At 38.2% G+C, this 72,089-nt stretch overlaps 1 protein-coding gene across 1 annotated transcript; it reads right to left on the bottom strand.

The window, feature by feature from the left end:
• Positions 1 to 35,254: 35,254 nt before the first annotated feature.
• MXRA7 (matrix remodeling associated 7) lies at positions 35,255 to 70,421 on the bottom strand. The gene is given in 6 exon segments (XM_027850154.1): positions 35,255 to 36,927; positions 49,857 to 49,953; positions 53,329 to 53,387; positions 53,979 to 53,991; positions 56,753 to 56,813; positions 70,161 to 70,421. Coding segments are annotated over 6 exon segments (591 nt in total). The 5' UTR covers positions 70,407 to 70,421; the 3' UTR covers positions 35,255 to 36,812.
• Between the last annotated feature and the right edge of the window lie 1,668 nt (positions 70,422 to 72,089).

Here is a 72,089-nt window from a genome sequence, read left to right as displayed (position 1 = left end):
CTCTGGAATATCATACTCCATGCCCTCCAGACACTTAATGTAGAAGCTGCTAAATCTTGTGTTATCCTAATTGTGTTTCCACAATACTTGAATTGTTTCCTTCTGACTGCTTGCAATATTTTCTTCTTGACCTGGGGATTCTGGAATTTGGCTACAATATTCCTAGGAGTTTTCCTTTGGGGATCATTTTCAGGGGGTGATCGGTGGGTTCTTTCAATTTCTATTTTGCCCTCTGGTTCTAAAATATAAGGGCAGTTTTCCTTGATAATTTCTTGAAAGATGATGTCTAGGCTCTTTTTTTGATCATGGCTTTCAGATAATCCAATAATTTTTAAGTTCTCTCTCCTGGATCTATTTTCCAGGTCACTTGTTTTTCCAATGAGATATTTCATATTCTCTTCTATGTTTTCATTCCTTTGGATTAGTGTTACAGTGCCTTGATTTCTCAAATTGTCACTAGCTTCCAATTTTCTCCATTCTAATTTTTAAGAAAATATTTTCTTCAGTAAGCTTTTGGACTTCCTTTTCCATTTGGCCAATTTCGCTTTTTAGGGCATTCTTCTCCTCATTGGCTTTTTGGACCTCTTTTGCCATTTGGGTTAGGCTATTTTTTAAGGTGTTATTTGCTTCAGTATTTTTGGGGGGTATCCTTTAGCATCACTCTCAGTTTTTCCTCTACTTCTTTTACTTGCTTCTCAAAATCCTTTTTGAGCTCTTCCATGGCCTGGGACCAACTCATATTTTTGTTGGAAGCTTCAGATGTAGGAGCTTTGGCTTTGTTGTCTTCTGGTTGTATGTTTTGATCTTCTTTGTCATCAAAGTAAGATAACATAGTCTGACTCTTTTTGTGCTGCTTGCTCATGATCCCGGCCAATTACTTGAGTTATAAACTCTTTGTTAAGGTAGGAGTCTGTTTCCAGTGTGGAGAATGTACTGTCCCAAGCTTCAGGGGTTTTGTGCAGCTGTTTTCAGAGATACTTCTAGGGACCTGTAAATTTTCAGTTCTTCCAAGGTGGTATGATCAAGGGCAAGGTGTTTACTCCTTTCCTGGCCTGTGCTCTGGTCCATGAGCATTCTTTTCTGTCTTAGAACAGTGAGGAGGATTTCCTCTCCAACTCCACTACAAGCTCCACCACGCCAGCGTTCTTCTTTGCCCCAGGACTGCCACCCAGAATTGTAACCCAGATCCAAGCATGGGTTAAGCAAGGGAATCCTGCGTCAGCAGAGAGACCCCTGCAATCCCTCTCTGATCAGCCACTTGATTCCCCCTCAGTCTGTGGGCTGGAAACTCAGGAAGCAGCAGCAGCCCCAGGGCTGAGCTCAGGGTATGGGGCAGGAACTCCACCTTGCTTCTCTCTCGCCACCAGAGAGACAGACTTTTCCCACTGACCTTCTAAGCTGTCTTTGGTGTTCATGGGTTGAGAAATCTGGAAACCTCCACAGCTGCCTATGATTCAGTCCTCTGAGGCCTGCTCCAGGTTCACTGTGGCCTGAGTACCCATGCCGAACTGCGCTCCTCTCCCAGCTTGGTGCAATATACCTTTCTGATCAACCATCCAGGCTGTCTTTGGCTGGCAATTTGTTTAACTCTGTCTTTTTGTAGGTTCTGCTGCTTTAGAATTTGTAGAGCCATTTTTTATAGGTATTTGGAGGGGTTTGGGGGAGAGCTCAAGCAAGTCACTGCTTTTACTCCGCCATCTTGGCTCTGCCCCCCAATTCAAAGCATTCTTGATGAGCATATTAATAGAGAACACGCAGACTTTGAAAACTGATATTCTACAGTACATTATATTTTAACATTATATAATTGACTGAAAGATATAGAAAATAAAGATCCCATTGTGCTTATCGTTTGTTGATTTAAAAAAAATTTTTGGTTCAATAAAGCAAAATGCCCCTTAACAGTATCTGCCACAACACATCTAATTATTTAAGATTACTTGAAATATATTATAATAGGGATAATCTTTTTTTAACCAGCTCTGTCAATTTTTATATGTCTGGACAACAGGTGACTTCTTTCTACAGAAAGGAAAAAGTCAGTCCTTCCAAAGATCAAATAATTCATCTTTTTAAATTTTTTTAAATTTATGGAATAAAACAAGCACTTCCACAACATAGTATAATAAAAAAGACGATTGCAGGATCTTATGAATAAATTTCCAATTTAACCTGTAGATAACTTATTTGTGCATAGTTGTTTGCATGTTGCCTTCCCTGTTGGATTGTGAATTCCTTGAGAGCAAGGACTGTCTTTTACCTTTCTTTTTATCCCCAATACTTAGTACAGTGCCTGGAACACAGAAGGCATTTAATAAATGTTTACTGACTAATAACACTCAAATAATAAATTTCAGAGGGGCAGAAAATGGAATGGTATATGCTTGCCAAAGTTATAGACAAGCTGCAACATGTGAACAACATGGTTTTGCTTTCTGATTCATTCTGCTACACTGCTCTGTTTTTTGAATGAGGTTGCCCCAATCACATTCATGGTTATGAATTAGTTTTATTTTTCTTTATCATATCTTATTATAATGTTTCTCCTCTTTGTTCCTCACTCATCTCCCCCATAAGGAAAAAGAAAGTGAGGACAGAAAGAGAATAAAACTAACACTAGCAATTGGAACTTTCCCAAACCTAATTTTCTCCCTTCCCCCTCTTCACCCCACTCAAACTCAGATCTCTGTGGATTGACCTTTATATCTCTGTTTATTCTAAATTTTGTGATCAAACCTCCAGAGTTAAAGTTCATTTTGTGTGACTATTCCCATCCCAACTTATCCCCTCTTTCAAACCTTCTCTTCACTCTCCTTGTTTTCTATATTATATTTTTCTATTTTATTTCAACTCTTCCTCCCCACCCCAGCTTTTGCCCAGCTAAGATGAGAATGAAGTTCATGTGATATTCACTCTTCCTACTCCATGCTTATACAGTCTTCTGTCATGTGACAATTAGGAGAAAGAGCCAGTTATTTTCATCTCTTCTTTCCTTCTTTGTATATTCTTCCCCTCCCCTTTTTCTTTTCTCTCTCCCTCTCAAAAAGGGGTGGATCCTGAATTTGTGCTTTTATAGTCCCTCTTTGATGCTTGAATATCTTGGGATTCTGAAGGGAAAACAATTGTCTGCTCTCCCCTCTTCAGATGAAAGCATTCAAACTTCTTTACCTTTCAAGCTTTCTCTTTTCTCTGGTATTTTCATTCTACCACGTCTACTTTCCTAATTAAGAAAGTTTGGGAGTCATTCATTCTATGAAAGATCCATTTTTTCCTCTAATAGTCAAGTCAACAACCATTTATTAAATGCCACACACAGTAGTGAGTGTTCTGTATAAAAGGAAAGGCAAAAACAGTCCTTGCCCTCAATGATCTTACAGTCTAATGGGGGGAAAACAACAGGCAAATGACTTTATACAAACAAATAAACCAAAGTGTGTGTGTGTGTGTGTGTGTACACACATACATATATACATATGGATGTATACTCATGATAAATTGGAGATAATCTCAGAGGGAAGGCACTACCATTAAGAAGGACTGGGAAAAACTTCTTGCAGAAGGTGGAATTTTAGTTGAGATTTGAAAGAAACCAGGAGGCAGAGGTAAGGAGGGAGAGAATTCCAGAGATGAAGGACAACCCATAACCACAAGGAGGCCCAAAGATCATCAGGGCTCTGATGAAGATGATTACCATGTTGTGCAACAGTTGCAATAGGCAGTTCGGCATTAAATAACTGGGGCTGGTAGACCACTTCAAGAAGTACCACTGTTTGGTCATGGACCATCACTGTCTACCAGATAGACTTCATGTTTGGCTGGGGAGTCAAGTGCCTTACACAAATGTCAACTTCCTGTGCCAAACTATCAGCATGCACCTGATGGACAAGTCACATACCTACATCAATCATACTTTTCAGACTTTGGTCTCCTGGTCAATCTATGGCCCTTATAATGCTTTTGCTTCTACAACAGATCTGTAAGGGGATCAACAAATTGCCAGATGAGAACAAAATATGACCTCAGAAATTATGTGAAATACAGGAGCAGCTGTCCTAATCACTGTTCTAATCTTGGTCTTATTTTTTCCTCCCAATTCTTCTCTCCCAATCTGATTCTAGGCCAAATGACTCAATCCCAAAACTAATTCTTTGTGGTGTAACCAGGATTTGCAATGTACAACAGATTGCAGAGGAATCACTTCTACCTCCTGATGCTCCTCAATGAATCTCAAGTTCCAAAGGAGCTTTTTGTTTCAAATTGCAGGATGTGTTCTAGAGACAGCTAGACATGTAGTGAATAGAATTCTGGACTTGGAAATTCAAATCCTAACTCAAACACTTAATAGCTGTGTGATCCTGAACAAGTCCTTGGTCTGGGCCCTTGCCTGATTCAGTTTCCTTATCTGTAAAATGGGGATAATAATAGTTCCCATCTCCCAGGATTGTTGTGAGGACAGAATGAGATATTTGTAAAGTGCTTTATAAACCTTAAAATGCTATATAAATGCTAGTTGTTGCTGTTGTTGTTTTATCACAAAGAAGAACATTGTGTGGTGTTGTTCAGTCATGGCCAGCTCTACATCAACCAATGGATTTTGTCCATGGAGCTTTCTTGGCAAAGATCCTGGAGTGATTTGCCATTTCTTTCTCCATTGTATCCCCATTTTGCAGATGAGGAACTAAGGCAAATAGGAATTAATTGACTTGCCCAAGGTCACACAAGTATCTGAGGCTGGATTTGAACTCAGATCTTCTTGACTCCAGATCCACTGCTCTATCCACTATATCCACCTAGCTGCCCCAGTTTATGTGTCAATTAGCAGTTAATCCAGCTTCAAGGATCCCAATAAAAGTCCATTCTCCACTGTTTTCCAAGTTTCCATTCCTGAGTGTCTCATAACCTGCATTGTGATTTCTTGTAGGATTCAGTGGTACTCATATCTCTGAAAGCATAGTGTATGTAATAAAAGTTCTGACTGGGGGGAAAATCTACCTTAAGCACACTTTCCACTCACAATGTTAAAGAGCTTTGGAATTATTCCATGCTTCAAGCTAAAAGCTTCTCAGAGGAAAAACAACCATCTGGTTAAGAAGAAAGGAATATGAGTACCAGAATAACCCAGTCTCAGGTGCTGATTAATCCTGTCAGCAATGACTGCAACAGATTGGGGCGGGCCTTAGAAAGGTACATAAAAGCATATCTGTTAAGGCTCTCTTGAAACTAAAGAGAAGGCTTGTGGAGGGGAGATAGATATCACTACTGAAGGGGAGCTTAAGGCTCATCTTATAGGTGCAATCTGTCATTGGTAAAAGAGATAGGGAGACTTGGAGGGAGCTATCTTACCCTGTGAATGGGCAGTGACCAGAGACCCGAGCTCTACCTTCCCCAGAAACCACTGTAAATGACACACAAATGCAGAAAGCAGAAGACTTAGATCTAATGTGCCTAGCATGAGTAAGTGGAATGAGTCTGGAGCCAGGATGGAGAGATTGAGAGATTGGTGACACATTCTTTCCCCACCTCTCTCTTCAAAGAGGAAGCCAAATGTCCCCATTGGTTACTTACTTTAAAGTCTGTCTTTCATTTGGAACTTGGGAGGCCTTGGCTTTTGTTCTAAGCGAGTACTTTTGTTTCAAAGTTTTTAAATTTGTGATTTAAAAAAAAATTAGTCAACATAAATCTGAACTATTTATTATATTTTACTTATTGCTCATATATCTAGATGAAAAGGAGAAAATATTCCCTGCTTTAGAGACAGAAACATCTAGCTTGGGCAAAGTGGAGACACTGATGCTGGACTTTCACAAGCCTGAAAAAAAAAATTCAAGATTCAGATATCTGTAATTAAAAAAAAAACCATGCATGAATAAAAAATTTAGTCTGGAAGCAAGCTCAAGCATGCACCACTCCTTTTCTGGGAAAGCAGAGAACACTGAATTTGAAAAGAAAATACCTCTGAAAGGGATGGGGAGTGAGCTTCTAGGAAAACTCCACCCACATGAAGGAATCAAATTCCCTGGGCATGCTCAGATAGGCCCCCTGGTTCAGGGGTGATTGGCAGCTCAACCTGACTTATTCCACAGCACCACCTAGCGTATTAAACTACTCTCAAAATATTACAAATGATATTCTGTCCTTAAGTTCCTCTGACTGATTCTATTAGTATCATTGAGTTTGTTCTTGGTTACTATCCAGACTGTCCTTGGTTTTTCAAAACTCTGAGATCTAGTTGGTTTTCTTTCTTTCTTTCTTTCTTTCTTTCTGTTTTTTTTTTGGATGACAAATACAGCACTATTGAGATGTATAAATAAAAGCACATACCTTCAAAAAAAAGAAAGAATATGTGGAGTGACCTTTAGCACAATCTATAAAAACATTAAACTGTGATTCCTCAAGGATCTACTAGGGCAGCATTCCCTTTACCAATGAATAATTAGGACACCTCTACTACAAGACAGTCTTTGAAATCTAATGAGCTGAAAATTTTCTCAATTTTTAGTCAACTGGTATCTTTCCAAATTGAGTTAACGTGGTCTTCAGCTGATAGATACACATTTCATTGCTGGGTACATAGCTAATACTTCTGTACACCTTAGAATTTACAATGTGCTTTACATATTTTCTCCCAGTAAGTGTTATGATTACCCCCATTTTACAGTTTCAGAATCAGGTCTTCTTGACTCTGAGGCCAGCACAGGATCCCCCTGCCACTTTGCTTTTGAAGCCTTTTTTTTTTTAAGACAGTTGAGGTTAAGTGACTTGCCCAGGGTCACACAGCTAGTAAACGTCAAGTGTTTGGTCTGAGGCTGGATTCGAACTCACGTCCTCCTGACTTCAGGGCCTGTGCTCTATCCACTGCACCACCTAGCTGCCCGAAGCCTTATAGCTTTAAAAAACCCAAAGTGGCCCCCAACTGTGATAAGGAATCAGAAGAGGACTTCGTTGGTGGTAAATGTTAATTATATATACATATAAATAAGTCTGTGAGAGGAGAGAAAGAAAGAAAAGCCACAGGTGGAAAAAATTCAGACAGTGGTGAATATGGAAGCTCAAGCGAACCACTTAAGAGCCTTTTTTTATATCAACCAATTTATGGAGAGGCATGGGAGCTTCTCACCCCTCCAGGAGAATAGACTAAAGGATTTAGACCCTAGTTTCCTGGAGAATGGTTGTATATGAAATATGGAAACACAAGGCATAATAAATAGGGAAACACAGTGGCCTGCCAAAGGTCACAGAGCTTCTAAGTGGCCAAGATGAAACTCCAGCTTCATTCTCCTGACTTCTGGTTCAGTGCTGTCTTCAATCAGCCACACCTGGCATCAACATCAGAGCAAGGGGCTGCAATGACATTGAGGAATTCCTATGGGTATTTTAGGAGGGACACCGATAAACTGGAAAGCCTCCAAAGGAGGGCAGCCAGGATGGTGAAAGATAATGGTGCTGGGGATAATTAGTCCGGAGAAAAGAAGATTTAGAGGAGACATAGCAGGTAACTTCTACTTCCCAAGAGAAAATGGGGAACCTGTGGCCTCGAGGCCACATGAGCCTTCTAGGTCCTTGGGTGTGGCCTTTTGACTTAGTTTTATAGAACGCATCCTTTTATTAAGGGGATTTGTTCTGTTAAGTTTGAATTCAGTCAAAGGGCCACACTTGAAGACCAAGAGGGCCACATGTGACCTCGAGGCCTCAGGTTCCCCACTCCTGGACTAGTTTCTGAGTTGTTTCAGACAGAAACAGAAGCAGTAGATTTCTAACCACTAGGTGGCAGTGCTAGCCTTTTTCTCATGGGATATTTTCTGATTGATGTTTTATGACAAGGGATCTTTCAGGAGATTTCGCTTGCTAATAATAGGTTTCCCAAGGAGAGTGAGTGCAAAGAAGAGGAACCTGTAGTGAGCCTTTCGATATTACTGAGGTCAGGACTGAAATGAGGGGTTTCCTTCCCCTCTTCCCCGCTGCAAAGCATCACGTAGGGATTCAGGAAGCACTGCTGATCAGCATGAAATGGCTGATGATTGGGAAACCAGCAGTTAGAAAGGCAACGTCTATCCTTAATCAGATGCTGCATTTAACAAAATTACATGTATTTAACCCAAAGTGGAGTTGAGTGTGTAACAGCAGACAGATTCTCACCAGCAGCTGGTCTCAAGAGAGCCTCTGAGGCAGAGGCTGGTTTTTTGAATGTGCTGGACTCATTAGTGGGGTCCATAGGAGAAATACCAGGGAGCCACAGACACAGGGCATGAGTCCGACTAATACAGCATTGATAAAGGGGTAAGGAATTGAAAATACTGAGATCATGACTATATTAGAGTATCTGAGACTTCAGCTCTGTTATATTTTGTCTACTTTTTTTTTTTAGCCAGTCAGAGACAGAATTCTAATAGCATATATTGGCAGATGGAGGATCCAGTCAAGGAGAAAGCAGGAGAGGGGATGATACACTATGTAGCTCTGACTTTGAGCTGTACCCACCTAGTGCTGCTAGAGCAAGATGGTGACAGCCTAGAAACTCTTCATGAGGTCTGCAGGTGCTGCAGAGTGAAGAATGCAAGAATAATCTGGGTAGGTAAAGGACAATTTTAGAACCAGAATCATCCAAGACAGGAGTTCCTTAACCTGAGGTCCAATAACTTTATTTTAATATTTTGATAATTATATTTCAATATAATTGGTTTTCTTTGTAATTCTTTATATTTTCTCTGTTATGTAATTCTGAGATCATAGATTTTACCAGATCGAGACCATAGATCATAGATTTTACCAGACTGCCAGAGGTGTCCATAACACAAAAAAGGTTAAGAACCCCCGGCCTAGGACATTTTCCATGTCTACAATGGCCAATATCTGTTGGGTTGACTTGAAAGGTCAGGTGGACAATAATCTGGTCTATGAGCCTGGGGCTAATGAGGGGAATGAAGATGTAATGGGACAGGAGGAGAGAGTTTCTCACAATCCCAATTACTACTTTAGAGAGGGGGAGAAATCTCTGCAATCTTTTTCTAGAAGTCATCCTATCAATTCCTTGGCTAAATGAATTAAGAGTTTGAACAAAGAGGATTTGGAGGAGAAACATCAGGCATCTGTGAGCTCAGAATAGGTGAGAGAGTAGCCTGTGAGCCTCACATAACAAGAACACAATTACAAAGAAGAAATCAGAGTAAAGGAGAACATCAAAGAAATCAAAATTTAAAAAGAAGATGGGACACTCATTTGGTGAGAGTTAGGAACAACTGTTATATGACCACTCACATCTTCACGACATCATCTATGGACCCTCTGTGGTAAATTTATAGGATAACAATAATCATAATTGCTAACATTTATGTGACATTTACAATGTTCTATATTGTAATTATTAATAAATAATTACAATAATTATTTCATTTGATCCTCACAACAGCTCTGGGAGGTAGGTGCTATTATTATCCCCATATTGCAGATGAGGAAACTGAAGCAGATAGAAGTGAAGTGACTTAACCAGAGTCACACACACACATACAGAGCAAGTATCTGAGGGTAGATTTGAACTCAGGTCTTCTGGACTGTAGGTCCAGTACTCTAACCACTTCACCACCTAGAAGCTCCAAATAGGATCCAGAGTCATCTAGAATCAAGCACAGATAGGTTATCTGTGATCTGTACTGTTGGATGTTTCATCCATATAGACAAGATTATAGAACCATTGAAAATGTGAGCAAATAGTTCATTTTCTCTTTTATCACTAACCCTACTCCCTTGCTTGGTTAAGAATTATTCATGGGTATGCTGGAGCCAACCATAATCAGCTCCTGAGAGCTGGTTATTAAATGTCTGGTGCAGGCATTTTCACCTTGGAAATACTATAACTCAAGATTTGATTTATTCCATTTATTTTCTAAACTTGAGAAAGTAATGGAGGAAAGGCTGATAATACAGATTACACTTAAAAGTGTGTCATGCATTCCTTTTTTCATTTTTGGGCAGCTAATTGTTAAATTTATTGACACACCCCTAGAACTATCCCCCTGACCATAGTTCTTAAAAGTACCTCCTTCCATTCCCCTGCATTTTTTTAATATGACTCTTCATATTTACATTGCATAAATTAGGAACCAATTTACCCATTTTGGAAAACAATTTGGTTATTAAATTTGAAAATGTTACTAGTTCTATATTCCAAAGAGACCACAGAAAGAGGAAAAGGACCAATACATACAAAATTAGTTACAGCAGCTCTTTTTGTGGTGACAAAGAATTGGAAACTTAGAGAGTGCCCATTAAGTGAGGAATGGCTGACTATTCTATCAAGAATAGTAAAATAATGAAGGAGATGGTTTCACAGAAACCTGGGAAGACATGTAAGTAAAGTGAGCAGAATCAGGGGAGTTATTTATACAATAACAATAATGTTGTAAAGACAAATAACTTTGAAAGACTTTAGAACTCTGATCAATGCAATGACCAACCACAATTCCAAACTCAAAATGAAATACACTACCCACCTCCTAAAAGAGAGATAATGAACTGAGTGTAGACTGAGACTTTTTTTTTCAATGGCCACTGGGGAAATTAATTTTCCTTGACCATACATGATTGTAACAAGAATTTTGTTTTCTTTTCTCATTTAGGATTGGGGTGAGGGGATAATGGAAGTGAGAGAAAGTAAATTTTTATTGTTTGAAAAGGTTTAATTTTTCAAAAAATGTTTAGATTGAACATCCATTTGGAATTGATTGTGTTATATGCTCACAGAATAATAGGATCATAAACGTAAGAGTTAGAAAGGAATTTAAAGGACATCTAACCAAACAGTTGGGGCCTTCATTAAGAAAAGCAGTTTCTGTGATTGGGGAGGTATTTTGCACATAGTAAGCATTTTTAAAGTGCTTTTCATTCATTCTTGTGGAATAGGGAGCGGGGAGAAGGGGGGTCCTTTTTTTTTTATTAACCAGTGCCATATTTTGACTGCTATGATACTCCTCTCAAGTTTGAAGTCTTATTTCTCAGCTGAATATGGCACCCTAACAAAAATTGTTCACGTGTCAGGGCATGAAAAGCTTCATAAATAGATGCACAAAAGAAGTGTTAACTACATCCTTTGCTTGTACAAAGTACAAATTATAATCATTAAAGGGCATCTGAAGAAAGGACTCAAACTTAAATGGAGACTAAATAATTTAATCCTAAATATTGGTAGGTCCAAGAATATGTCACAGAAACAATAGATAATTTCATTAAAGAAAATTAGAACAATGAGACAACAAAGTTGTCCTTAAGGAAAAAATGTATATCTCTAAGCACTTTCATCAACAAAATAGGGAAAGAATAAATCAGTTAATTGGGCATGAACCTAGAAGAATAAGAAATCAAAAAATCCCACCCAAACACAAAAATTGAAATCTAGAACGTAAAAAAGAAAGAAAAAATGCAAAAGAAAGAATATTGAAAGAAAAACATTAAGCAATTAGAAACTGGGTTAGGGGGTTGGATAAGGGAAGTAATAAAAAAAAGCTAATAGTCAATATGATCAAAAATAAAAGAGAGGAATACCAAATTGCTAATTTCAAAAATTTTAAAATAGAATTCACAATAAATGAAGAAGAAATAAAAGAAGTTATTAGGAGCTATTTTGCTCGATTGTATACTAACAAAATTGATAACAAATTAAATGGATGAGTATTTACAAAATTATAAAATACTTGGCATTAAGAGAAGTAGAGAATTTAAATAACCCAGTCTTCAAAAAGGAATTTGAGCTATGAAAGAATTCACAAAGAAAATAAATTCCACTACCAGATGGATTTACAAGTGAATTCTAGCAAACAATCACAGAACAACTAATTCCAATATTACATTCATTAAAAATGGCAGGAAAAGAAGAGATCTTACCAACTCTTCCAATTAGATAAATATGGGACTGACATATAATCCAGAAAGAGATAAAAGAAGAGAAACAGAACTATAGTTTGATACCTCTATTGAATGTTGATTCAAAAATATTGAATAAAATATTAGCAAATAAGCTAAAGATTGTACATTTGAACCAAGTTGGATTTATATCATGAGTATATAAAAATACAAACACAAATGTACCATACTAATAACAAAACAATAAAAGCTTACATTATAAACAAATTAAAGGAGAAAGAAAAAAAATACTTTTCACAGCTATGGATAGGGGAAGAGTTCATGCCATTATAAGGAATAGAAAGGATCACATGAGATAAAATGGACAGTTTTGATGACATAAAATTGAAAATTTTTACACAAAATCAATGCAGTTAAAATAATAAAGTTAACTGGGGGAAAAAACCTTTACAGCAAGTTTTTCTGATCTGATATCCAAAGGTCTAATAGCCAAGAAATAAAAGAACCGATTCAAAAATATAAGAATGGCAACCAATTACCAGCTGATAAATGGTCAAAGGATATCAAGAATCATTTTCAAAGGAATAAACCCAAGCTATCAACAATCATGAAAAAACACTCTAATTCACTAATAGTTAGAGAAATGTACGTTAAAAACAACCATGAGGTTCCAATTCATACTTATCAGATTAGCGAAGATAACAGAAATAGAAAATGACAATTGTTAGGAGGAGGGTCAGAATTGTGAGAATATTTTTATACCAGCTCTCTTTGTAGTACCAAATACAGTTAATCCTCAACATTTGCTTATTTAACTTTCAGGTCTGCAAGCATTCTTGTGATTTTATTAATAATTTCATTTTCAATTTTCTGTTGGCAATATTGCACATTTTATGTGCAGCACAGAAAAAAATGAGAGGTTTATGCATAGCAAGTTTGTGGGGAGGCTGGTATCCTACTAAGCATTTCATTGGTCTTGTAAAGATTGTAAAGACTGATTTTGTAAAAATCTCCCCATGCATTCATTGCATATTTTCATTGCCTTTAAAACTCAAACTTTGTGTTGCAATTATACTCCCAAAGCATCATGCAAGTCCTTTGGGTTCTAAGCCCAAGTGTGCAAAGTCAGTGATGCACCTTAGTGAGAAAATAAAGGTGTGAGATAAACTTTATGCTAGAATGTCAGCAGCCTCTGTCAGCCAGGAGACCCTTAAGAATCTCAAATTGTGCACAAAGGAAATCTTGCTGACAAATTATTTCAAGCTGGTATGTTCTTCACTATATCCAACGTCATCCATCAGTCATGAAGGACAGAGTGTTGGAGGTCATCAGTCTCAGCATCCTCTGACAGTAAGGACTTAAGTCCCACCCACTACTCCCTTGGTTTTCAGAAGGTGGCCAAGGTAGAGAGGTTTACAGCAGTAAAGTACACAGCACAACGCCCTGACACCACCATCTGACACAGTGAAAGGTAAGATTCTGGTTAAAAAAATGTTTTAGTTTTAGAGATTATATTTGCTATACAAGTGTACAATGTATTATAGATTTCATATGTTGTGAAAAATTAATATTGTATGAAATCAATGTGTTTTTATTGAGATGTTAGCACAAAAGATCGCAGAATTCTAGGGAATTATTAATAAGAAAAATGTTTTGCATGTTACCAATTTTATGTACAGCATTTTATGGACTATTTCATTGTTACTTTGCTAGGAAAAGTACATATTATCAGAATTAATGTTTTATTATAAAGAATTACATGCAGAAAAGTGTATTTTCAGAGATCTCTAGTGAAAGATTATTGTTTTTCATGGTTGTGTAAACCTAATCCCCTATTTATCAACATTTGTGTTTTTGGCTTTCCCACTGTTTTCTAGGAACATTACCCCAGGAAAATTGAGGATTGACTGTAATTAGACACTAAGAGGAGGGCAGGTATACTCATCAACTATAGAATACAAATAGTTCTAGCTTTACATAAGTAGATCGTTCTGCAGACCTCTGCATAAAACCCCATTGGCCATAGCCAATGAATAAATTAATTTGGTATCATAATAAATGCTCTGTAGTCACCACTTTTAAGTTCTAGGGACCAAAGTATAGAAAGGAAAGTAGGCCTCCATTTAGGGGGACATTTTTATGCTTTGGTTTTTGCCATGTATTTCCAATAAATATCCCTTTGTAAATGTTAATTTACGTTAACAGTTTAGATGATTTTGATGCAAGAATCATTAACCAACAATACTTGAGGAGGCTTAAGCCAAAGGTTTAGGGTTATCCCTAATATCCTGAAGGGAATGTCTGGACCCAACTGCTAGTGCATGAGTAGGAGTTGGGATAAGGACCCCCCAAATTTATATAGGCTACATATATGTTTATGTAAATATGTGTGTATATACAGGGTATCCCAAAAACTCTTAAAGCTTAAAACTGCATTAAATTTTTAGAACACTGGTATACACATATATGTGTGTGCATATATAATGTACATATATGTATATGTACACACATGTATACATACAAGCACTGGTTGTCCTTCATTCTAGAAAAATAAAACACACACACACATATTGTTGTGGTTCAGGCATTTCAGTCATGTCCAACTCTTCATGACCCCATTTGGGGTTTCCTTGGCAGAGATACTGGAGTGGTTTGCCATTTTTTTCTCAAGCTCATTTAAAAAAAAATTTTTTTAACAGATGAGGAATTAAGGCAAATAGGGTTAAGTGACTTGCCCAAGGTCACACTGTTACTGAGTGTCTGAGGTCACATTTGAACTCAGGTCTTCCTGACTGCAGGCCTGGCACTATCCACTGTGCCACCTAGCTGCCCAACATACATGTATATGTTTGTGTGTGTGTGTATGTTTCTATAAGTGTGTTACTATGGTGAGTACTGTGCCCAGAAGCAGAAAGAATGTAGTTTTTCTACATCAATCATGACTTCAAGTTAGAGAGAGAGCTCTGGAAAATTCAACACAACAGAAGTTTCCAATAAGTCTGCACTGGAAGTATGAGAGTGGAGGAATAAGAAGTTTGTGCAGCAAAAGCCCTGAATCTCCTTTTTCATTTCCCTGGGTCAACCACTTTCTGAGTCCCATTTGCTCAGACTCCAAATGGAAGGTTCCCATTCCTGGTAAAACAGAACTGTTTGTGTAACTAAATAGGGCTTATGAATAAAGTGTAGATATTAAAATTTGCCTCCTGAAAGCATATCTCTTTTTTCTTTCTGTATGTATACACACACACACACACACACACACACACACACACACACACCTGTCTACCTTGGCCTTCTTGGAGCGAGTGATTTGGGTTTGAGCCAGAGGATCATGCAGGCCAGAGAGAAGGAAGTCAAACATTGTTTATAGTTCACACCCTTAGGATTCTGCCTCAATTTTCACTCCTACCAAGCACTGTTCTGGAAGCTAGACCCAATTAGATTCTGGACCAGGTCTGGGCTCTAATGATGTGACCTTCGAGGCCCACAGCAGCTCAGCACCCAAGAGCCATATCTACAAAGATTCAACTGGCCTAGTCAGACATATGGACCCCTTGCCTCCTTTCTCTGCTCTGTCCTGCACCCCTATGCTAGGAAGAGAAGAGAAATTGTGTCTGAGAAGCCTGGGGTGGGCAGACCAGCTTTGGGAGGTCACAGGTGAGGGATGGACTTAATTTGTCCTAACCAAGAATGTGTTGTTAGGGTGGGAAATTTGCGGTTGAACCTGTGGGTGAGGAGCAGAGACCTGGCCAGACAATGGGGCGGGTAGGCCTGTAGCCAAGGCTTCTGTGCACACATGGTCCCTTCGCCACTGCCCCTGGAGGTGCCCCAAACCAGGCTGCAGCGCCTGGGAAGGGCAAAATGGTATTGCTAAATACAGAGCATAAAACTGGGACAGGGAGAAGGAAGGGGGGATTACACTACAGTGTTTCACCCCTCCACACACACCCCCCAGTAGAAGGCCAGGGGGCACTCCAGTGGCCGGAGACTGGATAGACTGTGAGCTGGACAGGAGACTGACCCCGGGGAGCTTCCCTTTGGCTGCTGACCCTACCTAGCTCGTCTCTTCCAGGTTGCTCTTTACCTTCTGCTACTCAGCTTTGAAGTCCATCCCCGACCCCTAGTACAAAGCAAGGTAAGGTACCCCTGCACGGTTCCCAAAGGCAGGCACCCAGGCCTAAGCGCAGCACCCACGTTGTCCCACCCCACCCTCTAGAGAGCTTGATGATCCCTCCTCTCCTCTCCTCCCCATTCTTTTCTTTGCCCTTCCACTTGTTTCTCATCCTCCTCTTCCTTCCTCTTTTCATTCTCTTTTTTCATTTTCCCCTTCTCTCCTTCTCCTCCTCCCTTCCCCCTTCTCCTCTTTCCTCTTTCCCTTCCTTCCTTCCTCCCCTCCTCTTCTTTTCTCCCCCTCCTCCCCTTCTTTGCTCTTCGGCCTTCTCCTTCCCTCTCCCTTACCTTTTTCCTCTTTCCCCTTTTCTCACCCTCTTCTACTTCCTCTTCTTCTCTTTCCCTTTCTCCTTTCCCTCCCTCTCTTTCCTCCCCCCTCTTCTTCCCCTTCTCCTTCTCTTCTTTCTTCTTCCCTCTCTCCCCTTCCCCTCCTCCTAGTCTCTTTCCCATTGCCCAGCTCCTCCCTCTTTCTCCCCCGTTTTTCTCCCCCCTCCCCTTTCCCCTTTCCTCCCCCTCCTTTTCCTTACCCTTTCCTCCCTTCTCCTCTTCCCCTCCCCCTCTTTCTCCTTCCTCCAAAGCAGGGCAAGAGGAGGCCCAGAGGTTGTCATGTAATAGAATTTAGAGTTTTAATGTACCTTAGTGGTGCTCTGGCCCAACCACCTCATTTTACAGAGTGACTTGCAAAGGATTGCATGCCTAGCATCCCTTTGGATCCTCTTCTCAACTCCTGTGACTTTGAGGTGAGGGTGGAGATAGGTCAGGGTCGGGCAGTGGAGCCTGAACACAATGGTCTTGCCAGGTCCTAGGGATAACCCTGAGGAGCTGGAGTGGTTAATGTGTCCCAATATCAATATCTTTTAGTCAGTTGATATCTTCCTAATATCAATTAACCATTTAACATCAATTAACTTTTACAAAGGGATATTTCCTAAGATAAAGGATGAAAATAAAAAACATGACACACACACACATCCAAAAAATCTGAGACACTCTCACAAATATATACAGAGTCCGGGAGAAAAGTGGGTTCAAGCTTAGACTGCACATGGGGCAAAGGGGTAATTTACAGTTACTGATTGGGTGTAAGTATTCTCACTTTGTGGAACCCTTACACCTTCAGTGGGCAGAACTCAGCTGGGCCTCCAAGGGTGGGGGGAGGGGTAGAGTTCTTCATTAGTCTTCCTGGTAGAGTACTAAAGCCACCCTTAGCACCAAGGGTTTAGTTTGTCTTCTCTCAAGTGCTGATTAGGTGCATCATTTGTTACTGAGCCAATCTCCCAGAGGTCAGAGGTGGGGGGGGGGGGGGGGGGGAAGGGACCATGACACTCCCTCTAGGCTCACTCCTCCTTCTCCAGGGCTGCCCTCTACTACGGGGGTGTGTCTTTCTGCTGTACTCCATAAACTTCCCTCCAGAAACAGTTTCTGGAATGCTTCTGCTGAATCTATTTCTCTGAACTACATAGGTCCAAACCCAACACACTTTATCATCTTATTTCAGCCAACACCACAATTAACTAGTTTTGCACCCAGTTGATGCCTTTGATTGATTAATTCATGAGGTGTCTAGATATTGTTTACCCACAGTTTATATTCGGTAATGGAATCAGAGATATGTTCTCATCTCACCTATTAAAGTAAATCAGAGCCTAGAGCATCTTGTTAGTTACATTAATTGATGCTGGAATATGGGATACATAACTATTGGAAAAATCCATAGTATGAAGATCTCCAGGTGTCTTATCAGGGCCCAGGAGACAGGAGTTAAAAACTAGTGACTTCCTGGGTGCTAGCTAAGTGTAGTTTGGGTTTACACTCTGGCCTTGACTGGTAGCATTGATTTTCTCTGTGCTCTACTTTTGTATATACTTCTCACCTTTGCACCTTAGAATTCTAAGCTACCTTGAAATTCAACTCATGGGCCATCTTTTACATTTTCCAATCCCCTATATGCCCCATCAATTAGCTTATATTTATTTTATATATGCTCATATTGTATGCATGAAAATACACATATGAATATGAGTTCTTTGAGGCAGATGCTGTTTAATTTCATTTTCATCTATATATCCCCAACACCTAGTATAGTGCTTGGCATATTAGTAGGTGCTCATAAATTCTTGGTGACTAATTAAAAGAACTTCAAGGTGACAGAGGAACAAAGTTCAAATGTAACCTCAGACACTTAGTGGTGTAACCTTAGGCAAGTCATTTAACCCCAATTGCCTCCAAAAATAAAATAAAATAAGTAAAAGCACTTTGAAATGAAGTCATTTCCTACTATAACATTGTCTGGACCTCCTCATCCCCTTCAGCCAACCTGTTGTAGAAAATCCCAATCCAAAGTTTAGAATACAGAAGAATAAACCCCAAACCATGTGTTCCTGACTTGGAAATAAATTAATGTTTTAAAATGCATTTTAATTGATATCTTTTGCTTTTATATTACCTAAATTTCCCCCTAAATCCTTTTCCCCATTTCCCCAGAGCCATCCCTTAAAATAAAAATTAAAAAAGAAAAAAGAACCAAAGTTGAAGAATTTTGCAACATACATTGTTGTACTCAATATACAATGTTTTATTGCCTCTACTTCACTTAACATTACTTCCTACAAGTTTTTGTAAGTTTTCATCATATTTATTGTTTCTTAAAGCAGAGTAATATTCCACTACATAAATACACCACAATTGGTTTAGATTCTGCTCAATCAATGAGTACTATCATAAGAGAAATCTCTCCTCTTTGAGTTCATGTGGTAGATTACTACTACCAAAATAAATCTACCATTACTCAGAAATTGTAGAGGTTAAAAATCTAGGTTTCATTATGCCTAAGCACAGGTTCAGGATTCAAAACAATAACCCTGAACAAAGATTAGGATTCTAAAGAAGGTTTATAAACAAAATTACATCAGACTGATAGAGAAATAAATTCTTTTATATAGTATAGTCTCATACATTCTTTTAGGCTATAAAAGTTTAAAAAAGATTTATAATCCCATGCTTCCTTCAATATCATAAAAGTTGAACAAACTTAATTATGCAGAGTCATAATCTCAGATATCAAGGAAACAAACCTAGTTAAACAGACTCTATAGGTAAACTAAGTCAGGTTACAGATTAAGCTACATTTAGGGGTTCACAATAGGCTGATTGGAGGGTGACAGATTTACATGTCATCAAGATAACCAGAGTCTGGGACAGTTGGTATTCTTTTTCAAATAACTTATTATCACTTCAGGAAGGTCAAACTCTCTTTTGGTTTCTATCTGAGAAATTTCAAACAATCTTCCCCTTAAGACTATTATTCCATGAGTCAGGTTTTGGTTAAGTGAAGTTAAAATTAACATCAGATAGTCTTTCAGTTAACCAAAAGTTGTATGAGGAATGGCCCTGAGCCCTGAACAATAAAAGGAAATAAAAAATTCTCATCATAGTACCTTGTTTCCAGTTATTTTCTACCTCCAAAAGTGCTGCCATAAATATTTTTATGTATATGGAAACTTTCTTTTTACCTATGACCTCTTTGGAGTATACGCCTAGCAGCAGAAGCTTTGAGTCAAAGGATATAGGTATTTTAGTTACTTTATTTGCATAATTCCAAATAATTTTCCAAAAAGGTTGTACCAATTCATAGCTCCAACAACAAAGTGCCCATCTTGCCACAACCCTCCAACACTGACTATTCCCTTTATTTTTCATCTTTGCCAGTTTATTGGGTTGATTTGCATTTCTCCTTGTTGTCGTTTGTCCTTCATTCTCAAAGAGGACCGTGACATCATGGAGGTGATGCCGTAACATGCAAGTGAACTGGATTTAAGTGAGGGAAGGCTGTACAAAGTGACCAGCCTCACTTTCTCCTCCACAGCCATCTGGGTCCAGTGGCCAGATATAGATCAGGACAAATGGAGATGGTCCTGGATGCAGTGAGAGACCTTGTCCTTTTTAAGCTAAGGACTCAATTTGACTGAGGCAAAGCCTATTCAGTGATTAAGGCTAGGTAGGAGATGAAGCAAAGAATGGCCTCTTATTATTGATGTGGAGCATTTTTATATATTGCTAATAGTTTATCATTTCATCTTTTGAGAACTACTTACTCATATCTTTTGACTACTTAGCTATAGGGTAATGACTTTGGCGGGAGCTGGGGGGGTTGTGTGTGTGCGTATGCATGTGTATGTATGTATGTTTATATATACACACATACATATAGATATGTGTATATATAGGCATATATACCTATATATAATATAGGCATATTGCGTATACCATTAGACATATACACATATGCACATATATGTACTTCATGTGTACAGATACGTATATGTATATGTAGTTGTGTGTGTGTGTTAGTTGTCTATATATCTTGGATAACAAAGCCTTAACTGAGAAGTTTGATAAAGAATTTTTTTCCATTCAGTCTCTTCCCATCTCATCTTAGGTACATTAATTTTGTTTGTACAAAAATATTTCAGTTTCAGGTAATCAAAATTATCTGTTTTATATTTTATAATTACCTCTATCTCATTTGATTAAGGATTTATATTCTACCCATAGCTTTGATCTGCTTCTCTTCTAATCTTTTTATGGTATGATCTTTAACATTTAGGTCATGTATCCATTTTGAATTTAACATGGAATTGCTTTCTAATTTTCCCAGAAGTTCTTATCAAATAGGGAATTCCTTTCTAAATGGTTTATGTTTATTAAACGCTGGGTTAGTGAATACTATTATTTCTCATTCTCCCTTTTCTAATCTGTTCCATTGATCTACCTTAACCTATATCAAATGGTTTTCATGATCACAGTTTTATAATATAGCTTGAGGTCTAGAAGTACTATTTATTCCCCCATTCAGTCTTACCTTTTTTCATTATTTCCTTTGATATTCTAGATTTTTTGTTTCTCAAAATGAATTTTGTTAATATTATATCAAGTACTTTAAAGTATCCTTTTGGCAGTTTGCTTGGTATATCATTAAATCTATAAAATAACTTTGGTAGTAGTGTCATGTTTATTATGTTGGCTTGGCCCAGCCTTGAGCACTGAAAATTCCTCCAGCTATTTAAGTTGTAATTTATTTTAATGAACAATAATGGTAACTAGTATTTATAAATATTAAAAAACTAGCAAAAGACATAATGAATATAAATATATTTCATTATTTCATATTGTGTTGTTTGTAGCATTTGTATTATGCTTTAAAGCACATATTATCATTTCATTTGATTCTCACAACAATCCTATAAGGTGGTATTATTATTATTATAATACCCATTTTTTCAGATAAGGAAACTAAGGCTGAGAGAGATTACGTACTTTGTCCAGAGTCACACAGCTATTAAGTAGATGAGGGGGAATTTAAGTTCAATTCATGTTATGGGTTATGGGATTTAGTCTGCTGTGCTCCAGACCTATTCCTTCACTGTCATTTTATTTCTTCAAATTTATACTTTTTGGGGGGAAAAATCTCTTAATTATCCCTCAGCTGTTGTTTCTAGGTTGTTTTTTTTTCCTTATAATAATCTCAAGATATGGGATAATTTTTTCGCTTGTGTTTTTCTTGCTAGTTGTATATGTAAACCTTTCTGTTTCTGTGGTTTCAGGTACAGTCAATCCTCAACTTTCACGGGGTTAAAGTTCCTAGAAAACAACTTGAAAGTAAAAAACATGAATGTTGATACATTGAACCTATGGGAAATAGGGCATTAGGTTCGCAAAACCACCAAAAACTGTAATCTTTTACTAGAGATTGCTGAAAATACACTTTTCTGCATACAATTCTTTATAATAAAACATTAATTCTGATTAATATGCACTTTTCCTAACAAAGTAACAATAAAATAACCCATAAAATGCAGTACAAAATAAAATTGATAACATGCAAAATATTTTTTCTCTCTAGTAATTTCCTAGAATTCTGGGACCTTTTGTGTTAACATCTCAATGAAAAAAATTTTGTTTCAGACAATATTCACTTTTCATAATACATGAAATCTACAATACAATAAATATTGTACAGCAAGTAAAATTCTCTTAAAATTAAAACTTTTAACTTGAATCTTATTTCCACTGTGTCGGATGGTGGTGTGAGGGTGTTGTACTGTACACTATAGTGCTGTAAACCTCTCCACCCTGGCCACCCTCTGAAAACCAAGGGAGAAGTGTCTAGAACTTTAGTCACTGCTGTCTGAAGACTGGCAAAGTCTTTTTTGTTGTTGTTGGTAGTGATGAGGCAATCAGGGTTAAGTGACTTGCCTAGGGTCACACAGCTAGTAAGTGTCAAGTATCTGAGGCTGAATTTGAACTCAGGTCCTCCTGACTCCAAAGCCAGAGCTCTATCCACTGTACTACCTAGCTGCCCTGATTACTTAATTTTCTTTTCTTTTCTTTTTTTTTTATTTTGATGAGGCAGTTGGGGTTAAGTGACTTGCCTAAGGACACATAGCTAGTAACTGTCATATATCTGAGGCCAGATTTGACCTCAGGTCCTCCTGATTCCAGGGCTGGTGTTCTATCCACTGTAGGCCACCTGTGCCACCTAGCTGCCCTCTGCTGAAATCTTGATATCATCCCCAACATGTTTTCTGTACTATGCATAACCACAGATGTGCATGTTAGCCAACTCAAAAGTAAAAAAGAGGTTACTAATAAAATCTTGCACATGCTTGAAGTCACAAAAGTTAAACTGGGATTGTTGAAGATTGACTATATTTGCAAGTTAGATAATTTTATATCGTTTTTCTTTGTATGCAATAATGCTTTCAGTGTCTCTCTTTTATGTAATGTCTATCTTTTTTCATTGATGATTAAACTTAAGTTAGTAGGATATGTCATTTTGAATTGCATCTTGAGTTCTTTGCTTTTCATAATCTATTATTCCATTCTCTTCTGTGGTTTCTGGTGGGTAAAGAACAGTCTTGTGTTAATTGTATTTCCTTTACTTTATATTTGAAGGCCTTTCTCATTATCACTTACAAAATTCATTGTCATTGGAATTGTTAAATTTGACCATGCTGTATCTTGAAGTTGGAAGCTTGGCTTTTTTTTTTTCTGGAGGTAATTTGTGGATTCTTTCAATTGGTGCTTTGTTTTCTGTATTCAGAAATTCTGGGAGGTTTTCTTATATTGCATCATCTTCACAATCAATGTATTTTGCTCACATAGAGATTGTCTCCTTTTAATATTATTGCTTTTTCCTTCCCTTCCTCTAGATCTATAGTGTCAAACTCAAATCAAAAAAGATCCCAGCAGGCCTCATTTTGACTTCAAAAACCATAAATTAACATTATCTATATTGTATTATATTTTTATTTATTTTGACATTTCTCAATTTCATTTTAATCTGGTTCAGTCAGGAGTTCAACAGGCTTCTGGAAGGTTGTCCCTTCTTCTCTAGACTGTCCTTCACTTCAAAATATTTATACTTCCTATATATAGTTCTCTCTTTTTGCTTCTTCAGACTTGCCACTGTGAATTATAGTTTTCTTTATTCCACTAATTATCTCTATTGTGTAGGTCAGAAATTCTGCCATTGGTCCCTTTCTAACTTCTCTATAGATTCTGATTTCCTTCTTGAATCATTCTGGAATGTTTTGCTGTGATTCAATGCTGTCTTGGGAATCCACATGATTCTATGTTTCTTTGGGTATTGGTTCAGTTTCCCTTGTCTTACAATATTTGGAGACGTTTGTAATATTTTAGATATTTTTATACACATCTTGGCTTATAATTTTTGTTGGTTTACCTGGTTGTGCTCCAAGTTTTTAATTGAATTTTCTTCATCTGTAGGCCTTTGGTGATCTTTTTTTTTTCCTTTATCCCTCTTTTGCTTACTTTCTGACTCCTTGACTCATTGATGTTGGGTTTACCTGCAGGGTTGGACCTCAGAGCTCTCTCAGCCTCCTATCAGGCTGGAGAATTAACTTTTCAGTGGCCTCAGTGCTGGCTTCTTGAGGGACTCCTATCTTGCTTCTTTCCTTTGAGCCTGGTGGCTGACTCAGTTCCCTCTCTTCTTGAGATCTTTGGCTGGGTTGAATCAACGTCTGCCAATTATTGCAGGCTTGGGGGGGGGGGGGGGAAGTGAGTGCCCTCGGTACAATTTCTGCTGCCTTGGAGTTCCCTAATTTGAGGGATTGTCCCAGGCAGGAAGGAACTGAAGTTTCCTCCTTATGATTTCCCTGAACACTGAGAAAACGGTAGATACTTCAGAAGCGAAATCCCCTAGTGGGTCCCAAAATAAAAGCCCTGGTGTCTCCTTGCCAGAAAGTGGAAGCAGGGAGAGGTGCTGCCTTTAATAATTAATGTTCTCCACTGTTAATTTGTAGTTGTTAACCTTGTTGAACTTCTTGCTTTCTTGCCCCATAGAAGAGCTCTAATTACTTTGCCTCTGACACATAATTCTTCTTTGGGGTTTGTCATTTGTTTGGTTTGGGGTTTGGGGGTTTTTTTTGAGAGAATTGATGGGTACTGGAGGAAACATCTAGTCTGCCATCTTGGTGGTCATGTGACCCTTCTTATTTAAAAGAGAGATAGACGATAGATAGACATATAGTTAGATAGATGATAGGTAGATAGAAAGATAGATAGATAGATAGATAGATAGATAGATAGATAGATAGATAGATAGATAATAGATAGATAGATATTGGTTGGTTGTTGTTCCTCATTCTCAAATAGGACCAAAATGGTATCACTATGTTAGTCAAGTCTCCATGTGTCTGACTGTGGAATGCTCTACCACAGGTCGGGCACAAATAGTCCATGTGAACATTTGGGGTGGATTCAAGCATACATGCATTTACATATATTTATGTGTATATATGTATACATACATATATACATACATACATTCATGTATATGTGTGTGTATACTACACACACACATGCATATATATGAAACCTGCAATATTTTTTTCTTTTTCTTTTTTTTTCTTTTTTTGCTTTTTGGTGAGGCAATTGGGGTTAAGTGACTTGCCCAGGCTCACACAGCTGGTAAGGGTCAAGTGTCTGAGGCCAGATTTGAATGCAGGTCCTCCTGACTCCAAGGCCAGAGCTATATCCACTGCACCACCTAGCTGCCCCAATGAGGAAACTGAGGCAAACTTAACTGAGGTTAAGTGGTTTGCCAGTGGTCACACAGCTAATAAGTGTCTGAAGCTGGATTTGAACTCAAGATCTGACTCCAGATTCAGTGTTCTATCCACTGCTCCACCTAGCTCAATATTTTTTTAAAAAGGAGTAGAAGTGGGTGTTAGGGTCAGGAAGATGAAGATTCAAATACTGCCTATGATACATACTAGCTGTGTGGCCATGGGAAAGTTTAACCTTTCAATGCCTGGGACAACTGTCTAAGATTAAGTTAAAGATGAACTTTACAACTGTTCAGAGAGTTTTCACATTGGGAACTCCTTATACTGATAAAATCAAAGGTCCTTTTCTAACCTTAGGGCTCCACAAAAGCAGAACTATTTACAACTGGGAGTGGACATGTGATTGTCATTGAAGAAGGGAATTCTTGGTAAGGAAACTCCCTCCACCAGAACAGATCAGCACATTTTCTCCGATTCACAATCATAGTGACTTGCCCAAGGTTACACTGCCACTATGTGCCAGAGGCAAGATTAGAACCCAAGCATTCCGGGCTCTAAGGTCAACTCTCTATTCAATACTTGAAACTGCCTCTCTATTTACAATAAAAATGTACTTAACTAAATAATCATAATAGCTAGCTTTTATATAGCATTTACCATGTGTCAGTTACTGTGTTAAGCACTTTACAATTACTATCTCATTTGATTGCTGCAACAACCCTGGGAGATAGGTGCTATTATTATCTCCATTTTACAGATGAGGAAACTGAGGCAAACAGAGGTTAAGTAACTTGCCCAGAGTCACACCACTAGCAAGCATCTGAGGCTGCATTTGAACTCAGGTCTTCTTGACTCCAGGTCCAGCACTCAGTCCACTGGGACAATCTAGCTGTTTATCTGCTCTAAATCTCCTTCCAATGTCCTTTTGCATATGTGTGTGTGTGTGTGTGTACGTATGTATGTATTTGTTTATATATAGTGATTTTTTAAAAATCTGAAACAACCCCATTGTCAATGTATAAGCAGTACTGGTTCTGCTTTTTTTTCTTTTTGTTTTGTATTAGGTGGGGGATCTTGGGGGCTTTTCTGTATTTCTTGGTATCCTCATATTTGTCATTTTAAATTAATCATTCAATTAAAAACATTTATTAAGTGTTTATAGTATGCTGGACACTGTGCTAAGCTTCTGGAAAAACAAAGACAAAAATAAAATTAAACAGTCTCTGGCTCAACATGTACACATATTAACATATACAAAATATAGGTATAATAAACACAAGGTAAATAGGGACAAGGGTAGGGGTAAAGGAGAGATACTAATAACTTGGGGGGACACTACAAAGTGTCATGTAGGAGGTGAAGGATGAGCTGAGCTTTGAAGGAAAGAAGGAATTCTAAGAAGCAAAGCTGAGGAGAGAGTATTCTAGTCATGACGGGCAGCATTGGCTGCCCATCAGCGTTCGTCTTCCTAGCATCGGCCCAGCCTTCCAAAGCTAGTCTCCCGTCTCCAAAATGCGTAATATAGCCGTGTTCTGCCCTCGTCCTAGACAGAATGAAGTATTGTGACACACCTTCTCCCACAGGTGAAAGGGGAGCTTTGATGAAATCTGACTGTGGTTGAAGGAACACCTTGTTTCTTCCCACTGAGACTGGTCTGAGACTTGACCCAGTCACAAGAATAAACACTAGATAATGCTTCTGCTCCGCTGCTTCCGAAACCCGGAACTTCAAGATCACTGCCACTAAAGAAAGATTGAGTTTTGTACAGTCACAAGGTAAGCCATGAAGTGAAACCCTCAGTGTTGCCACAAAAGGCTAAGTACTTGGAACCCACCCTGTGTGATTAGTCATTTTATTAGTAACGCTAGCATATCATTAATAAAAGGATGGTCATTTGCCCATCTCTCTTAGACCAAAGACACCTCGTAAACCCACTCAGCGCTTATACGCCCTTGAAAGAGTGGGTGTTCCTGAGGGTAGAAATCAACTCTTATTGGTCAACAACTAATGAGAGAATGAATATTATAATGAGAGGGGAACCTATTCGAATGAGGGTCTGGGGTAGGGACTTTAATCATTCAGTTTTAGTCAAACAGAATTATCTGTGTCCATATCACCAACTGACAAAGGGGAGAATCCACGTTTTCCCAGACCTGTCTGAGTAAAACATAATAGGCAGAACCTATCCATTCACTTAACTTTATCTTTTCAACAGATCTGAATAACCTGCAGGGTCTGGTTTCTGAATGAGGAAGTAGAAAAGGGAAAAAATTTTGGTCCTAATTCAATAATTAGTTATTAAATTCAAGAGAGAAATAATCATTTTTCTCATATGGGAAAGATGACAATAGCCCAGGAACAGGCGCTGAGCACTCAAGACAAGGGAACGACCACAGTTTCATTGAGAAGTCAGGACAAGGGAACAAGGTAGAGCAGAAGTTCAGTGGAAGATGACATCAAGAGAGATCCGCACCATATTCAGGGTCCCAACACCTCTACCAGCCAGTGAAAGACACAATGGATAGAATACTGGGCCTGGAGTCAGGAAGACCTGAGTTCGAACGTCTCAGACATTTACTGGTTGTGTGACCCTGGGCAAGTCACTTAATCTGTCTGCCTCAGTTTCCTCAATTATATAATGGTGATAATAATGGCACCTAATTTCCAAAGTTGTTGTGAGGATCAAATGAGATATTTGTGAAGTATTTAGCACAGTGACTGGCACATGTTGTTGTTCAGTTGTTTCAATCGTGTCTGACTCTTTCTAACCCCATTTGGGGTTTTCTTGGCAAAGATATTGGAGTGGTTTGCCATTTCCTTCTCCAGCTCATTCTACAGATGAGGAACTGAGGCCGACAGAGTTAAGTGACTTGCCCACGGTCACACAGCTAGCACATGTCTGAGGCCAAATTTGAACTCACAAAGATGAGTCTTCTTGACTCCAGGCCTAGCACTCCATCCACTAGAGAAGATGCATAATAAATGCATTTTTTGGAGGTAGCTAGATGTCACAATGGATAGAGCACAGAGCTTGAAGTGAGAAAGACCTGAGTTCAAATGTGGCCCCAGACTCTAATTAGCTGTGTGACTATGGGCAAGTCACTTAACCTCTGTTTATCTCAGTTTCCTCAACTGTAAAAAAAAAAAAAAAAAAAAGGAAGGATAATAAGATAATTTTTGTAAAGCTCTTAGCACAATGGGTAGCATTCTGACACCATGTGTAAGTTATTATTGTTATTGTTATTATTACCACCAGGCCAGCATCCTTCCAGAGTTCCATCCCCAGAGCAAGCAGAAGATAAAATATACAAACTTTTAGAGTGTTGGGTGGCCTTTGAGGACCAAAACAGGTTGGAAGCAAAAGGCCTACAGATGGTGAATCTCTGCTATAGTGTGTATAGAGTGTATGAGTTCAGATATATTGCTTATACACCGCAAATTAAAATATTGACCACAGAACTCTAGACCAATCACTGATTACATGATATCAACTGGGTTTTCTAGGTCGCTTTTTTAAGTTGCATGCTCAATTCATTTCATCTCTTCTTTCTCTCTTATGGAGGTGAAACTGTTTAGAGATATAAATTTTGGATTTAAATCTAAGGATTGCTTGGCTGCATCCCACTTATTTGGGTTGTCTGGTTGCCATCATTATTTTAATGAAATTATCTATTATTTCTACCAAATCTATTATTTCTATTATTTTTCTTAGACCCATGAATTCTTTAAGAATAAATTGTTTATTTTTTCAATTAATTTTAAGCCTTTCTTAGAACTTTATTTAATAGAACTGTATTGCTTGTGGTCAATAAAAAATATGTTTAATATCATTGTTTTTCTGCATTTGTTTGTGACTTTTTATGCCACCTGGTACAAAACTCTGCATGAGTAGCTTAAAAAAAATTTGTGCTCTTTCTATTCCTATTTAATGATTGCCAGAGATCTAGCATATCTAATTGCCTAAAATGTTATTTGGGTCCTAACTCCTGTTCATGATTTATCTGTTGAGCTAATATATCTTTTTATTATGTATTTGAATCAGTTCCCCATGTATTCTGGAGAATATAGCTTTATCAGAGAAACATGCTGTAAGTTTTTTTCTTTTAACTGTTTCTCCTCTAATTTTAACTGCACTAATTTTCTTTGTACAAGATTTGATGCAGTGATAGTGTGCTGAGACTGGAATCAGGAAGAGTTCAAACCCAGCCTTAGACACTTACTATCTGTGTGACCCTAGGCAAGTCACTTAATTTCTGTTTGCCTCAGTTTCCTCATCTGTAAAATGAGAATAAGCACTTACCTTGCAGGGCTGTTGTGAGGACCATAAGAGATAATACATGTAAAATCTTAGTACAGTGTCTGGCACATTTGCTATACAAATGTTAACTAGTAATAGGAGAAGTACAAATTATCCATTTTGTTTCCTATGATCCTTTCTATTCCTTGTTTTGTCATGAATTTTTTTTTTGTCCTGAGCTGCAAAAAATGTTGCTTTTTTTGATTCTCTAATTTGTTTTGTAGGTTACCTTTTCTGTCTTACTCATATATATCTATTTGTAGCTCATTGTGGTATATGATGTAAGATGTTGGTCTAAACAATTTCTGCCAGTCTCAAATGACCTTTTCCCAGCAGTTTTGTTGTCCCCTTAGTTGGGGTCTTTGGGTTTATTGATCAATATGCTGATTTTTTTTATTTGATTCTGTATGTTGTGAACTTAACTTTTCCACTGATTGATTTTTCTATTTTTTATTAGTATCAAATAGTTTTAGTGATGACTACTTTGTAATATAGTTTGAGATTGGTACTATTATTGGTCTTTTTCCTTACCCACACTTCATCATTTAAAAAAAATATCCTTGACCTTTTTTTCCTCCAAATGAATTTTGTTTTTTGGGGGGTTTTCTAGCTTTCTAAAATAATCTCTTTGCAATTTGCTATGGTATTGAATAAGTCAGTTAATTTAGATGGTATTGTCTAATGAGCAATTAATATTTTTCTAATTATTTAATGATTGTTTTTATTTCTGTAATGAGTGTTTTATAATTGGATTAATATAATTTCCATGAGTCTTGAGAAGGGACTCAGATATTTTACATAACTCTATAGCTATTTTAACACTAGGTCACATTATGGAGAACAAAGGTTAGGCTTGCTAAAAACCAGCTCCACACTTTCCCCTCCCTTTAGTGAAGAAGAGTTGGTTTGAAATCCTTATAGACCCCTCCTACTGGAATAGCTAACAGGCAAGACTTTTATCTCATACTCCCTCTCCTTTTTCCTCAGTCCTTCAAGGTCAGAGCAGGAGAGGTTTAGTGGTAGCCCCAGGTTTGTGGTCATGCTCTCAACCATACTCCTGGTTACAGCAAAATCAGTCCTCTAAGGGAAATCAAAATAAATATCTGAATTCAGGTTTTAAGATTCTGCTTGTTAGGAGAGTTACAGAATGATTCATAAACCTAACCTGTAGCTTGATAACCTCCAGACTAGAAATGGACTCTTCTAGGTATACTCCCTTAATACTCCCTCTGACTTACTCAATCAAATGCACCCCCTTCACTCTTAGAATGCAGCAGAAAGCATCCACACAAATGCATATCTTGACTCACTAACTTTTATAAAGAGGAAATACAAGTCAATAAAAAGAAAATAGCTAACCACAGCGGGTCTGTTTGTGAATAAACAAGTCAAAGTGAGTAAGTAGCTGTGTGGAGAATGGTCAGTTCCTCTGTAAAGTATTTGTAACCTGAAAAGAGATTCAGCCATATGGATGAGCTGCCATGATTAAGCAGTTTCTATACCTTTCCAATAACCTCCTTGCCTTCCCTTTTTCTCTTCCTCCTTTGCCTAAGAGGGAGAACCACAATGCTACTGCAACCATTGGCATGGCCACCACCACCACCACCACCAACAGATGATTTCCTGCCACTTTTTTGCCATCTCAGCTGCTGCTGCTGCTCCCACTGAGAAAAAGCAAGAGCCATCCCAGTCCTTTCTTCTCTAACTAGCTCCAAACTTTGTTAGACCTTCAAATCCTACCACAGTCCCCAAATTGTCCAATATTTTCTCCATATTCTTGTAGACAAAGCATAGGGATGGAGGAACACTTCCCAAAATTGTATCATGAGATTTCAGCACTGATCTTGCCAATTGAGAGTGTTATGTTATTTTGAATGGAATTTCAATTCTTTATCTTTTCGTTGTTGGCATTTGTTAGTAGAACACAGACCACCCTGGCCCCCACACACATACACACACACTCATTTGTACCACCTCAGTCTCTGGGAAGGGAAAAGAGATTAGGTTCACAGCTTAGCTCATTTCCTATAGAGTATAGTCCCAGTTCCAAGGGCAAAACTCCCCTTGGGCTTGAATCCCAAGTACCTTGACTTCTCAAGGTTTCCATGTGGAGATGCACCATCCCGCCAGCAAATACTGGCTCCACAGGTGCCATGGCTTGTACTGCTGAGTACCATGGGGATCATCTTTGGCACCTGAAACTGAGGAGGTCAAGCAACATAGAATAGAAACAAACACCCCCAGGTCCATTTCCCAGAGCCAAGAGGAGAGCAGGGGAAGGAAGACTCTCCAGTGGGTGCCATGTGATCTTCACTGTCTGGACACAGCAGATAAGAGTGGCTGAAAAGAAAAGCAACAGGGAGAGCAGTGAAAAAAGAGAGGACAATAGGTTTAGTCTCACCAATTTAAAGGTACAGGTAGCCAATGAAAGGAGGCTACACTTAACCATGTGAGGTAGGGGACTCAGAAGCCTCCATGTTGGGCAATCCAGACATGCTCCAAAGGCCCCTCAGGATGACTCCATGTTAGGCAAACTGGGGATACCCAGACAACCCCAGGCTATATTAGTGATCTATAAAAAGCCAATTATTTATATGGAGAACTCAAAGTGCAAGTTTAAGTAAAAACATAAATTTTAAGACATAGTCAATGGGGCAGGGGTAGTGTGGTTTTATTGACTGTGCTTAAGATTTGTATGTGTGTCTTCTAGGGCTGTATCCCAAAGAGATCATAAAAGTGGGAAAAGGACCCATATAGACAAAAATATTTATAGCAGCTCTTTCTGTGGTGGCAAAGAATTGGAAATTGAGGGGATGCCCATCAATTGGGGAATGACTGAACAAGTTGTGGTATATGCATGTAATGGAATACTATTGTGCTATAAGAAATGATGAGCAAGCAGACTTCAGAAGAACCTGGGAAGACTTGTATGGACTGATGCTGAGTGAAATGAGCAGAACCAGGAGAATGTTGTACACAGCAACAGCCATGTTGTGCAATGACTAACTTTGGTAGACTTAACCCTTTTCAGCAAAGCAAGGATCTAAGACATCTCCAAAAGTCTCATGATGGAAAGTGCTATGCACATCCAGAGAAAGAACTATGGAGTTAGAATGCAGATTGAAGCATACTATTTGCTCTTTTTTTCTCTTCTGTTTTGTTTTGTTTCCTCTTTCTTATGGCTCCTCCTATTGGTTCTAATTCTTCCTTATAACATGACTAATATTAAAATTTTAAAAAAAGATTTATATGTGTGTGGCTTTTGAAATATAGATTGTGGTTTTCAAAAACATGTTTATGAACGGCATAGATATGATCTGAGGTCTGAACTATTTACCACAGTTGGAGAACTATGCCTGCACTAGCAGCCCTCCCTGTGAGGGGAGGCAGACAGTTCAGGACCACCAAGATAGAGCAATCTTCCCTACAATCTCTAAGAGATGTACAGGGCTAGACTAACCCTAACCCTAACCCATATTTCACCCATCAACCATCTCTAGTCTAGGGTTATAATAGGTTCAGAACAAAAGTCATGTCCCTGATTGCTCTAAATGTGGAAGATAGCTCTTAGGCTATATGGTCCAACTTACCTCTTCCCATCAATGCTAGTTACACAAAAGATCATCACAAATAGTGAATATTGAGTAAACCCATCCATTAAAGCAAAATAGCAAAGAAAAGTCAGAGCTCCACTGATTAGAATATGCCAAAGAATGCTAATAAGCTTCCCCCAATAGACACATGGCCAAATGATATGAGTGAACAGTTCTCAAAAGAGCGATTTCATGTTATAAAGAACCATGTGAAAAATGACCTAAATCACTAATAAAAAGAGAAATGCAAATCAAAATAACCCTGAAGTTTTACCTCACACCCAGAAAACTGGAAAAATGTTAGAAGATGGGAATAATCAATGTCAGAGGGGTTGTAGAAAGGCTGGGACTTAACCATGTAAGTTAGTCATTGCACAACATGGCTATTACTGTATACAACATTCTCCTGGTTCTGCTCACTTCATTCAGCATCAATCCATACAAATCTTTCCAGGTTTTTCTGAAGTCTGCCTGCTAATCATTTCTTATAGCACAATAGCATTGTTGATGGAGCTGTAAGTACAACTATTATGGAAAATATTTTGTAATTATGTGAATAAAGTGGCTAAAATGACCATACCCTTTGACCCAGAGATTCCACTGCTGGGCACATACCTCAAGGTGATAACTGACAAGAAAAACTCCACTTTTGTACCTGCACTTTTGTGGTACCAAAGACTTTGGGGCGGAGAGGGGAGGGAGAAGTTGATGACCATTAACTAGGATAAACAAACTGGACTACATGAATGTAATGGAATATTATTATAAGAAATGACTACTATAATGAATACAGAGAATCATGGAAATGCTTAGATGAACTGATGCAAAATGAAGTAAACAGAGCCAGAAAAAAACAACATATACTAACTACAACAATACAAATGGAAAGAACAGCTGCCACAAATATAAACGTGAAATTATGAAAAACAAGATTGTTCCCAAAGAAGTGATATAAAATGACATTTCTCTCCCACTCTTTTATGGAGGTGGGTAGTCCATGAGTGTGGAATACTACATATAATGTCAGATTTTTTCAATGCACTGATTATTTTGTTGAATTTTTTTTCATCTTCCTGTTTTTAAAAAAAATTCTTTGTTAAATGGTAGGGGCTGGCAAACCATGGCCCATACACTAAATCTGTCCCACCGCCTGTTTATTGTAATTTTAAAATGTAAAAACCATTCTAAGCTTATAGGCTATACAAAAACAAAAACAAAAAACAAAAAACAAAATAAAAAGGCCAGACAGTATATAGTTTGCCTAGCCTTAGAGGGTGGCTCTTTGGAAGGGGGAAGGGGATGATACAAGGGGGATTGATCTTGCTTCATCTTGGAGTGAGATAAGATCTTAGCTCAGACCAGGAAGGGGAAAACAGACCTATTTATGGGAGTATGTTCCCGATAGTCTTCAGAGATACAAACCCTGGAAGCTAAGGAATCTAAGGAATATAAAAGGCCCAGATCCCATACACACCCACAGCTCCTAGGGCTTCAGTGCATCATTTGTAAGTATTTCTCTCTTGATTCCTCTCTGGAGCTCCTCTCTCTACTTTTTACCCCAACCAACTGAAATAAGTCGTTCATGCAAGTATGCAACATCAGCATCAAACTTCACATTCTTTTAAGCCAATTACGGGTCTCATTTCCCTTCTGCATTTACAGCCCACTGCACAGGGATATTTTTCTGTGTAGATGTCAAAGGAGCTGTTATACATGTTTGTTATGATTTTTAAAAATTGGTGGAGTAGTATAAGAGGAAGAAGGGGAATAGTGATGATAGGGATGCCAAAAAAAAAATGACAAAGAAAAGAAAGAAAAATGAGCCTTTGAAACATATTTTTTTAAATAAAAAAAGGAAACATAAACTAGAAAGCTTTGAAAGTAACACATGGGATTTATGATACAATTTTTAAGACAATGTATATAAAGGAGACAAGGTGTTTCAATGCAATCCTCTTTTTGTTTTAGAAGTTTTTTGTATTCAGAAATGTTCCTATTTGTTAACATATACTAAATTAAAAATAACCTAAAAAATTTAAATAAATATTCACACTCCATTTACTGTTTTCATACATTCCATTATCTGTTTTGTTGACATTTAATTAAGCAAAACTTTCCTTTTTACAAATTTTTATTTATCTTTTTTTTTTACATCACCAGAATTTCTCCCAGCATTCATCTACTTCCCTGTCTTCCTCCCAGAGAGTCATCCTATATGACAAATAATAGTTTTTAAAGAAAAAAAATCAACATGAGACATGCCACATACTTTATTTAAAACCATACACCGGTTTGAGAGTTAGTTCTGAGAGGGCTGTTTTGGCCACAAATGGGCCTGCTTTTTCCATCAGTGAGGCAAAAGAAAATTGATCTATTATCAGAAAAATGAACTCAAAGTCATTTATTAGTTTAGGGCATGAGACTCATAATTAACTAAACAGTAGCTTCATGTTGTGGATGAGGTGACTTGGAAAAGCTGCACGTGAAGTAGGCAAACAAAAATGTAATAAAACATGCTGGAGCATGAGTACAAACATGATGGAGCCACTGGTTGCTGGGAAATGATTGCAGCAACTTGACTGACAGAGTTTAGCAATCAGACCTGAGGGATCCCATTCTGAATAAAGGCATCTTTCAGCTTCTGCGCCAGAATTGTAAATGGCAGTCGCTGCGACTAAGTAGAAAATTGGATGCACTCACACTTCAACGATTTTATGATTTCAACAACATGGATACTCCTGTCAAAATGTAAAGTGCTTTGCAAACCTTAAGGTACTACAAAAATGCTAGCTATTATTACACCTTGGCAGATAGTCTTTAAGAGTTGCTATGGCTAATGATTCATTAATCTGCAGCCATGCTAGTGATGAATCCCTCCAAACAAAGCTGGACTGGTGCCCAGATCATAAACATGAGTTCCTCCTCCAGCTCGCACTTGAAGAACCTTCAAGAACTAAGGGTCACTTCCACACCACAGTAAGCCATCAGAGGAGTTCCTGTATAGATGTCAGTTAAATATTTTGTTATCTCTATTGTTTTATGTTGGGGTTATTTCTTTCCCTAGAAATTGGCAGTTTCTCCAAGTCAAATGCCACATCTTTTGCTTCTTTTGCACATCCTGCAGTACCTAGCACTCTTCATACACTTGAATTGAACAAGGACTAGAAATAACACAGAACAGACTCTTATAACATCATTTCTAGTACCTTTATTTTGATCCACGAAGGAAGATGAGTCTTTGAAATAGACTTTTAGACTATCTATGAAGAAATGGACTTCAGACCCTCAAAAAAATTCTTAAACCCTAACTCTTTAAAAGCCTTATAAGGATACTAATAGTAAAGATACTATAACTTTTAGCACCCCTGAATCCTCCCAAACAGCTTACTACTGTGTCATGAGTTAGGACTGAGTCAGCCCTGACTCAGCATCATCGAGTCTGGTCCCGTACTATTGTCTATCTTGGAACTAACATGAGGAATTTCTTAGCTCGAGTCAGAAGATAAGGTATTAATTATGTCACATAGTCTGAACCTCAACAACAAACAATAAGCAGGGAAACTCAGCTAACAGGGTCTGCCCACCCCTCTTCCTCTATGGGGAGTATTATTGATCCCTATGAGAGGAAATATAAATAGAATATGCAAAAAGATATATATATATACATATATATGCATATGTATGTATTTAAACCTACAAAAAATCTGAAAACAAGAGTTTCTAATCTAATAACAGTCACAGTACAATTGTCTTCAAAGTCTTGTTGCAGAGTAAGGCAGCAGCTGTCGGAGAGCTCTGTTGTTTTTGAGCCTACATATCATAAAGCTTGAGCTGTTCCTGCATATCTCCATCGGACATCTCCCCAAAAGTCTCCGTGTTGTCCTTCATGAGTTTGAAGATGGCAGCTAGCTGTTCTTTTTTAACCCTGTCAAGAAGAAAAAAATTTCTGATTAGGATGATTGAGTGAAGAGTCACAGAAGGGCCTAATTTACACACAAGTATCCCAGCAAAGACCTAACAACTGCATCAGACCAATAATGACCAAGAAATTAAAAGAGAAACTAGATTAAGTGCCTTCACCTACTCCAGGATTACACAAAAAGACAGTCAGAAACCTATGAAAAATAGGAAAGGAATTTGGTCAGAAAAACTAGTGTGAGTACATGCAAAACAAGGCAGTTTGTACCCTGCCAGTGTGAACCAGTCAGGCAGAGGATACCTAAAGCTTTGAACTTTGAACTCTTCTCCTTAAGAAGCTGCAGTGGCTCCCTCTTGCCTAAAGGATATGTCATCTTCCTTTGTTTTGTGTTTAAAGCCTTTCAAAACCTCTTTCTAGTCTCCCTTCCTAGGCTTATTGCACCTTATTCTCTTTCATGAACTTGACATTCCAGCCCAAATTGGCCCTACCTGCTCTTTCCTGTAAAAGACATTCCATGTCCCACTTGTCTACCTTTGCTGAAGCTGTCTCCTCTCTCCTCCTCTTCTCTCCTCCCCTCCCCACCCCTCTGCCAGCATACCTTCCCCCACCCTCTGTAGTGAAATGAATGTACACGCCTGGAACATATTCCATCAAGCTCTTGCTCTTTCCAAATTTTTTCCTCATTTTTATTTGTTCCATTTTTTTATCTGTGATTCTACCCAAGTGCCACCTAATCTGAGTCTCCTTTTGCCTTCTCCCCTGGATATTACTTTGCATATACTTTGTATTTATTTTTCTTTGTGTATATAAGTTCCTTGAGGGTAAAGGATTGTTTTGGGTTTTTTCTTTGTATTTCTAGTTTCTATGTAATGCCTGGCACTTAACAGGCTCATAATAAATTCTTGTTGAATGAATGAAATGTAGATCTCACTTTCAAGAAATCTGGTGATGAGTAAGGTGATAATGTCCACTACATGTCTTGACACCCATGGAAGAAAAATATAGGGCAAACAAGGAAGCAACTATTTTAAGAGACACAGATTTAAAAAATGGAACAAATAAATGAGAAAAAAAATTTGGAAAAACTTAGAGTAAGCAAGAAAGCATTTATTTTAAGAGGCACAGGTGAAAAAATGTGACAAATATGATAAATGAAAAAATGTTGGATATTTCTATACTATAAAATAGAGCAAGACACAAATGTTTATGCAATGAAGGATGTTTTCCATCAACCCACTCATACCAGGTAATGGTTTTATATATATATATATATATACACACACACACACACACACACACACACACACACACACATACACATATACATACATACACATACATATACATACATACATACATACATATATTTCAATATTTGATACTCATGTTTTTATGTACAGGTTTTGCAGTTGGAGATAGGATACTGAACCACAGCATTATCATCTATGTCTGATTTAGGTGTCAAAAATTTATGCTGCTTGGAAAAGCGCAGCGTGCTAGAGCAGGGTGACACCTTACAACTAAAATTCACACTCAGTAACCTGTCAGCTCCCATGGGTTTAATTATCATCTCTATGCTGACGATTCTCAAATCTACCTATCCTGCCCCAAACTCTCTGCTGAGCTCCAATCTCACATTTCCAATAGCCTTTCAGACATCTCAAACTGGATGTTTGGTAGACATCTTAAACTCAACATGTCCAAAAATTGAATTCATTATCTTCCTCCCCCAACCTCTTTACCTCCCCTTACCCCCAATCCCCCACTGCAACAGACACCTTCCCTATTACCAGAGAAGACAACCTCATCCTCCCAGGCCCTAAGGATCAAAACCTAGGAGTCATCCTGGACTCCGCACTATCTCTCATCTCTCATATCTAATTTGTTTCCAATGACTGTGGATTTCACCTTTGCAACATTTCTTGAGTATGCTCCCTTTTCTCCTCTGACATTGCCACCATTCTAGTGGAGGCCCTCATCACCTCACACCTAGACTATTACAATAGCCTGCTGGTGGGTCTGCCTGCCTCAAGTCTCTCCCTACTCCAATCCATTCTCTATTCAGCCACCAACGCGATTTTCCTAAACCACAGGTCTGATAATTTCACTTTCATAACCTAGTACCCTCCTCCCTGTCCAGTCTTCTTATACCTCACTCCCCAGCATGCACTCTTCAGATCAGTGACTCTTCCAGAAACAAGACAATCCATCTCTCCACTTGGGGCATTCTTTCCGGGGAGTCACCTATGCCTGAAATGTTCTCCCTCCTCAACTCCACCTACTGACTTCTCTAGCTTCCTTGACCCATCTTTTACTGGAAGCCTTTCCCAACCCCTAATTAAATTTAATTAATGCATTCATTCCCTCTGTTAATTATTTCCTATCTCTCCTGTATATAGCTTATTTTGTATATATTTGTTTGCATGTTGTCTCCCCCATTAAACTATAAGCTCCTTGAAAGCAGAGGCTATCTTTTGCCTCTTTTTGTATCCCCAGTACAGTGCTTGGTACATAGTAAGTGTTTAAGCAATGTTGATTGATTGTTTGATTTTTACATAGTGTTTTAAAGGTTTACAAAATGTCTTCCTCAGAGCAATACAATGAGGAAGTGATATTATTATTTCCATTAACCAGATAAGGAAATTAAAGTTCAGAGAACAGCTTGACACAGGCACTAGCAAGTTTGCTCAATAGTTAACTACCTTTCTGCAGTATTTTATTAATTATTCTTATTGATGTTCTGGCTGAGACAAGTACAAAGTTAAGTGATTGCCATAAAGACTCCGTAGTTAACTATCTTCCTGCAGTATTTTCTACTACTGGCCTAGCCTTTTCCCCCATGTCCACATACACCCACTGCTTAAGGCAACAGGCTATTTATATATGATATATACTGTACTATACTTGCTGGACATCTAAGTTAACTTCTTACAATACATATCTATCTTTCCGTAATCCTTAAGGTCTATATCTTCTATCCAAAATAATTTGTTTTGTAATCAGAGCAGAATGTAGGAATGAGGGAATCCAAATACCAATACCAAAGCTGTCATGCTCACTTGGAAAAATTAAAGGCATAAATAATTAGTCTAATCTGGGAAACAGGGAGATGATGGAAGACTCAGCATCTATATCCTCACAGGCAAATGATGAAAAATAAATAAAAGGACTGTGTAAAGTGCTTTGAGTTACTTGGAATGGAAGGTCCTACACAACTACATTGATCTAGATTTCTAGGACCTCATGTAAATAGGTATTATTTCAAGATTTTGAGGATGGAAGTGGCAATTACATCTTTAGGGTTGACAGAATGTCCTATACTACCATGAAAGGGTAACTAAAACATTAAGAGGAAGAAGGTGTCCAAATTTTAGTTGATTCAAAAGAAAGAAGTCAATGAAAAAACAAACCTGGAGGGAAAAACACCTAGCAATCCAGATTAGCTACTCACAGATTAATTGGACTGAATGAAGGTTAAAGACACAGACTGAAGCCACTAAGAAATAGTTTGATGTGTAAACAAGAAAATTAATTATAAAAACAGACAAACCTAGAAAACTATGTAAAGAAGGAATTATCCACTTTGTGTAACAAGCAAGATTTAGACCCTCCCAAAGACACAACACTTAGCCACATATATGGTCAAGTACATACTTCTCATAATCATCATTTGGTTGTGTATGAGGTGATTTTTTTCATGGTTGGCATTCTTTAGGACGGTTTTCTAGAGAGAGGTTATGGCAACAGTTAGGGTCATGTCTTCTATGTGGTGAAAACCTAGTCAGTCCCTGCTGCTTTTTAGGTAAAGGCAAAACCAAGAGGCCAACTTTAAAATAATATTCTAATTACTACTACTACAAAATTACCAACAGGAATTCATCTGAGCTGGTATGAATTCCCACAAAGAGACTTCCTGTTAATCAATAGGGCTATTTTTCAAAATGTCCTCAAAATTTTTAAGTACTTATCTTAGGTATGGACAAGAATACAAAATCAATAAATGATAACTATGCTTTGCTTCTTGGTAGTCGATGAAACAGGACTCAAAGCAAGAGATGAGAAGACCCTTTTCTTGGAGGTAGGAGGTCCATAGATGGTACATGTTTTCAGACTTTTTCAATGTACTGATTAGTTGTGCTGACTTTTTTTCCTCTCTAAAAAAGTACTATTTGTCATATGGGATAGCTCTCTGGGAGGGGAAATGGGAGGAATACTTGGGATAATTATGAGGATATAAGAAACAGAAAATGTCAACAAAAACTTTTAAAAACCACTGCTATGTATCTAAAAAGGAGGAGATGATAACCATCTAGGTTTAGGGGTGTTACAATATCTATGAGGCATCTAGGGAGCTGTACCTCCCCTTGAGCAGCTCTGAGATCACAGGCCTCTGTGCAATGCCCAGAAAGATGGCAAAGATCCAAATGGAGACACAGACCTAAGCAACCACAGAACCCCCATTTTCAACTCTCCTGAGACTTCTGATTATAAAAAAAATTCAATAAACCTAATTAGGATATATAGAAAATTAAAAATTAAAAAAGGATGACCATATTTGAAAGCAATAGGAAAAAAGAGATCTTTGATTAAGCTACTTAGGCTATTGATGCTCTATTTAGACACAATTTACTTCAGTACTAAAAACATTCTGTGCCAGGGAACAATATAAACACAGAAGGTTTCCATTTAGTTCCCATCTCTTGCACTCCAAACTCCTATGATGCAGATGTAAACATGGGACCACTGTGAACATACCCCACAGAAAAAGCTGAAGATCTGAGACAGAGAAGACATTAGGACTGAGAAAAATAATAGTGTGAATGAGGGACAGGGTAAATAGGATGAGAAAGATAGTGAGGAAAAACAGGAAGGAGGAAAATATACAAGTAATTATAACTTAGAATGTAAATGGGATGAATTTACCCATAAAACGAAAATGGATAGCAGATTAAAAAATTTGAATTTGACAATTTGTTGCTTTCAGGAAATACAATAAAATGAGATAAAATAAAGAGTTTGAGGAGAATTTATTATGTAAAAATAGCAGGGGTAGTAATCATGATCTCAGATAAGGTTAAAGCTAAAATAGATTTAATCAGAGGAGAAAAACAGCGAAACTATATTATGTGCCACCAATATTATTCAATATTGTTTTAGACCATTTAAAATAACCAGACAGTATAAAACACCTGAGAGTATACCTGCCAAAACAGACACAGGAACTACATGAACATAAATATAAAACACTTTTTATACAAATAAAGTCAGATTTAAATAATTGAAGTAATATTTATTGTTCATGGGTTAGTAAAACCAATATAATAAAAAATGACAATTTTACCTAACTAGTCTATTTATTCAATGCCATCTCAATTAAATTACTAAAAATCATCTTACTGAGTTAGGAAAAATAATAACAAAGACATTTGGAAGAACATAAGGTCAGAAATTTTAAAGAAACCAGAGGAAAAAGATGTAAAGGAAGGAGATTCAGCAGTATTAGATTTTAAATTATAAGACAAAAGCATTGTTGAAGTATAAAATGGATAGTTTCAATTATTTTAAATTTAAATTTTCTTGTATGAACAAAACCAATGTAGCCAAGAATAGAAGGTTGCAGAAAATTGGGAAAAAAGTTTCACAGACAATCTCTCATATAGGATGTAATTGTGTTGGAATACTGCTATGGTATAGGAAATGATGAGCTGGTTGATTTAGAAAAACATGGGAAAACCTGGATCTATGAGGGAAGTTGCTATCCACCTCCAGAAAAAGAGACAAGTGGAAATATGCGTAGTATGATCTTACATATATGTATGAGTGAATATGTGAGTGTTTATAAATATCTACGTGTGTATGTGTGTGTGTGTGTGTGTGTCTGTGTCTGTGTCTATGTGTGTGTGTGTCTGTGTGTTTAACTGTAGCCTTATTTAGGACAGTGAGGGGGAGGAAGGGAAAAAAATAAAGCAAAAAGTGCATAACATAGAACAAAAGAAAACCAAGAAGGAAGCAAAGAAAAACTGGATAGCTTTGAAAACAATGTATATATTTAGTATATAGGTTTTCTTGAAATGGAAATTTATCATTTTATACTGAATCCTCTCCTATGTTCTGCTATGTACATGGAAATTTTTTTTTATTTTGTATTTAAGTTTAAAATGAATAAAAAATTTACCAAAAAAAAGAAAAAGAATGAACTAGTGATAAGAGAAGTTGTCATAAAGTAAAGCAGCAACCACTAAGCACCATTCAATCTTCCTTACAAAGCATCTATAGAATGAAAAATGTAAATTCTTCAATCTCCTCAAGTCCAACACATTTCAAAGTTATATGGTAGAGAGATTCTCCTTTCAGTGTCTTTGGTAGAAGAGATATGATGTTTTATGGATCTTTAGTTAGGATATACCCACTAAAACATATGAAAGAAGTAATTTGGAGTCTCTACCCTAAAAGAATTATGAACTGAGATTTCTGGGGATGATAGAAAGTGGGTTATACCACTAAGTATCACTGAAGTTCCTATAAAGCTTGAAATATATGGCATCAGAGATATCCATTTATCTGTCTGAAACCATGGGAGCTGTCATAGAGGAAAGCAGTTGAGATGAGTAAGGCAAAGAACTTAAACAACTGATAAGTAGGGACATCAAGGACAGACTGAACAGTGGACACAAATCCATTTCACTGAACAGCAGTTTTAATGAGGTTGGCAGAAATATACATAAATTTATATATCTATTATGTTGGGTCAAGTTTAGGACTTCTCCTAGGGTCTAGAAACTAGTATCTCTAGGGATTTCACCATTACTCACAAAAATTTCACTTCTCTAATGAAAAATTATGACATTCCTCTATCAGACCATAACTTCCTATCTCTTCCTATTCTACATCCATCCTCATTTAGACTTCTAATCCTTCCACTGCTCGGTACTTTCTCAGGCTATTATCCCTACTCTCACTTCGCTTGTCTCCCTCTCCAAACTTGATCCTATAATCAGCTAATTCAACTCTACACTTTCTTTTCTTTCATTAAAGAATTTTTTATTGTTATTTTGTTGCTTACATTGTAATTATCCCACGTATCCCTTCTTCTCTCCCTCCCAGATAGCAATCCCATATAACAAACAATATTTTTAGAGGGGAAAAAGTCAACATAACTTATCAATGCATTGAAAAAGTCTGAAAACATTTGCAATGTGTAATACCTGTGTACTTTACACCTCCATGAAAGGATAGGTTGGAGGTGTCCTCTCATATCTCTTCAATTGTCAAAGCTATATTTTTCCCTCTACTCTCAAATCCTGTGCTTTCTTGCCCTATCATCATTCATCCTTTGTCACCTCAACCCCACATTATGTTCATTATCTGCTTCATTTCTACTCAAGTGCTGTTGTATAGAGCTGGAGAGGTCATAGAACTGTGCTAATTGGCTATATTATAAATCCACATTATGCAACTTCACCTGGGCCTTCACTGAAGCAAGGTTATTCTTTTATTCTTCCTTAGTTGATTCTCTATCCCACTCACATGTGTGTTTGATCCTATCTCCTGTTTTCTCCAGCTGACTCCAACCTTAATCATTGCACTCCTCTCTTCTCTCCTCTTCCTGCCCCTTTTGAATTTCCAACCTCCATTTAGGTTTCTTCTCAACTGCCAAGGTTCTCTCCTAGGCCCACTACTCTTCTCTCTCTTGGTAACTTCATCAGTTCCTATGGGTTTGATTATCATTTCCATGCAGATGATTCACAGATCTATTATATGTAGCCCCAATCTCTGCCCTGAGCTTTGGTCCCATATCACCAATTACTCTGATAATTGGACATTCCAAACCAGACATCTTGGAGACATCTCAAATTCAACATGTCCACAAATGAACTTATCTTTTATCCCAAACCTTTCCTCCCCTCTTTCAAACTTCACTATTTATGTCCAAGGCACTTCCGTTTTCCAGTCTATTAAGTTCCTAACCTTGGCATTATCTTTAACTCCTCATTCTTCCTCATACCACTTATTAAATCAATAGTTAAATCTCGCTCTTTCTACCTTTACAATATCTCTTTCTAAGAACTTACATGTACAAAAATATTTATTGCAGCTCTTTTTGCGGTGGCAAAGAACTGAAAATTGAAGGATGCCAATCAATTGGGGAATGGCTGAACAAGTTGTGGTATATGATTATGAAGGATGATTAGGATGGTTTCAGAAACACCTGGGAAGACTTATATGAACTCATGCAAAGTGAAGTGAACAGAACCAAGAGAACACTGTACACAGCAATATTGTACAATGATCAACTGTGAATGATTTAGCTATTTTGATTAATACAGTGATCTAAGACAAAATGATGACCCATGATGAAAAATGTTATCTGCCTCCAGAGAGAGAACTGATGAAGTCTGAGTGCACACTGAAGCATTATTTTTTTTCAGTTTTTTAAATTTTTCTTGCTTTTTTTCCTGCAACATAGATAATGTGGAAATGTTTTACAGGTATAATTAATATCACATTTCCTGCCTTCTCAATAAGTGGGGGAGGCATGTCTGCTGTGGCTTCCAGCATGCCCAAGTGGATCATGTGCAACTTCATCTAAAATCTGGGCCCCACTTACATCAGCTCCACTGTATAATAATCTAGCTTCTGAGGGCAGCTGGGTGGTACAGTGGATAGAGCTCTGGCCTTATAGTCAGGAGGGCCTGAGTTCAAAACCGGCCTCAGACACTTGACACTTACTAGCTATGTGACCCTGGGCAAGTCACTTAACCCTGATTGCCTCGCCAAAAAGCAAAAAAAAAAAAAAAAAATCTAGCTTCTGGTATATGTGATGCCAAAAAAATGTCTGATTGGCAAAGGTGATGACATGGTTGCTTGTCATCCTTACATGGAAAGGGAATTGGAGAATATTTGAAATTTGCTGTTAGCTACTCAGGAAGAAAGACCATGGAGGATAAGGTAAGGCAGGGCCTCTGAGGCTGTGTCCAGGTCAGAGATATCATGCCGCAGCACTGCTACACAGAGTGTAATACGCACTGAGGCCAGGTGGCTCACAATAAGGCCAAGTGGTGTCGCTCATTCATCAGCTCTAGTGTTTGCAGACATAAACCAGAGTACCTGTTTTATGTTGTCACTGGCTCATTGACGGAATCATCAGGAAATAGCAGCTTCAGCTCAAAAGCAAACGTCTTGAACCGAGAGCTGGGGTCTTGAGGTACGGGGATCGTGATTCTAGGCTTTCCCATGTCTGTACAGAGGTACTCATCATCCTGGCACCCCTTCCAGGATCAAGGGCTCCCTGCAGAGCTCAGTAGGGATCAGTGGATTCTCATCAAGGGCTATCGTGGACTCTTGCCTTATCTCTTTCAAAAGATGCTGCTTTTGCTCCTGAACCTTGCAATGCAAGTACTTCTGGCACAGGCAGGCCTCAAGGCACAGAATGATTGCCATCAGCTGCTGCTCTCACTTCAGCGATCCTCTCATTTCCTACAATAAGCTTTTCCTAATCTCCCAGCTGCTAGTACCTTCCCCTCCCCAAATCCCTTGATTTAACTACTTTGCATTTATTCTCCTTATATTTATGCTGTATCACTTATATACGGGAAGTTAGGTGGTACAGTGGGTAGAGTGCTGGTTCAAATCATCAGACGTTTACTAGCTGTGTAACACTGGGCAAGTCACTTAACCTTGTTTGCCTCAATCTCCTCATCTGTAAAATGAGCTGGAGGGTCACGAAGAGTCAGACTAGACTGAAAACAACAGAATAATTGCAATGTAAGCTCTCTGAGTATGGACTTTGACTTTTGGTACCTGCATTCCCAATGCCTAGCACAGTACCTGGTACATAGTAGAACCATAATAAAGGCTTACTAATTGACTAATAGCAGCAGTGATGTCTACACTCCCAACAAAACCATCATATTGTAGAAGATGGAAAGACAAAAGCCAAACTTATTAGTCTCTGTATCCCCAAGTTGTGAAGGAAAAGTGAGAGTAATGTGGAATCAAAGAAGCATCAGGAGTAAAGTCACCTTCATTACTCACACACAGGGAAGGAAGGGAAAAGGAAAAACATACATTATAGACAAAAAGACATAGACATGAGGTTCAGGGGCAGCTCAGTGGCACAGTGGATAGAGCTCCCACCAGGGAGTCAGGAGGACCTGAGTTCAAATCTGGCCTCAGACACTTGATACTCACTAGCTGTGTGACCATGGGCAAGTTACTTACCCCCGATTGCCTCACCAAAAAGCAAACAAAAAAAACATGAGGTTCATGCTGATCAGGATGGCAGTAATGGAAATGTGTTCGTGTGTGTGTGTGTGTGTGTGTGTGTGTATGTGTGTGTGTGTGTCCTCACTAGTTCATTTTAGACAATGATTGATGGACTTGATCTACTAATCACTTTCCTTATAATCATAGGAAGTGATGGTGTTGAGGGCAGACTGAAAATAGAGGAAAACTGTTCAACATACACAAGGGAGAACACGATGAGTAAGTACCCAAGTCTCCAATCCTGCCAAGGAGAGACTAGAATTATGGTAACAAGACTTTGAGTGACTGGAAGAAAAGAATCTTTGAAAGTGCAAATGATGTGATCTTTCTGAAAGCAACCAAGGTACTCTGCCCTCTTATATAAGCCCACAGTTTATCACTGGCCCAAAGACCAGGTTTCTACTAAAATCCTAATTCGGGTTTTCCTGTTACCTGGTCATCAGATTACTTTATTTTCCAAACCTCAATCTACAATAAATTGATTATAGTAGAAAAATCATTTAGAGCTCAGCCAGCCTCTTAGGCAATGTTGTTGTCATATAAAATGAGGGAATTGGACTAAATGATCTCTAAGGCTCCTCCTGATGCTAAATCATATGATCCTCTGATATCTTTAATCCAGCCACTCCTCTTTCTGATCTACAGGAAGAGAGGGACCAACTCTGCCTTATCTCCTACAGAAGAAATGAGAACTAAAATTTGCCTCTGTTGCAATGTACATTTTCTGCAGTACACTGTACTGGCAATGTTCTCCGTGGGTGCTTTTTAGTAAGATGCAGCTGTCATAGGGATTAAAGTAAAAAACTAACAATACAAAAGGACCATCTCCCTAGTGGGTGCAGGTGTGCACACACATGACAGGATTCACCAGCATGCGTGTACACCATGCAAGGTATACCTATAAAATACGGTGATGGTGAAATGATCCCATTTGCCTTTCAGATTCTTCTTGTTTTCTCTAGGAAACAACAGTCCCAGAACAGACTAGCTCCTCCATCCAGCTGTCCCATTAAGACTGAATAAACACCTGAGTCATCATGCAGCCCATGGACATTCACAGCTGTCAAGGGGATTATATATTCTGTTTTTGCTTATGACTCTTGAGGTTCATGAAGGATGAAATGAGGTTCAGATGGAAGATAGTTTGTTAATTAGTTATGAAGGAAGTGGGGGAAGACAGACCATGTCAGTTTTGTGTAACACATTCACAGACAATGAGTGAAGCACCACTAGTCTAAGAAGTCAGTATCCTTACCAAAAATACTTGGGAGAGTATTTGTGGTGCAGAACTAACGTACTTGCTACAGGCAAGTGAAGTCAGAGGTCAGCTCAATCCTGTAATATAAAGGGAGTAAACCTGATAAGACCAAAGAAGCAGCATGGTTAAGACCTGAGGGAAAGCAGAGGGTAGTTTTAACTAGCAAAGGTGGCCTAATGAGGGGACTGGGGTACTTGGGGTGCTGCTCTTCTGGATGTGTTTATTATTTTGTTCTACGGAGAAACATATACTGGTAGTAGTTTGAAAGAGCTGCTAAGGGGAATCTAGAGAGCTAAAGGCTACGGTAGACCCCTGATACTATGTTTATTATTGACAATATTTTCTGATACTTGAAAGGTTGGAGGGGTCAGTGGATAAGAAGAGCATCCTAACAAACAATAAAAACAGTTACCTAGTTTTGCATTATTGCAGCCACACAATCTTCCATCCCACTTGTGTTCATGGTAGGGAAGGAGTTAGTATCAAACACCTGTGGGATGCTAGCGACTCCAAGAATCTATGCAGCTACCATGCAGCTCCTGACTTTACCAAATGAACCAAGAGGACAGAAAGGGGCCACCAGTGTAGAATAACAGAATCTGTACACATGTTGAAAATTTGAAGAGTTTTTAAAACAGTCATTTCTCTGTCACTGTCCTCCCTGGTTTTTCTCATTGTTTCCCAAATCCTGTGAATATTCTCCACAGCTACCCTGGCAGGAGTAAATGAAATAACAAAATGATTCTAAGTACCCAGTGGGTCCTCAGCCAACGGGTGGGACAATAACTGGAATGGAAAACCGAGTAGCTGCAGCTGCCCTCTGAGTGCCCCAGTCCAGAACAAAAGATTACACTTCTAGCACTGGGCAAGGAGGGAGAGGGATTTGTGGAGTAAGGATAGGAAGGAAGGAGCACATTCTGATAATCTGATTTGAGCTAGAAGAATCCTGCACTGCACTGCACTGAAGTGATAAATTTGTTTTGTTATGAGCTCCCCATGTATGTGAGCTACTTGGATTTACCTATTCAGAAACGACAAGCTTTGGAAGTGGGAGAGGTAGGAATGGGCCCAGTTTTCTAATCTCCCCAGAAGCAGAGACACTCTCACCTATACCATGAGCTTGGCCCTGCCTCTCAGGTTGCCTCCTAGCACAATAAAGGAAGCTCTTTTTTGCAAAGATGCTCAGGGAATTCTCAGGGATAAATATTGTTAGAACTGAAAAGATTAGCTAATAGAAAAGAATCCCTGCAATATAAGAACAGGTAAGTAGGGGAAGGGAATCTTCCAGAGGATTCGCAGGTATGTGTCCCTCTTGGGTCCTGAGAGAATATGGCAGACACTTGAATATACTCAAAACTACATGAAGAGCTGAAAAGGGTCTTTAACACACAGGTTGAGAAGTACAACTTACCTTTGTTCTTCCTCCAACTCTTCTTTGGTCATCATCTTCTTATATTGGTTTCCTCGCATTTTTCCAGGGCTATATTTAAATGAAAATACCTCCTCTTCTGCAGAAAGGAAAAAGGTATATGAGTAGTGACACACATTTAAATTTTGAGTCCCTAAACACAAATTTCAGAAATTTCAGAAAGTTTTGTCAACTACAAAATAAGCAGATTTCTACCGAAGAAATACCACCTCCTCTTTTAACACATTCAGCCCCTTTCAATTCAAGGGTAGTTAATGTAGTATTCCTCCCTATGCATTGGAGACAATGCTGGTTTGGGGTAATATATGTTCTTCTCAATCCTACCATCTGAATGTAATCTGCCATCAGTTCTATACTCTTTCAAATAAAGTTCCAAGATTCCTCACTGCTAATTCTAAACACTTCTAGAGTGCCCTATGTTCTGTCCCCAGGTCCACACAAATTAGAGTTAAAGATCAATCCGCCTGGAGACAATCTAGCTATGATCACATGTGAATTCTGGTTCTCTTTTAAAGTTTCACTGCTGACACCAGAGAGCCAAAGGAACACTTGACAAGTTCCTCAAGTCTCCCTGGTGTTAAGGGAACATGTCCAACAGTCCATAGACCCTGAGACATTGTTTTGTCAGAGATTCCAAGACAAATATTTAAGGACAAAGCTTAAAAGGTATAGGTCAGAGGGGGGCGTCATTATCTCAACAAGAAAAACTTAACCATACCAAGACCACAGTCTGAGCATGGTACCCCCATATCCAGAGACCTTTATTAAAGTGTCATAAACCAACTTAAAATAAGGGAGCAAATACAACAACCACCTTAGCTTAGCATAGTACCTGGCACATGATAGACACTTAGTAAATGTTTACTGACTAATTAATTGATTAAAAACATGTAAAAAGAAAAATCAATGAAAACAGATGAGAAATAGACATGAAGAACATCAGAAAGAAAAATTATATGCAGTGAATGCATAGTAATGAACAGTATGACAAAGACCTGAAAGAACAGGAAAATGTGTATTGAAAGGTCAGAAATATAACTGAGAAGGACATATTTGGGATAGCAACCTTGAAGCTCAACAGTATACAGCCCGGGAATATGATAGGAAATGTCCTATCTCATCTGAGGGAGGGCCTCAGTAATTTTTTACTCTGAACTTACAAATAGTAACAAATATAAACATTTATATATACGAAGAACATTTTTTTAAAAAGATGATTGCATATGAGATCAAGAATCTCAACTACAAAGCTGTGTCTTCCTTTAAACTTCCTTCTGTTCCTTTCTGGGCATTCTTTTAAACACTTCATTGATGTTCTTTTCTTTCTTTTTCTTTGGTATCATTTTCACCAAACCCCCACCCCCAACACCAGAATTAGTGTGTCTTTCCTACAACTTTTCATTGTCACGTTTGACTATCTTGTGGGTATGAGGCAGAACTTCAGAGCTACTTTAATCTGCATTTTTCTTATTATTAGAGATTTGGAGCATTTTTATATGGTTGTGGACAAGCTTGCTTTTTTATTCTTATTTTTTCGAGAATTGCATGTTCATATCCTTTGATCACTGATTTACTGGGAATAGCCCCCCCCACTTTTTTAGTTTAAATCAGTCCATATATGTTTGAATCAGTTTGTTTCTAATTTCTATGAGTGTGTAAAATACACAGCTCCACTAATCATATTCCTTCCTAATTTTGCTCTTTTGAGGCTACTTCAGAAGTTAAATCTTTGTTCTGGAAACCAACTGTTCTGGAAATCTTCATCTCTCTGTAACTCCAATGTCAAGAATCCCAATCATATCTATACCCCATGCCCTAATAATAGAAAAAGTCAAGCCACATTTTTCTTCTCTGACTAGGACTTTTCAAATGTGGCATTTATAAGAAGAATGTGGCATTTATAAGAAGACAAAAAAATATAAAGGAAGAGAAATCTATAAAGTCCCCTGGAGTTTGGGTGGTAAAAGGAACCAATTCCAGAAATATATTTGAAGCATGTGGGTTTTTTTCTTACCCTCAACAATAAAACCTGAAGGAAGCTGACCTGCTGCCTCAAAAACAGTTTTTGCAGTTAGGAATTTTTCTGCATTATACTCTAGATTACTAGAATCTTTAAGTTGAGGAAAAAGTCTGTTATTTAGCATCATTTTGTACCATGAAGCAACATTTTTAAACCTATTTTCTCTTTTCACTATGACATCTCACCCTAGGACTGAGGGTTTGCTCTGCCTCTCCATAACTAACTCTGTTCTAGGCAGATGTTGAAAGAAAAAAAGAGGGAAAAAACAGACCTAAAAAAAAAAAAGACTTTTATTGATTCCTTTTGTTTTCTACATCCTAGTCATTTCTCAATACTGCACACGCACTCTGACTTGTAACAAAGAAAACTCTTTTGCAGCAAAGGAGAAAAACAGTCAAGCAAAACCACCAACGAAGTGACTGAATCTAATAGCATATGCAACATTTTGTATTAATAGTCACCCACTTCTCTATTCAGGATACTTTCATTCAAGAAATTCTGTAAATCGCAGAGTAGGGATTAGTTGAATTCCAGAAAATATATGGAATAATTTTAAATTCAGGATTGATAATCTATAAATATCAATCAATAAATATTAAGTGCCTACTATGTTCCAGGGGCACAATGCTAAGTGCTAGAGATACAAAAAGAGATAAAAAGGAGTCCCTACCCTCTAGGAGCTTACAATCTAATGGTAGAAACAGCATGTAAATGAATGTATATAAAGCAAGCTAAATACAGGATAAATAAGAAGGCATTAGAATTAAGAGGGGTTAGGAAAGACTTCTAGTAAAAGAGGGGATTTTAGTTGGGACTTAAAAGAAAGCCAAGAAGTCAATATTCAAAGTTGAGGTGGAGGGTCTTCCAGGCATGGAGGAAAGTAAAAAAAAAAAAAAAAAAAAAAAATTCCTGGAGCAGAGAGATGGAGATTGGTTTTTTTGTTGATTACCATCAAAGCCACAAAAAAACCTATAGAATCAAACCATATTAGGAACAGATTTTTTTTCCAACTCATCCAGCTGTATTTTCAAATAAGCTTAAGGAGTTCATAAAAATGAGAAGGAAACTAACGGACCTTATATTATGGGTGCAGTGTAGACCACCTGCTTAGGGTAGCAGTGAGTTACATTTCAGGTCCGTGTTGACTCATGGAATTATGAATCCACAGCTCAAGTGGCATTGAAATTCTTCTAGTCTGACCTTCTCATTTTACAAATGAGGAAACTGAGACTTCAGGAAGACCAATTATTTGCCTAAGATCATGCAACTAATAATGGCAGCCCTTAGATTCAAACCTAGTCCTCTGACTCCAAATCTTTCCAGTATGTACCATGCTGCCTCTAGCTCCCTAATTTTTGAGTCAGATATCACAAATCCTTGCAAAAGGCTTTAATTTAATCAAGCATAGTATAATAGGTGACACATACACATAACCAATCCTGCCAGATCATGTAGTTTCAATGGCAAGAGTTCCATCAAAGGAACTTTCTCTTCTAGCCTCCCCTGAAATCAGAGGAGATATTTGGGTAAGTCATGTCAGCGACACAAATCAATTACCTACCTCCATTAATCATATTCCCTCCTGATTTTGCTCTTTTGAAACTACTACAGAAGCTAAACCTTTGCTCTGGAAACCAACTGTTCTGGAAGTCTACATCTCTCTGTCACTCCAACATCAAGAATTCCAATTATGTCTATACCCCATGCCCTAATAATAGAAACAGTGAAGTCATGTTTTTTGTATTCACGTACTACCTGAATACAAAAGAGGAGCTGTGGGGCCCCACTGATAGTCTCTTCTGCCAGCTATAAGCATAAACTTCCCTTATATTCACTCTGCCATGTCAAACCTGGTAGAAGAAAGACTCATGAGACCAGAATATTTTGTTGGGACAGCTCAGATAAAAGCTCAGAAAACAAAGCAGCCATCAGGAGGTGTGTTTGAGGATAATCTGGGCTGTATGGTGTTGTGCTTATAAATATTCAACAACTAGCTCTCTAGAAAAAAAATTCTCACCACACATTTTTAAGTTTAATCTGCATCATTAACACATTGTTAAGTCTAGACAATTGACAAAACTAACCCTGATTTGTAGTCTATTGATTTCTGGAGTATAAATGGTCACAGTGAAAATTTAACAATTGACTCTAAAGAACCTGTTCCAACTATATACATCCCAACAAGTCAAGGGGGACTGATTAAGAATGACCTGCAGAGATTTTTTCCCCCATCATCTCTCTGGTGATCCCTATCAAATATTTGCTTTATTTCCTTTTCCAATCCCTCAAGGCACTGAACAGTATCCTGACATTTCCCTTCCAGCAGCCTTTGTTTATAGAGAAGTAACAAACTCCAGAGACCACAGACCTTGAATGTTCCCTTAGCTCACAGGCCCAGCAGGGAAAATGAACAACTCTGAAAGCAAGCATTCTCCACTGGGAGTGCCCAAGTACCTTCCTTACTTCCTCTTGTAACCACTCAACCTGCAAAACTCCTAGGCTTTCTTCAGTGGTTTATATTTATAGAAAGTAACAGCCTTGCCCTAGACCCCCGGGAAGGATTGTGTTATCCTAGCTCTGCACTGAACACAGATGCCTCAGTTATTGCATTCCTAAAGCCTTCTATTTCCATTGCTGCTGCCAGCTGAAAATTTAAAGTTACAGCAACATTATTTCTATGGCTTTGAATTAAGGAAAGAGGCTTGAATTCATAGCTCCTATCAACAACTCAGTGTAGCCAGATTGCCTTTCACTAATGTTAGGTCTGAGTTTTATGGTTTTTCTTTGCCTCTCCCTTGATTCTTCTCCTAAGAGTTAAGACCCACAGGCTAAAGAGAAGATTGAGAAACTACTCAGAAATGAGGAATTTCCTCCCTTGGGGTCTTAAGTTCTAAAACAACCATGAGGAGTAGTTTTAAAAAGATTATCCAAGAAACATTCATAGAGGGGAAATCTTAAATTCACAAAACAAAGGGAAATCAGTTAGCAGGCAAGCATTAAGCACCTGGTATGTGCCAGGCACAGTGCCTGGGAAATACAAATACAGAAGTGAAAGATCCTGTTTTGAAGGGACTACAATGGGGGAGAGGGATGGGGAGAGATACAAGATATACATACACAGGTATAAAGAAAATAAATATAAGATAATTTGGGGGTAAGGCACTGTGGTTTGTCCTTCAAGCTGGAAGGGGACCAATGACATCATGAGGGTGATGTCTTGGCTTGCATGTGAATTGGATTTAAGTGAGGTTCTATGATAGACCTGCACAACTGGGCAGTAGGTAGGGGCCAAAATTAAAATAGGCTAAACTTTGAGGGACAGATAGGTTAGACTAGAGACAGACTGATGATGGTTGGTTGCCACGGGTCACGTGACAAAAGGAGATAGTGCACAGTGGCAACCCTACATTTTTCCTCAGGCCCCAGAAATCCTTTGGCGGATCTCAAGCAACCCGTGGGCCATATGTTGTGTAGGCCTGCTCTATGAGCTGAGTGGATCAGAAAAGGCTTCATGTAAAAGGCTAATTCTAAAATAAAGGGTGAGGATTCAAACAGCCAGTGCAAAGGTAAGGAGATGGAAGATGAAATAATAATAAGGCCAGACTGTTATGTCCCTGAGAGGGAGAGTAATATGTAATAAAGCTAGAAAGATAAGTTGGGGCCAGGTTGTGAAGGGCTTTAAAAGTCAGACAGAAGAGTTTATATATTTGATCCCAAAGGTAATAGCCACTGATATTTGTTGAGTAGGGTAATGACTGCTATATCAACAGCTGTATGGCGAACAGATTGTAGGACTACAGGGATTGAGCAAAGAAGGTGAAGTTAGGAGAGCTGATCTTTAACTTTCTATAGAGACTCCATCCTGGGACAAGTACTCATATTACAGATCAGTAAAAATGGAGGGAAAGAGTACCGGGGAGGTGGATGCTGTTGCATGACAAGGAAAAGCAGGAGGATGAAGTGAATTACCAATATATAGCATGCTGGTTAAGCAAATGCTTTGCCTCAGTATTCTGAAGCTTATGGTAGAACTGTATTTCTTGGCCCTTCTCTTTGATTCCTATCCAATCCACACTCCCCCAGCTCCCCCTACTTAAAGCAATAACACCTCAAATGTCAGCAGCTGCCACAGCCTCTACAGTGGAGTAAATAAATACTCCTGTGCTGAATTTTGCAACCCCTAAAGAATGTACTGTCCTTGAGAGGAAGAGCTGTTTCATTAATTGTCTTTGTATTACCAGCACATAGCAGGTGCTTACTCAATGCTTGTGGATTGTTTCTATTCCAACGAGTTTCCCAAGGCAAGGAGTAGAAGAGCAGAGCTGTATGACTTTGTAGTTTTGTTTTGCTTTTTTTTAGGTTAAAATTGTAGGTAACTTCTTGGTGAAGAGCAAAGAGTATTGGGTTTGGAATCAGTGGTGGTGGTTGTTCAGTTGTTTCTGACTCTTCATAACCCCATTTGGGGTTTTCTTAGCAAAGACACTGGAGGGGTTTGCCATTTCCTTCTCCAGCTCATTTTATAGGAAACAGGCAAACTGAGTTAACTGACTTGTCCAGGGTCACAGAGCTAGTAAGTGTCTGAGGCTAGATTTAAACTCATAAAGATGAGTCTTCCTGACTCCAGGCCTGGCATTCTACCCACTTCACCACCTAGCTACCCTTGGAATCAGTGGATCTGGATTCAAATCTCAACCCTGATTTTTTTTTCTGTGTGTGTGATCTTGGGCAAGTCATGTAACCTCTTGACCCCTCAGTTTCCTTATCTGTCAAAAGGAGATTGACCAAGACAATTGCTAAGATTCCTTCTGGCTCTAAATCCTGTTATCATAGGAAGTCATTTCCACTTTGTACTACTCACCATCTTCTTCTAGTTCAGCTAGCAGTGGCATCTTCTTATTGTCAGAGTTCGGCTCTTCATTCTGAAATGCAAGTAGAAGAATTCAGAGCAGAGAACCTTGTGTTTCAATAACTAGGGTTACTGAAGAAACATGGTATAATCCTGGATAGTACGCTAGACTTGGAGTCAGGAAAAGCTAATTTCAACATCTGCCTCTAACCTATACTGACTGAGCTATTACAGGCAAATAAATTATTTTACCTCTCTGAACCTCAGTTTCCTCATCTGTAAGATGGTTATAGCAATACCTAGACTACCGACTTCATGGAGTTGTTGTGAGGAACAAATGACATATATATAAAACAATTTGAAAATTTTTAAGCAATTTACAAATTAAGGCTTCCTCAGACTGACTCAGCTTTGATAGTAAACATCTCAGGACCCTCAGATGCCTTTTCACTCTGACTGGAGGGACAAGAAGCTTTCCTTTATAGTCTTCCTTTATAAAGAGCTCTTCACTCTTCATCAGCAACTATACTTAGTTTCCAAGAACATTATGCCCCTGCAAAGCTACCCCTTTTCAGCCTCCTTCTGTTCAACTTCCTCCCCACCCTAGCCCCTCCCCCATTAAACTGTAAACTGCAAACTGCTTAAGGGCATGGATTTACTTTTTCTTATTTGTATACTCAGTTCTTAGCACAGAGCCTGCCACATAGTAGGTGCTTAATAAATGTTTATTGACTATGGACAAATGTTAGTTATTATTGTGATTGTTATCATTAAACTCATTACTATTATTAAACTCATTGTTATTATTATTGTAATTATTATTAAACTAATTCTCATCTTTTTCAATGGAGTTCAGATACAAAGGGTCTTGGAAAAGTAACTCTGCAATTATTCTTTTATATTTAATATTCTACTGCAGAGGTAGATAAAATAACTACTTTCTATAGTCCAATGAAAGAATTAGAAAGCAATCTCTGTAAGGCTGCTGAATGCATCCTTAGTAAAAATAGGACATCAGGGAATGACCCGCACCTCACTTTGTTCCCACGTGATTTTTATCTACTTTGCTAGATCTGTATATCGTGAAAGTCTTTTGTTCCTAGTAGCTTGGGGATTGTAAGTATTTGGCATTTGCACAGCTTTTGAAAATGAGCTTAAATTTTTATGATAAATGCTATCTTTGGGTGATTCAGTCTGTGAAAATGAGGTAGAAATTTATCTGTTGAGTTCTCCAAGATTTATTCAGTTTTGTGTCTGAAGAATGGAGACTGTTATCTGTCAGTGCATGAAAGATAGTGAGCTTTTGATGTGTTTCACTTTCTACTATTTTCTTGTACAATCTACATTAATCACTAAATCCGAACTTGTTAAGGATAACCATTTTTAATTTCTGGTGGCAACGATGTGGTTCTGAATTACCATCATAAATCCATGTTTTCCATAAATCCTCATGACTCAGCCATTTCCTTGATACTTCTAATGTTATAGGCTAGGTTCCAGTGGGTGTTGCTCATTCTTGTACCTTAACTATTTCATAGGTTTCACCTGAAGGACTTTAAGTCCCATTCCCATTTATATTATTATTAAAATTCATGAAATAGCCAGCCAAACCAAACCTGACTCCCTGACATTTGGCACTCAGGACAGGTTCTAGGCTACTTCTCCCAGTTTAAGCCCACCGAGGTCTGAAAGTAGTGACTGGGAAAATTAGGGAATCAGCATTTCAATATTATTACAAAGAATTCTACTGCTTCAAATGAAAGCATTCCAGATCTATTATTGATCCTACGATCAGTTAACTTTCATCCGCCTGTGTGGCTCCGTTCTTAAAACAGACTAGTGCCATCTGTACTCCCTACCACCTGGGACTGTTTTGAGGATAAATTAAAGCAATACGTATTAGCTAATCAGTACATTATAATAATTTATTGCTACGATAGTCATCTCTTGTGAGACTGTTAATAGATTGTGGACTCCTTAGAGAAAGAATTGGTATCTTGTTTGATCCTGGAATTACCAGCACAGTACTTTGCACATAAAAATGTTTGCTGAATTGATAAATTGTATCATCTTACCTGACTGCTCCTCAGTCTCTATTGCAGATGCACTGTCTCTATCATGCCCTTTAACTGTGAGTGTAGCACAAGGTTCTATTCTGGGCCACGTTGTCTTTTCTCTACATACTCTCTCAGTGATTTTATCAGCTCCCGTGGGCCTTTTTTTCTTATGTATGCAGATGACTCACAGACCTACATAAATATAGTTCTTAGTCTCCCTCCTGAGTTCAAGTCCCACATCATCAACTGCCATCTCAAACTCAACTGCCAAAAACAGAACTAATATTTTCCACTAAATCTAGCCTCTACCAAACTTCCCTATTTCTTTTGAGGATACCACTATTTTTCCATTGGCATTACCCTCAACTTCTCATTCTCTCACCCCAAATCTTGTCATTGCTAATTCCATAACATTTCTTACCATTCCTCACGCACTTGGCTACCCCCTTATTTCAGGTCCTCAAGCCCTTGCTTGGACTATTTACAATGACTTTCTAATTTTTCTCCCTGCCTCGTTTCTCCCATCTCCAATTCATCATCATTGAGCTAGTCAAAATGATTTTCCAAAAGTACAGATCTGACTATGTCATTCTGCTATTGAACTACAGTGATTAGTGCCACTAGGATAAAATATACACCTCTCTGGCTTTTAATGTCCTTCACAATCTGACTCTAATCTTTATTTTCAGACTATTATACATTATTTTTCTTCTCATATTTTACACGAGTGGCCTTCTCTGATCCTCAAACACAACACTCCATCCACTTGTCTGTGTGCTGATACACTGGTCATCCTCTATGTACCTCTGAATCCTCTGGAAGATTCCCCTCCCCTACTTACCTGTTCTTATATTGCAGGGATTCTTTTCTATTAGCTAATCTTTTCAGTTCTAACAATATTTATCCCTGAGAATTCCCTGAGCATCTTTGCAAAAAAGAGCTTCCTTTATTGTGCTAGGAGGCAACCTGAGAGGCAGGGCCAAGCTCATGGTATAGGTGAGAGTGTCTCTGCTTCTGGGGAGATTAGAAAACTGGGCCCATTCCTACCTCTCCCACTTCCAAAGCTTGTCGTTTCTGAATAGGTAAATCCAAGTAGCTCACATACATGGGGAGCTCATGACAACACCAATTTATCACTTCAGTGCAGTGCAGGATTCTTCTAGCTCAAATCGGATTATCAGAATGTGCTCCTTCCTTCCTATCCTTACTCCACAAATCCCTCCTCTCACCTCTACTTCAAATAATCCCTTGTTTTCTTTAGGAAATCGCTCAAACACCACCTTCTACAGTGTACACAGGGATTCTTAAGTTCACAGTCTATGAATTTGTGTTTTTAATATTCTGATAACTATTTCCATTCACATAAATTTCTTTTATAATCCTATCGGTGTATTTTGATTTATGCATTTGAAAACTTTATTCTGTGAAGGGGTCCATAAGCTTTATCAAAGTGCAAAAGGAATCCATGACTCAGAAAAAGTTAGGAGCCCCTGTTCTACATAGAGCCTTTCCTGATTATGCTCCCTCTTGTCCCTGCATTTTTCTGTATATACTTATACATTTACATGTTTCTCCACTCTGGCTCCCAAAGATCAGTCATGTAGGCTCCTTAAAGGTAGACATTGTTTCTTTCTCTCTTTCTCTCTTTCTTTCTTTCTTTCTTTCTTTTTTTATCCTCAGTGTCCAGCACAGTGTCTGGCACATAGTAGTAGGTTTACAAAAAAACTTACTAAATATTTGTTAATTGATGGATAATATCACTTTCTGTGTTTATTCTTATTAGAATGGCGATCAGTATAGGTCTTCTAGGACTAAAAACAACATCTGAGTCTCAATTTCGAAGTCAAAACATCTTACAGCTTTGTAATTCAAAATCCTACCAGTCTGTTGCTTACAATTCTAAAATAACTTGAAGACAAAGGGACAGAGTATGGCTATTCTGGTGCGGGAGTAGTCTCCACAAAACCAGGGTTCTAGCTGTACCTTTTTAAGTATGTAGCAACTCACTTGGGGTGTGGCTGCTTATATGATCAGTATTACTTTAGCTATACCTCTGCACTCCTAGTAGAAGAATGCAGAGGAAGAAGTTGACAATGTGACAGCAAAACATTGGGGTCTGAGATTTAAAGTTTTAGCTAAAATTTACTAGGCCTTTACATTTAAAAGTTAATGTGCAAATGCTCATATACACCCTAAGATATCAGAAGGAATTAAGGTTTTATTACATGACCAGACAAAACTAAGTCTGTGACTTAAAAGTAGTTTCACAAAACTGCTGTTGTTTCTGTTTCTTTGTCTTTGTGATCTGCAATAACTTTATCTTATCCTAGAAGTCTTTGAAGATGTATGGGACTGACTAGATGATATAACATCCTAAGTTTATTTCTGACTTGTTTTCTTTTTTATATCTGATAAACACTCTTCTTAAATTAAAACTTTAATGCAAACCCTACAGTGTTAAATAATGCCTACGATTTTTTTGAACTTTCTGGAAGGGTTCCCAAAAGTATGTTTAAAACTTAAACTTCTTGTGTCAATGAAGTCCATTTTTCTTTTTTGATTCTATTTTATACAACAAAAGCAAAAAGGAACAAGTTAATAACATAACTCATATTGCTTTTGAAGATAATGTCCTGAATATAAAAATGACAATTAATTTTTTTGCCTCCTTATTTTGTATGAAAGTATAGGTTGTACCTGATTATTTTAAAGTGTTGTTTTTGACATTGTTTTTTGGTTTCTATCTGCCAAAAATTGCTCAGATCTGTACCAGACCAAATTTGTATATTTTGGACCTGTTGGAATCAATATTTATATAAGTTAAGAGAATATATTGCTATAATAGGATATTGAGATTAGCACTAGAAGTAAGTTGTTTTCCGCTATAATAGAACATTGAGAGTAGTTGAGTTTTCTTCAGGTGGAACAAGTGAATATTCCCTCATTTGAATTTAGTTTTCCTAACCCAGTAAGAGGCATTTTTCTTCTCCAATTTCCTAATCTATCACTAATAATAATAGTATATCAGCTACCAATAATGTGGTACTTCAAGGTTTGCAAAGCACTACACAAAAACCCTGTGAGGTAGATGCTATTATTATATCCATTTTGTAGGTGAGGAAATTGAGGCAGACAGAAGTTAATGACTTGCCCAGAGTCACATAGCTAGTAAAGTGTCAGAGGTAAGACTTGAACTCAGGTCTTCCTCTCTTACCCACTATGCTACATAGAATGAATTGAGTTGGAAATAAGGTAATTTCCAGGAGTTTTTCACCCCCGCATAAATTGTGTTTTCCCTGTAAGAATTGAGAGTATGTGTCTTGATGATGATAAAAATGGTTAGCATTTATATAGCACTTTAAGATTTGAACTTTACAAATATTATCATTTTATTTGATTCTACAACAATCCTGAAGGGTAGGTACTATTATTCCCATTTTATAGATGAGGAAATTGAGGGAGACAGAAGTTATATGACTTGCCCAGAGTCACACAATTCATATGTAAGTATGTATGTCTGAAATTTGGACTTAGGTCAACCTGGCTCCAGGTGCAGTGCTCTATCCACTACACTGTACCACCTAGTTGCCTGACTATTTTGATAAGGGTTGTGAATGTTTTACCTTGTTCAGTAGAGGAATAAATATGTTTTCCTGAAACCCCACCTATGATTCTCCTCTTAAGTAGTTGACTGGATCTAAAACTCAAACTAATGCTAACCACACCTCCTATAGCTGCTGTGAACAGTGTGTTAGAGAACAGGGAGCATTAGTAGAACCTTGGCATATGAAAGTTAGGGAATTTTAAGAGAAATGGATCCCTGGTTTAGGGCTAAGTGTTTCTGAGTTAAAGGTAAGGAGAAGCTCTGTTTCTCTTTCTTTTCCCAGCAGTGAACTATGTGACCTTCTTTTGTAGGCAACCCAAGCAACATTAAGTGGCTTCTTGACAAGTCATTTCTTGACTTTTTGTGTGCAAGATGATAAGAACTGGGAAGTAAAATGGCTACCATAGTTTTCAGAAAAAGGTATTCTAGTATAATTTATATTCAGCAGGTACCTATTGATCATAGGATATGCAGAGATTCATGACTGCATAGAGTTTTCTCATGTATCAGAATCTTTCTAAACAGTAGCAAGAAAACACAAAGTACTTTTGAGGATAAAATTATTCTTTTTTGGAAAAATATATGTGAGTAGAGTTCTAAAGTACTTGTACTTTAGAGTACTTGATACTGATTCTAAAGCCCAGGATGATCACTGGCATGAGGAAATCTCCAAAAGACAAAGAGTCTACCTTTTGTAGTTAAAAAAAAAAAAATTCCCAACAAAAATTAAACGATCAATTTAAGACCTTAAAACAAAATAGTGACATTCAGTCTTACATTAATAATAATTATTTGTACAATCATCTTTGAAACTTGAGTTCCTTGTGACCAACGTATATTTTATTTCAGGAAATTTGTACTTTGTGGTTTGTGTATTTATACCTAGCAATAATGAAAATTGATACGAGCCTTGGATAAAGACTCTGAATTCTATGATTTTAAGTGCTTAGGTTATAATTTCCAATTTGAACTGTCTTGAGATTAAATAATAAAATAACAATCAGTCTAAATTTGTGTGTCCCCAGAATAGATGTATAAATAGTTGGAATGGAAAAGTTACTGTAAAGAGACTCTTTGTAAGTTTCAGAGGGTTAAATTTTGTCATAAAAAATTCAGTCCTCTCAAAAAATACATATCATCTATTTGGAAATATAATGTTTCTTCTGAAAAATTGCCTAAATGTTTAAGAAACATTGAGTTGATCTGATTCTGAGAAAATACAAAAACACTGAAAAAATTAAACATTTTATCAATTTTTAATTCTGAGAAGTTTCTGTAAAAAGAGAAAATGTTATGATCTTAAGTCTGAAAATAATTGAAATTAAAAATATACTATCAGTATGTATAGCTAGGAATTTCTAAATATTTGCTGTCTTCCACACAATGATTTTTTTTAAAATGGATTTTGTATTTCAAAGTTCCAAATGACTAAAAGAACTTTATTGATATAAAGTTAGTGTACGTGTGTATATGACATTTATATATCTGGAGGTGAGTTTGTCATGGCTTCCCTCTATGTACAGAAGCTAAAGATATCAGAGCCTTTTTCCTCTTCATTGTCCCCCAAATGAGAAGATGATAATTCTGTAGTAGCTTGTTTGACATTCCTTTTTCTGAATTATAACAATGTTTGTAAATATACAGCAGATACTTGGGAAGCTTTTAGACCTATAAATCCAAAGCCTGTGCTTGAAACTAGATATGATCCCTGCCAGAAAGCTGTTTGCTTTATGATATGAAATGTGAATTATGATAAATTTGTGATATATTTTCTTCATGCTGTTTAAATTGCAACTTTCTCCACAAGTTTTCAAACTAAAATTCCACAATGTCATTTAAAAAATCTTTTTTGTAATTTTTCATTTGTATTATTGATGCTTAATTTGGAGTGCATAATAGAAAAGGGTATGGTATATTATATGCAAGAGATGAGAGTTGGAAATAGAGATAGAGAAGGAAAATTGAACTGAAAGACAATATAAACATAATGGATAGAAAAGATGGAATTTATTGAGTATTATTTAATATGCATGATGGTGAGGCATCATAGGTAGAAAGTCAATCTTTAAGTTGAGGAAGACCGGGGCCCAGTCCCTTCTTTGACATCCAGACTGTGTGACCCTGGGCAAGGCACTTAACCAATCACTCAGCGTCCTGAGCAATTCTCTGAGAAGGTACCAACCTTCATTTGTAGAAAAAGTTTATTTACTAAGGAGTGACCAATGAAATCACAGGGCCAGTCATTTTGTGGATGCTACAAACGAAAGCAATTCTAGTACGTGTTAGTATTAATGATACTTGCCCTTGCTTTAAATGTGAGCATTGGAATCTGCTATGTGAAGTGAAATCTCTTTTGACTGTAAATTATATTAATGAATTGCCTATACTTTTATTTTAATCCTAGAAAATAATTGTTTATTCTGAAGAATCCATAAACCCATTACGTTAAGGGAGGATATTAGCAAATCTAGAGTACTAAGAAGATTTAAAACCAGTTCTAGGTAGATAATTTGAATTGCTGTCATGCCCTGGAAGTGATGTGAAATTTCAATGCACAAATTGACTACCTTCCTCCTCCTCAAGTTATCAGATCTTTATCAAAAATTCAAAACAACTTAGAAAATTTTGTTTATTTTTACTTTTAGGAGGTCAGTCTATAACTTTTGGACCCAGACCTGATGAAACAACGTTTTTCTTTTTTCAGATTATAATGTTCAATTTGTAACATTGCCTGGAGTACTGTGGTTGGACTTCCCACCTCAATTATCTCCCTATTCCAGAATGTCCTCCCCTCAGCTGTCAAGTTCAAATTCCTAAAGAGGTATGACCATATCACCCTCCATTCAGTAAACTTCAGTGTCTCCCTATTATTCCCAGGATCAAATATAATATCCTCTTTTTTTTCTGTTTTTTTTTTTGTTTGGAGACAATCGGGGTTAAGTGACTTGTCCAGGGTCACACAGCTTAATAAGCGTCTGAGGCCAAATTTGAACTCAGGTTCTCCTGACTCCAGGGTCAGCGCTCTATCCATTTCACCATCTAGCTGCCCCTACTGTTCAGCTTTTCAAATCCTTCATAACCTAGCCCAGTCTTCTTACACTTTACTCCCTTCCATACATACTTTTCAAATCCAGCGACACTGGCCTCCCTACCGTTCCTCAAGCAAAACACTCTATCTTCCAACTCCAGGCATTTTTACTGGCTGTCTGGAATTCTCTCCCTCCTCATCTATCTCCTGGCTTCCTTCCAGTCTCAGCTAAAATTTAACCCTCTACAAGAAGCCTTTCCTGATCACCTTCCCTCTGTGTTTATCACTAATTTATCATGTACAGATCTTGTTTGTACATATTTGTTTATACATTGTCTCCAACGAAAGGTTAAATGACTTGGGTGACCTAGACATTATATGTCAGAGGCAGTAACTGAACACAGGTCTTTCTATTTTCAAAGATATCTACACTACACCATACTGCCTATCGTAGCTTACCTTACACAGTTCACCTAACAAAGGAGGAGGCTGGAAGCACAGTCCTGGTGGTTTCCAAAAACCCTAGAACTCATTTCTCGCTATCATTTTTTTCTGATTCCAAGAAGCCTATAATATAGGCTGTTCAAGGTTGTTATTATTTCAAGTCTTGGGCAGGATTAAGCAGACAGATGGGGGAGCACGACCTATCTTCAAATGAGTCCAAATGTTTTGCAAAGACATAAGCCTTGCTCATTGCCAGTCTCAAATAAGCCTTATGGTCAGTATTTCAGGATCCACGTTGCTGGAATCAAAGATAAAATCTCTTTGTCAAATGGAAACTTCTATCTGTGCCTGGTGCATAAAATCTTCACAATCTGATTGATCTTTAAGATCTCAGATGATATCCCAGGTGCTTCTGCCCATTTCTGCTACAATGTTTTAAATTTATTCTGATACAACATTTATGCATGTACCTTTGAATATGTGTAGATACACAATTGAGATCATTTGCCCCAAGAGCTCAGGACCTTTCTTTTCCTTATGGACTTTTATGACTCAGTGGGATTAAAATATGAATCGGTGGATATTGTAGAGGCCCAGTGGATAGAGTGGTTTTCCTGGAGTCAGGAAAACCTGAGTTCAAATCCGACCTCAGATACTTACTAGGCATGTGACCCTGGGTAAGTCACTTAACCCTGTTTGCCTCAATTTCCTCATCTGTAAAATGAGCTAGAGAAGGAAGTGGCAAACCACTCCAGTATCTTTGCCAAGAAAATTCCAAAAGGGATCACAAAGAGTCTGCCGCAACTGAAAATAACTAAACAATACAGCAGTAGAGAGTTCTAAACTCTTATCCAGATCCACAGTGGATAGAGCAATGGGCCTGCAGTTCGGGAGACAAGTACAAATCCAGCCTCAGACACTTATTAGCTCTGTGACCTTGGACAAGTCACACTGTTTGCCTCAGTTTCTTGAACTGTAAAATGGGTACCTACCCTGGAGGGTTATTGTGAGAATCAAATGAGATAATATTTGTACAGTGCTTAGCACAATGCCTGGCTATATGAATGCTAATTTCCTTCCCCTTCTCCAAAGAGTAATAATGGACAAATTCTGTTTGGCAATTCCCTTCCGCAAAATGTCAAGTACAATAATGACCATCTCAAAGAGAAAGCAGAGGTCAGGAGTACCTGATTTGCTGCAAAACAAAATAGTATAATAACTCTTTCTCTGCCTTTTAACTCTACTAGGTACTCAGAAAAAAGAAACTTTTAGAACCAGCAGTGCACATTTTTTCAGCAAAATCTGCATGAGATATATACTTAATAAATTTAATAAGGCCATAATCCCACAAAACAATAAATATAAAAGAATTATTCCTTATTCCCATCTATAGAAATAGAAGAGAGGAAAGAATCCTGAGCCAGTTCAGGTACTACTACACTTACATAAAACTAGTCATGTGAGGGCACTTTCTGACAGTTATCATATGAAAAATAAATAGACCTATGCAGGAAAGCTTTTTTTTTTTAAATGCTGAGGCTATCTCTTTTGCACTAAATTCCTAAAACACATGATTTCTCCTTAGCTTAATGGTGGACTAAAATGAGGCCAATAAATAGTCACCTAAAATAATGCAAACTAAATGATCTGATCTGAGGAGTCCTGGCACATACCAGTGCCAGCCCTTCAGACACTCAATTACAAAAAAAAAGGCTTCTCTCATACCTCAGCTTTCTTACCCTAAAGATGGGATCTAAGATATCAGGGGAAAAAGGAGTTATATATTTTTTCCAGTTGTCCTATTGCAACAATGGACAATGGACATTCTATAGACAATACTCAACATGGTCATATTAACTATTTGTAACATCCTAGCGTCTCTCCTTTATACAAGAAGGAGAATTGAGCAAGGGCAAATATGGGAAACAAACTCTGGACCAATACATTTTTAGCCTTGGCTGTATAGTTCATTACTGAATAGTACAGACTTTAAGGGTTCAAAAGGTAAGGATTTCCAACCAAAAGATCTGCATCAGAATCTAATAGTCCACTGGAATTAGTCAACAAGATTCTTAGATGGCTACTTCTCCCTGTGTGACTTACTCAGATATCAAATACATCCCTCAAAATACTGAAAACCGAAAGTATGAGTAAGATACCACCTCATACCCATCAGATTGGTTAAATGACACAAGAGAAAAATGGAAAATGCTAGAGGGGAAAATGCATGTGGGGAAAATAGGTACACTAATGCACTGTTGTGGAGTTTTGAACTAGGCCAATCATTCTGGAAAGCAATTTGGAACTATGTCCCCAAAAGTTATTAAACTTTTAATTTAATTTAATTTAACTTTTTTTTTTATTAAATGAAGGGTCCTAGGAGCACCCCTTTGACTTTACTAGGTCTATGCCCTAAAGAGATCAAAACAAAAAGGAAAAGGACTGGTATGTGCAAAAATATTTATAGCAGCTCTTTCTGTGGAGGCAAAAAATTGGAAACTGAGGGGATGCCCACCAATTACAGACTGGCTGAACAAGTTACAGCATGTGAACGTGACACAATATCATTGTGCTGTAAGAAATGATGCAGAGAATGGTTTCAGAAAAGTTTGGGAAGACCTAAATTAATTGATGCAAAGTGAAGTGAGCAGGAGTAGAACAATTTACACAGTAACAAAAATATTGTAAAGATAATTACTGTGAATTTACTCTGATCAACATTTTGACTCACCATAGTTCAAAGGACTCATGATGAAAAATGCTATCTCCTGATGGAGAATTGATGGACTCAGAGTGCAGATTGAAACATATTTTTCTCTCTTTTTCTTGTTTTGTTGTTCCCAAAACATAGTTAATGTAGAAATTTGTTTTGTATAATTTCATATCTGTAATGGATTTTGAATTTTCTGCTTTATCTCATTTTATTTTTTAATAATATTTAATTTTTTCTCCAATTACATTCTCTAATGTAAAAACAAATTTTAGCATTCTTTCTTTTTTTAATTTTGAGTTCTAAATTCCCTATCTCCCTCCCTTCCTCCCCTTCCTGAAACAGTAAACAATCACATAGGTTATACAGATACAATTATGTAAAACAAATTTTTTGCCTTCTCAATGGATAGGAAAAGGGGTAAGGGGAGGGAGAGAATCTGGAATTGAAAATAAGATAAAAATGAATTTTTAATAATATTAGAATAGCAATCTGAACAAAATGTTGGAGAAGGTAAAGCTTGAAGCTCAGCTCTGTTATGTAGTCCTCACCTTGCTTCACAAAATAAATATTAGGCAGAGATCCACTCAGTCCCAGAAATGACCTATCGTTTTAAGACAGTAATATGAAATAACTGCCACATATGTAGCGCCTTTCTTCTAAATTAAGACCCCCACGTGCTTTGCAAATTAACTCCTCACTCACTTCTGAAATTTATATTTGAAACTGTCCTAAAAAAAAAACAAAAAAATCCCCAAACACTCCTGTGCGACTGCTCTCCATTCTTTTTCAGAACTACTGGCCATTAGAAACTGTCATCTCAGGCCTGAGAAAATACCTCACGCAGTTTTACGTGCAATTTTATATATGGGTAGGAGGTGTAAGGAAAGGGATGTAAGATGAAATACCAAAGTCTTCTAGCAGTCAGTACTGGCAATAGCTGTGTACTGACTTACGCAGAGAAAGACAGAAACCATAGTCTTCCCAAATAGCTAAGAAACAACCTCAGGGAAGTGGGTGGCAGACATGCCACACACCATTGTTTCAGGTACAAATGCCTTAGTTTGCTGAACTAACTGGGCTGGATCTGGGGGCCTCGGTTTCTATATTACTCCACCACACCCAGGCTCTGTCTATTTCAGAAACTGGGTTTCCTTTAAGATTGAGCCTAAAGAAAAGATCTCGGTAGCTATAAGTGAGGATGGCCCGTGTGCTCAATTCTGCCTCCAAAAGGAGACACCCCTAGTTGTACTCAGAAGGGAGGGCATAAAAGGCATAGGCACTTTCTTTGGGGGAGAAGAATTGAGAAGTGAGGGGAAGGAGGGAAATAAGACGGCTAGAACCTGCTTAAGTCCCCTAACCCCAAGATGGAAAAGGGACAACCCAAAAGGCCAAAGACTAGACTGAAGAAGATGCCTGGACTCTGGATGCAAGCTTGGTATCAACAAAAGGGCAATCCGAGGAGAGAGCAAGAGGGTCCAGACAAAAGATGGGAAAAGAGAGTTCGGGCCAACCGGAAGAAGGGAGCGGGGGCCGCACCCAAAGGAGCCGGGCGTACCCGGTGTCTGCATCCATACCTGCCTCTCTTCCTCCTCCTCCTTTCCTGCCCTCTCCCGAGGCTCCTCTAGCTCGTACGTTGCGAGTCCGCGCGTCTGCACCTCCTCGGCGCCCGCGGAGGGCCGGGCCAGCTTTGGAGGAGCAGGAACCTCGGAGCCCCGGGGCGCACGGGCCTGGCCCCGCCAGAGCCACAGCGAGGCGAGCAGCAGCGCCAACGCGGTCCCCCAGAAGGGCAGCGCGGCCAGCAGCTCCGCCAGCGCATCCATCCCCCGCCCGGGCCGCAGGGCAGGGGTCCCGGGCTTGGGGGCCTGGATCCCGTCCCACCTCGAGGCGGAGCCCAGGGGCGGGCGCCGGGAGGGGGGTGGGGCGGGGACTGCGGCCCCTTGCGCGCTCCGGGACAGAATTCCGGCCGCAGCGTGGCGGGCCTCTCCTCCCCGGCGAGCTCTGCGTGCGCCCACGGTCTCGTTCCAGCCTCCGCTCTCCGTGAGCCCCGACCCCTTCCCCTTCAACGTGTTCAGGCCTCCGCACCCCGAAGAGTCGGGTAAACCGCGGCCTTGGGGACCCAGGCGCCGAAAGCTGTCCGGGATGTATCACAAGGCAATTTTCCTCCCACTGTTTTGACTTGATAGGTGTCAGAGGAGGGTTTCGTGGTTAGGGTACCCACCAGCGAGTGACATAGACCCTAAATGTTCAGAACCTTACTGGCTGTGCTCTAGGGCCCACGGCCACTCAAGCTGATACCCCAAGAATCAGGTTCAGTAGTCTGAACTATAGGATCATACATAGTTCAAAAGCTGGAAAGGATCATGAAGGCCATCCTGTCTAAACTGCCCCCCTCCCCATCATTTTACAAAATAGGGAAATTGAGGCCCAAGGAGGTTGAGTGATTTAGGCTCCTAGATGTTGCTGTGGATAGAGCAATGTACTTGAACTCCGGAAGTCCCAAGTTCAAATCCTGCCACACTGATTAGCTGTGTGAACCTGAGCAAGTCACTTAACCTTTCTGTGCCTGTATTCTCACCTATAAAAATGAGAATAATAGCACCCGCAATGCAAGCCTTAAAGTGTTATAAATGCTATTATTAGTATTATTATTATCGTCCAAGGTCATACAGACAGCATCAGAGGGGAATTGAACCCCTAACTACAGAGTTAGTGCTTTTTACTGTACAGCTGACAATTTCATTTATTCTAAGAATACTTTTTGGCAAAGAAGATGCTAGGCAAAGCTCAATAAGGGCTAAGAATAATCAGACATAGTTTCTAAGCAGTCAAGGAAGGGCAGAAATCATTCCTAACCAAAATTGTCATTGCAACATCCACTGAGATATTGATAAAGCAGTTCTTGTACTCTATAGAATTACAGCATCTGCGTGAATAGCTATCATTTGATTTTTGGCAGCACTATAGCAATTGTTGTTCCACCATGTTGGCTTCAACAACAGGCTTCAGGGTAATACCAGTTCTCACAAAACTCAGCAGTGGTTTTTGGAATTTGGCCCTACTTATCCACAATTTTAGTCAACACACATCATTTCATCCCTTGACTGGTTTCTTTCCACAATTCCTGAATGGGGGAAGTAAAATTGAAGGCATTTCTTCAGTGGCCTATAACATTAAATTGACCGGTCTTGAGTCTTGCACAGAAGTAAATTAACATTCATATCTACCTGCTTTAGTGAACACCCTCCCCTGAATTAAGACTTTATAAATACATTATGATGAAAGTAACGTCATCCTGTGTAGAACAATATGATTTCCATTTTTACATCAAATTGCATCTGATGCTATCTGGCAAATTACAGTCTGAATTAAATTGGACAAGATTTCAGGATGTGGTGATGGTGGGGGGAATATAAGGTAGAAATGGAGTTGAAAAACATAGGCTCAAGGCATGGAACAAATCTTGTTGTTACTTACATCCTAGTTGTTGACTGATCAATGCAGCT

The sequence above is a fragment of the Vombatus ursinus genome, unplaced genomic scaffold (assembly GCF_900497805.2).
Source record: "Vombatus ursinus unplaced genomic scaffold, bare-nosed wombat genome assembly UNPS02008996.1, whole genome shotgun sequence".
NCBI classification, from domain to species: domain Eukaryota; kingdom Metazoa; phylum Chordata; class Mammalia; order Diprotodontia; family Vombatidae; genus Vombatus; species Vombatus ursinus.
Note: the sequence above shows the minus strand (reverse complement) of the source record. Positions and strands in the feature narration are given on the sequence as shown.